Source organism: Phyllobates terribilis, unplaced genomic scaffold, assembly GCF_046119375.1.
Source record: "Phyllobates terribilis strain yellow unplaced genomic scaffold, ASM4611937v1 Scaffold_7__3_contigs__length_470593459, whole genome shotgun sequence".
Lineage (NCBI taxonomy): Eukaryota > Metazoa > Chordata > Amphibia > Anura > Dendrobatidae > Phyllobates > Phyllobates terribilis.
The window spans coordinates 173,135,302-173,207,204 of NW_027362767.1; the positions used below are offsets into that span (position 1 = coordinate 173,135,302).

Below are 71,903 nucleotides of genomic sequence, written 5' to 3' on the forward strand. Positions count from 1 at the left end.
TTGATTTATGATTATGTTGATCATATACTCACTTTGAGTGTACACATATATATTGTCGATGTATTATTTATATGATCAGAGATTTATTGAGCACTATGTCACTTTATACCTACCGAATTAATTAGAGTATATATAGTATTGGGCTATCTCTGTTGCTCACTCACCTTTCTGTGCATCATTACATCTGTTGTTGGATTCTTATAATAATATTTGTTTTTGTCTTTTATTCAATAAAATTTACATCTTTTTAAACAATGTGAATGTATTTTGGTCCTGGCATTTTTTCTTCTTCGTTGGATGTATTTATACTGTAGGTAATAATACCCTCTAGGACACCTTATATATACCAGGGATTTGTTGCAGTTTTTTGTAAATGTTATCAAGATTGTAACATTACTGCTGATATAGATATTTTGTGGGAACTTTCATTGCATTTCACCAGCCTGTACCAAATGAGCAGGGAATGATACATGTGACGCGCCCCCTGGGCCTGTACTGTGCAGGGGGATACCCGGAGCTTGATCGCTGGGGGTTGTAGTCTCAATGTGGCGGTGACCCGGTCCGTGCCCAGGGTGGTCAAACCAGTGGCAGTCTATTGGTATTGTAATTGTCCGACTACGCCACCCGTGGATTGCGGTCAGTGGGGACCGCCGCTGCGCTGCAGACCGCTGAGGCTGATGTTGTTTGCGCAGCCGAGTATGGGAAAACTCCCCACGGGAGAAGTATTGCCTCAGGGCAGCTAATGTGGATGATGGGAGTGATGGTGTGAGTGTCCCAGTACTGATGGTGCTGGTGCGGCGATGAAACACAGAGACTTGTAATTGCAGTTTCCAAAGCTTTACTCACAGTTGTTATTCTGGTCACTTGTGCACGAGGGACCGCCTGAGCCGTGCTGCGTTCACCAGGCAAGGGACTCGACCAACTCCCAGGCAATTCCAGAGCGTGGCACAGGGCTCCCTTCCTTTCCTTTCTCTGGCCGTCCCCACCAGTGACCCACCTTTGTCCAGCTTCCTCGGGCCTTCTCTTGGCGGAACCTATCATCAGTTTCCCTGACCCTATGCGGTATGCATTCCTGGTGGATGTAGTGAGGGGTCACACCAAGATGTGGTAACAACCTCCGGTCTTTGGCTGAGGAATCTGTTGCCTCCACCAATTTGGGTTCCGGTACTCTGTTCTGCCAACCCTTCACCCGCAATCTCCTGGGCCTTTGGGGTTCCCTCTGTCCTCGTGTCTCTGGGCCTTTCTCTGTGTTCCTGTTCCTTGTTTCCTTTCTTTCTTTCCTTTCCGTTCCTTCTCCTCTCTCTCTTTCTGCTGTTTCTGGCCTCCACTCCAGGCCTGCCTCTGAAGCTGGGCCCAGACTGAGCCACAGCTCCCTGTCAGCCCTCTCTGGCTGAGCTCCTCCTGACTGAACTGACCCCTGTCCTAAGATGGTGCCCACCTTATATAACTCCTTCTAACACCCGAGCCCAGGTGACTAGCAACCAATGGGCTCCTGCCTATGCCCAGAGACCCACCCCTATTTGCTCCTACACCACTGGGTGTACTTTCCCCGCCCCACTCCAGCCAGGGACAGATGCTGTCGTGCCTGCATTTCTATCTTGTGGGAGCACTGTTGACCTGTCCCTCGGAAATTGGGTGTGTGTGGTGCTTGCAGCTTCTGAGTCCTGGTCCACACTCCATCCTTACCCGGGAGTGGAATACCACACCTCTGGCAGAGGTGCAATACCCCTGTAGCGGCCGAACCCTCGGGGTGCTACACATGTAATTCACAAGGGGAGTACTCTTGCTGGCCAGTCCTCTATCCTCTTTTTGCCCATGATCGATAGGTCACCCGGTAACAAATCGTGCATTTTATCAACATTAACATTCATCAATAACTTAGCCAACAAACATCATGTCCCTCCTATAATAACTTTTGATTAACTGGAAATCTAGAGGCCGTCTTCAACTGGATAAACGTATTCATCAACTATTTGTACAGTCTATTCTAGACAACAATCCTGAACTCCTTGCACTAATAATTGAAACTGAGAATTTGTATTCATGTCTCGTAAAGGTAGAAACCGCTATTGAAACTTGTCACGTCTAGCGCAGTCACTAAAATCATTGAGGTACTTCACACGAAGAAGACTAAAGTTAGTGAAAAATCTAAAACTAGTAAGTTGTAGCTAGCATATCAGCTAATGATTAGTATTGCTCAAGCGTTGATGAAACCAGATCGTACTGTATCTTGGATAAAGCATTTGCATGCGATTTACAATGCATTGCCGACATTTGCAGCACTAGGGCACTACAGCGATCTGAAGTCATCATATCTGAACCTTCAGGAAATAAACACATTGCAAAACAATAACCCTAAAGTCTACAGGATATTTCAAAATGGGTTGCATGTAGGGATGAACTAAAATGCTTGGATGTTCGTTACTCGAACCGAGCAACTTCTAATGCTCGGGTGCTCGTTTCGACTAACGAGTGTAATGGGAGTCAAGGGGAAATCCAAGCGTTTTTCCGGCAGACCCTACAAGGAGGTCTGGAGGGCAGTGAAAATGTTGAAATGGATGGAAGAAGTGCTGAATGGAAGGAGAACAGCGTGGGGAAGACCCCTGGAAGTATCTCTGACTCCCAGATCGCTGCTGAGAACAATGGTGTCTCACCTTTACTCCACTTTAAGGAGACAATAAAACATTCAAAATCAACGAGAAGTTTACAGGAAAAAAAATGGTAAGAAACATTTTTTCCTATATACAGTAATGGCTTGTATATAAGGCAAAATTTGAAATGGATTTTAAAAAAATAGTTTAAGTAAACCAAAATTTTTATTTTTTATTAATATAGGGAAAATATATATTCTTGTACCATGTTAGCCAGTAGATAGAAAAATATTTAGATTTGAGAGTCCTCAGTGGTTGATACCTTTTAATGGCTAACTGAAAAGATGGTAACATGTTGCGAGCTTTCGAGACTACTCAGGTCTCTTCATCAGGCATAGTATAACACAAAATCTAAAGAGTCACGGTGTGCGGTTAGTCTACTAGACAAATTAGCTTCAGCAGAGAAGGTTTCCGCTTCGCTAAGGCAGAGCTTCCAGCTTTTGGCTGATGTGGATGACGTGCTCTGAGATAGCAAATTGGAGATGGAGGATGAGGACTAGCAGGAGGGGGGCAGGAACTGGTGTAGGAGGCAGAGGAAGTAGGGCCAGCAATCCTCGGCATTGGTAGCACATGTGCTCTGCCGGTGTCGGACTCAGCCCTGGCCTCCAAAATGCCATCAGGGAAATGTAGCATCTCTGGCCACAAGCGCTTGTCCGCGAGACGGTCGTTAAGTGGACAATCCCAGTAACTGCGTTAATAAGGGCATGTGTGATGTTCCTAGACACGCGCTGAGTGACCACATTTGCACAACTGTAGCAGGACAATTTTTGATTTTTATTTCAAACCAACGAATCACACAAACCAAGTTCTAAAGTATATGTGACAATAGTCAATTTTTGAACAACCAAATTTCTACACCTATGGCAAGCCAATTTGTTTTTTATTTCAAAACAACGAAATTTCCATCCATTTATCTTTTCTTTTATTTGTTCTTATTTCTACTTCATTCATTTCATTCCTTATCATTTCAATCCATGATTTGCTCTCCTTGTGGTGAGTGCGCGTGCGCGGACTGTTGCGGCCCCGAGTCCTGAACACCGTGGTCTTTTAATGCGGATCACGCCTCGCTTTCACTGGCGGTGAGGGCGTGAGCGTCATCCAGCACGTGACCGCTGGTCACGGGACTCTTTTCCAGGATGCCGCTTCAGTCTTCGCGCGCGCCATTGGATCTACGCTGTGAGCAGCATTGGTTTTATCTCCGCCCACTATCCCCTCATTGGCTGGTTGCCATATAAAAAACGAGCACACCCCTCAGTGTGACACGCCTCCCGAAGAAGCTAAGGCGAAACGTGCGCGTCGGGGCAGGAAGCAGGAGTATCTACATTGGTATGGAATAAGCACTTTACACTTTATTGTTTAGATATGCCTATGTATCGAATGTACCCATTTAGTATTAGGTGTTAGTGACAGCAGGAGATTTTTATCTATTTATATGCACTGGATCGATCACTTTGGCCGCAGGTGCTGGTTATGCAATTAATGAATAGTGCTGGCCTATGCACGTCTATGCACGAGAGCACTAGTATGCTACAGCACTGCTGCCCTGTTGATTCGATCCAATGTGTGGCATAATGAATTAATTGCTTCTGACACCCCATGCTGTTATATATAATATCACTATACTCCTTTTATTTGTGATGAGTGCTTCATCCACAGCATAATCAAATTATCATAAGATTACTTAAGCTTTGCTAAAGATTTCAATGTTGTTTCTCCTGCCTCCTCATGTTTGGTACCTTTCCCTTTTATGGTTCTAATCTGGATTTTAATATGTCTAAAATAAAATATTTATTTTAAAATTATTTTGGTACTTCATGTTTTACTGGGCAATTCTAATATATCCTGGTAAAAAAATTATGAAGTGTACCAAGCCAGGCGGTTTTTAAAAATGTAAACCCACAGTAATTTTACACAAAGCACGTTAAACTATATGGATGACTAACTGAATCCAGCAAAAAAAAATTTAACTTTTTTTTTGGAGCTTTAGATAGCACCACAATGTGTTAATAACTGCGTTAAACTATATGAATGACTAATTTAATCCAGAAAAAAATTCTTGTAAGTAAATGTTTTGAAAGTGTAGTTAATGTACTCCTACTCTCATAAATGCTTTGCACAAAGTGCAAAGCCAGGAAAAAATTATAAGGCGGGTAATACAGTAATCCTCTTCAGATGTCCACTTCTTCTCCTTCCTCGGGAGGCTGGGGAAACTGCCTCCACCTGCTTCCTGGAGCCCGATTCCCAGGTGCCTGGGCTGTAAGTGACCTGGCTTCGGGTAGTGCCAGAGCCCCTGACATGTAGAAATGGGCGACAGCCCCCTGTGTCATCTGCACCATCACCTGCTCACGCATAATAGGTGGGGAACCCCAAGGACAGTACGATTTCTCCGGGGTTGTAGCCCTGTCTCAAGCCGACTCAAGGAGCCTCTTCCAGGTCCATTCATTTCTCAAGGAGGGTACATCCTGCTCCCTTCCTCTCGGATCACACCCACCTCATACTATTTTGAGGAATGTGACCTTGGTTCCAGCTGTCAGCTCTTGCAGCCTTCAATGCAAGTGTTCCGTCTCTACTGCCCACTGGTTAAACGAGATGTGATGACTGGTGCCAAACTCTTCTATGGATCCCCATCTCCACTGCTGGTTGTACGTAACGACCTCCCCCTGTGTGCCAACTGTCAGTGCCTTGCATCTAGCAAGCCCACTAGCATTTCTCCAGCACTGGTCCTGGCTCTCCTCTGTCTTTTCCAACCAGCCTAGGCCCCGCAGTCTGCTCACTAGTTGCTGGATCCTGGCTCTTCCGTCTGCAGTCTGCAAAAACCCCAGCGGTGAAGGTTGCAGCCTGGGTTCGGCCTTTGGTGGTTCTGGGAAAGTGTCCGGTTCCAGAAAACCCGAAATTCCTCCTCCCAAAATTCCTACAGTCGCTCCCTCGGAAGTCTTGCGGGATTCTGCCACTATTGTCGTCCACTAAGCAAGTTATGCTGTATGTATTGCAAAATTCTATCCAGAAAAAAATTTGAACGCTTTTTTGGAGTGTTATGTACCACCGAAATGTACCCCAGAGGATGTAATACTCTATTGATGAGTAAGTGAATACAGAATCATTTTTGAATGCTTTTTTGGAGGGTAATATACCAGCGAAATGTATCCCAGAGGACTTAATACTCTATGAATGAGTATGTGAATGCAGAATAATTTTTGAACACTTTTTTAAAGGGTTACATACCACCAAAATGTACCCCAGAGGACGTAATACTCTATGGATGAGTAAGTGCATTCAGAATAATTTTTTAACGCTTTTTTGGAGTGTTATATACCAGCGAAATCTTACAGAAAGCACGTAATACTCTATGGATGAGGAATTGAATCCATAAATATGTTTCAACGATTTTTTGGAGTGTTATATAACACCGAAATGTACCGCAAAGCACATAATACTCTGAAGGTGAGCAGTTAAATCAAGAAAATAATTTCAACACTTTTATGGATTTTTACATACCACCTTAATGTAACAATATCCTCATTAAACTGTATGGATGACTTCTTGAATCCAGAAAAAAAATTTGGAACGTAAATATTTTGAGAGTGTAGTTGATGTACTTCTACTCTCATAAAGGCTTTCAGAAAGTGCAAAGCCAGGAAACAATATAAGGAGGGTCATCTAGTCATCCATAGATCCCTGAAAGGCAACAACTGGCCGGCCTCATTCAAATATTTTGAAAATATAGCTAATGTACTCCTACACTCATAAAGGATTTGGACAAAGTGCAAAGCCAGGAAAAAATTAGAGAGGGTCATCCATACACCCTTGAAGGCAACTACTGGAGGGCCTCATTCATATATTGAATATTAAAAACAATTTATGTGCTGCTGTCCTCTGGTGGTGTGGAAAGTTGGGGGCTTATCCAGGCTTTGTTAATTTTTATGAGAGTGAGCCTGAAAGCATTCTCTGTTGACAGGTGAAAGGGCCTGTCTGTTATAACCCCCCCACCCAGCAGCACTTAAAACCCACTCAGACAATACGATATTGGCAGGGCAGCACAACACCTCCAAGGCATAGAGGGACAGCTCATGCCAGGTGTCCAGCTTTGAGACCATATGGTTGAAATTTGCAGAGTAATTAGGGAGTACGCTTATTGGGTTATCCAGGTATTGCTTGGCCATCTTTAAAAACTTTTCCCTCCTTGTCAAAAATACCTGGTCATCAGGCCCTGGACGCTGGGTTGGTGTCATGAAATTGGCCCAGGCCTTTCACAGTGTACCTTTGCCTCTGCTGTGTATCTCCCTCGCCTCTCCTCCTTGATTGGGCAAGGAAGCTTGCCCCTTGCCGCTAGCGTTGTCTGATGGGAATTTTTTCAACAAATTTTCCACAATGGCCTTCTGTTATAGCACCATTTTAGAAGACCTCTTCCCCTCAGAAGAAGCTACAAAGTTCTCCTTGTAGCGTGGATCTAGCAGAGTAAATAACCAGTACTCTTTTTTTGCCAAGATGAATGTAATGCGAGGGTCATGGGAAAGGCAGCGGTACATAAAGTTGGCCATATGTGCCAAGCTCCCTACAACCAACACTTCCCTGTCTCCACCAAGATGGCGACTTTCCATCTTCTCCTCCTCCCTCTCATCCTCCTCATTCCCATCCTCAGCCCATCCACATAGAAGAGACGGAAGGAAGGTTGTGTGGGTACTAGCCTCTGTTGCGCTAGCCACCAGCTCATGTTCCTCAGCCTCTTCCTCTTCCTGTTCCTCAGCCTCCACCTCCCCATTGTTACCCAATCCGTGCTGAGCAGATGAGATTGGGCTGGGTAGTATCTCCATGTCTCATGTCTTCCTCTATCTCCACCTCGTCTCCATGCTTAGCTTCATGTTTAATTGTCAGCTGTTTCTGTTTAAGTAGATACAGATGTTAGAACCTTGCTCTTAGGTTTTTTCCTTTGCTGGTCACATGACCTTGTTGGCCTATTTAATCCTGCTCCGCCCTTCTGGCTTTGCTGGACTTCATTGTATAACTACTTTCTAGCTAGCCTGTGCTCTGTATCTAACTCTGTTAGTTTGCTTGGTCTACGGACCTCTATGTTCTATATATTTTGTTTGTTCGTCTGTCTGCTACTATTTCTGTTAGGAGGTGTCCCATTTTCCTCCCAGTCCTTAGTACTTGTAGGGATTCCTTCCCCACATCTATAGGTCTCTGTACAGACTAGCTTAGGACTTTAGCAGGTCTGATCGCAGGATCAGGTCCCCTGTTACATCGTAGGGATCAAGCTGAGTTCTATCGTAGGGACAGATCTCCTCTCTTTCCTTAGCTCTGGTAGCAGAACATAACAGTAAGTCCAGCCTGCAAATTCTCTAAGGAAAGATTTTTCTGTTCCATCATGGTGTCGGTTCTGGATTTGGCTCATCGCCTGCAGGGACTCTCTCTGGAGGTGGCCGAGCTCCGTCAGCACGTGAGTAACTGTCCTGGAGCACATTTCTTGGAGCCTAAGGTATGTTTGCCGGATTTATTTTTTGGTGAACACCGAGAATTTTTTTCATTTAAAAATGCTTGCTTATTGTATTTTCGTTTGAGACCCAAGTCCTCTGGGGATGAATCCCAGCGCATAGGGTTCATAATGTCACTTTTGCGCAAAGAGCCTCAGGAGTGGGCCTTTTCTTTGCAACCTAGTGATACATGCTTCAGATCAGTGGATAGTTTTTTTTCTGCTTTGGGGCTATTATATGATGATCCTGACCGTGTCGCATCAGCTGAGACTGAGTTGAGACGTTTGAGACAGGGATCAGGTAATGTGGAAAAATATTGTACTCATTTCCGTCGTTGGTCTATTCAAACAGGGTGGAACGATTCTGCTCTGAAAAGTCTAGTTCTTGCTGGGCTCAATGAAAGGGTTAAAGACCTGCTAATTGCTTATCCTACACCTGAAGATTTGCAACAGGCTATGCAATTAGCTATACGGGTGGATAGGAGACTGCGTGCAAGGGTTAATGAGAGCAAATCCTCTGCTATGTCAGTTTCTGGTTATGATAATGTGTGTACTAACAGTGGTGAATCGATGGAGATTGGATCGGTGGCACCTCGCTCTCAAGAAAAAGATCGCAGATTTTCTGAAGGCTTGTGTTTCTATTGCGGAAAATCTGGTCATTTGATTAAAGGCTGTGAGCTTCGTATGAAGAAAAAAAAATGGTCAGTCATGCCCGTATTGCCTGTTTAAATTCCAAGGGTGTATTTTTAGCTGCTTCCACGATTGCTCAGGAAAAATTAATGGAATTTCGGGTGTTTGTTGATTGTGGGTCTACTCTGAATGTAATTGATGGGGGATTCTTGGAAAGACTCAATTTAAAACCCGAACCTTTATCATCCCCCATTGCTGTGGTTTCTGTGGATGGTTCCCCTTTGAAGAATATTACTCTCAAGGTCTGTGAATTTCCTCTCACTATTAATGGTGTTCACCATGAGAAATTAGATTTGGTAGTTTTGAATAACTTGCCTTCTCCAGTAATATTGGGATTGCCCTGGTTAAAATTGCACAATCCTGTACTGGATTGGTCTACCAGTGAAATTAAATCCTGGAGCCATAAATGTTATGACAAGTGTTGTAACGGGCGTATTGCAGCTTTGGATAGGGGGGAATTGCCTGTTCCTATTCAGGATTTTTGGAGAGTTTTTTCTGAGAAGGAATCGCAGGTTTTGCCTCCCCATAGAGACTATGATTGTTCTATTGAATTTGTCCCTGGAGCGACTCTTCCTAAAAGTCGTTTATTTAACCTTACTATTCCTGAGAGGAAGGCTTTGGAGGAATACATACAGACAAGTTTGGCCGCCGGTCACATTAGGCCCTCTAAGTCTCCTGTGGCGGTTGGATTTTTTTTTGTTAAAAAAAAGGACGGCGGTTTACGTCCTTGTCTGGATTTTCGTGAGATTAACAAAATTACTGTACGCAATCCTTACCCACTGCCATTGATTCCTGATCTGTTTAACCAGTTAATGGGGGCCAAGTGGTTCTCTAAAATTGACCTTAAGGGGGCATACAATCTGTTGCGCATGAAGGAGGGTGACGAATGGAAGACTGCTTTTAACACTCCTGTGGGTCATTTTGAGAATCTGGTGATGCCTTTTGGTCTTACTAATGCTCCTGCATTTTTTCAGAATCTTATTAATGACATCCTTAGACCTTTGATCGGCAAAAATGTGGTTGTGTATTTGGATGACATTTTGATTTATTCGCCGGATCTGGAGTCTCATTGGCGGAGCGTACGTGAGGTATTACAGTTGTTAATGGACAATACGCTTTTTGCTAAGCTGGAGAAATGTGAGTTCGCTGTACAGAGAATTAGTTTTTTGGGTTACATTATCTCCAGCGAAGGTTTTGAGATGGACCCGGTTAAAGTTCAAGCTGTACAGGAATGGCCTAGGCCTATTGGTTTGAAATCGATACAGAGGTTTTTAGGTTTCGCCAATTATTACAGAAAATTCATAAAAATTTTTTCTAGTATTGTCAAACCTCTGACCGATCTCACCAGGAAAGGTGCTGATGCGGTTCAGTGGTCTTCTGAGGCCATTGAAGCTTTTGTGTATCTCAAGGAGAGGTTCACCTCTGCTCCCATCCTTATGCAGCCTGATGTGACTAAGCCGTTTTTGGTTGAGGTTGATGCTTCCTCTGTGGGGGTTGGCGCAGTATTGTCTCAGGATAACGGGGATGGATTACATCCCTGTGCCTTTTTTTCAAAAAATTTTTCGGAGACTGAACTGAATTACGATATTGGTAATCGGGAATTATTGGCTATTAAACTCGCATTTGAACACTGGCGCCACTTCTTGGAAGGTGCGGAATTTCCCGTTCAGGTTCTTACGGATCATAAAAATCTGATTTATCTTGATGCTGCCAAGCGCCTGAATGCCCGTCAGGCTAGGTGGGCACTGTTTTTCTCGCGGTTTAATTTCTCCGTTACTTACATCCCTGGTACTAAGAATGTTAAGGCGGATGCCTTGTCTCGCAGTTTTTCTCCCATAGTCGGTGCTGAGAAAGAGGAGAACATTTTACAAGAAGGTGTTGTGATAGCTGCTTTGGACTCCATTTTGGAAGATGAGATTCTTAAAGCACAGGAGAATGCCCCATCTAACACTCCTCATGGGAAGTTGTTTGTGCCTGGGACCTTTAGGAGAGATTTGTTTGTTGAGTGTCACGAATCTCGGTTGGCAGGTCATCCCGAGAGACTGGTGGGTCGCAGTTTTTGGTGGCCTGGATGGCAGAAGGAAGTCATTAAGTGGGTGCGTCAATGTACTATATGTGCTAGATCTAAGTCCTCACATACTCCTGCTGCGGGGTTGCTTTGTCCTTTGGAGGTTCCCAGTGCTCCTTGGACACATTTGGCTATGGACTTTATAACTGACCTTCCCCCCTCTGAGGGTTTTACTGTCATCTGGGTGGTCGTGGACCGTTTTAGCAAGATGTGTCACTTGGTTCCCTTCGTCAAACTGCCCTGCGCTAAAACTCTCGCTAAGGCCTTTGTCAAGGAAATTGTCAGACTTCATGGCGTTCCTACTGACATTGTTTCTGATAGGGGTCCTCAGTTCGTGGCTCGTTTTTGGCGTGCCTTTTGTGACAGGTTGGGAGTTCATTTGTCGTTCTCGTCCGGATATCATCCTGAATCTAATGGCCAGACAGAAAGGAAAAACCAGGATGTTGAGCAGTTCTTGCGTTGTTTTGTGGCAGACAATCAAGAGGGGTGGTCTGAGTTTCTGCCACTTGCTGAATTTGCTCTGAACAATCATACATCTTCTTCTGCTGGTTGTTCGCCTTTTTTTTGTTGTTCTGGGAGACATCCGTCGTTTGGGTCGTTCTCCAAGTTGGGATCTGCCGTGCCTGAGGAGGAGAATTTTTCCGGTGATTTCGAGAGAGTTTGGACGGATGTGCGTGGTAATCTTCAGGAGGCCAACAGAAAATCTAAAGACTACTTTGATAGGAAACGACAGGAGGTTTTGTTCGCTGTTGGTGACATGGTTTGGTTGTCCTCTAGGAATCTGCGGTTGAGGATTCCTTCTAAGAAATTGGGTCCCAAGTTTGTAGGGCCCTTTAAGGTGCTTCAGGTTGTCAACCAATCTGCTGTTAGGTTGGAGGTTCCTACCTCCTGGAGAATTAATCCGGTATTTCATGTCTCTCTGTTGAAAAAAGCTGTTGTATCGGATTGTGACGCCTCTGCCTCTGTTCCTCCGGTGGTGGAGGACGGGGAATATGAAATTTCTCGCATCCTTAACTCTAGACCACGGTTCCCCAACTCCAGTCCTCAAGGCCCACCAACAGGTCATGTTTTCAGGATTTCCTTAGTATTGCACAGGTGATGGAATTATTGCCTGTGCAGGTGATGCAATTATCACCTGGGTAATACTAAGGAAATCCTGAAAACATGACCTGTTGGTGGGCCTTGAGGACTGGAGTTGGGGAACCCTGCTCTAGACGGTATAGAGGTAGTTTGCAGTATCTTGTGGCCTGGAAAGGTTTCGGACCCGAGGATAACTCTTGGGTGAGGTCGGATGATGTTTCCGATTCCAGACTTATCAGAGCGTTTCACAGGACATTTCCTGATAAGCCTGGTCCTAAGGGATCCGGAGGATCCTCTTAGAAGGGGGAGTACTGTTAGAACCTTGCTCTTAGGTTTTTTCCTTTGCTGGTCACATGACCTTGTTGGCCTATTTAATCCTGCTCCGCCCTTCTGGCTTTGCTGGACTTCATTGTATAACTACTTTCTAGCTAGCCTGTGCTCTGTATCTAACTCTGTTAGTTTGCTTGGTCTATGGACCTCTATGTTCTATATATTTTGTTTGTTCGTCTGTCTGCTACTATTTCTGTTAGGAGGTGTCCCATTTTCCTCCCAGTCCTTAGTACTTGTAGGGATTCCTTCCCCACATCTATAGGTCTCCGTACAGACTAGCTTAGGACTTTAGCAGGTCTGATCGCAGGATCAGGTCCCCTGTTACATCGTAGGGATCAAGCTGAGTTCTATCGTAGGGACAGATCTCCTCTCTTTCCTTAGCTCTGGTAGCAGAACATAACAACAGAAGCGGGATCGTTGTGCTGACTATGGCATCATCGCTGCTTACCATTTTTGTGGGGTCTTCAAAGTCTTGCAGAACCGCACAAATGTCAGACATCCACGTCCACTCTTCAGTTGCTATGTGCGGAGGCTGACCAGAATACCGATGAGCATGTTGGAGCTGGTACTCAACGACTAGCCTCTGCTGCTCACAAAGCCTAGTTCAGTATGGAGTTCCAGCGCATGAGCACGTCGCACACCAGTCGGTGAGCTGGCACTTGCATGTGCTTCTGCAGCACTGCCAGATCGCGGCGGCATCTATAGCCGGCTTGTAGAAATGGGCGCTGAAGTGGCATACCTTGACCAGAAGCTCTGGCAAATCTGGGTTTGTTTTCAGAAACCACTGAACTACCAAGTTGAGTGCATGTGTCAAGCATGGTACGTGTGTCAGCTTGCTAAGCTTCCCAGCCGCCACTTGGTAGAGGCAAAAAAACGTTCACAGACCTTTTGTTGAAATTTGTTGTAGGTCGAATGTTATATTCACCCGACTATTGATATTTTTGCCCTAATAGGGGACTTGAAGCTGAGTTCATTTGATCGATTGTACCATATATTGCAATACTCCTGTAGCAACTTAATGCTGCTGTCAGGGAGTGGCAGCAGTATTTAAGTGGTTACAGGGAACCTGTCACGTTGAATAATGCTATTTATCTGCAGGTATAGGGTTAATCTGCAGGCAAATAGTATAAGAATGGTTCCCGACTGCCATACTGAAAGCTCAGCTCTTGGGCGAAAATTTCGGTCATCCAGGGATGCTGCCGTGGATTCAGTCACTGCTCAAAGCACTGTGAATGGCAGCTATAAGGACATAGGCTGACAAGTTTACATTTTTGTTACTTATATCTTATATATGTATTTCTTAAATAAAGTTAAATAACAAGGAAAGTAAAGAAAATCAATTCTACTATTAGATATACTATGAAACCTAGGCCACATTTTCCGCAGCCTCATATCTTATCCTTTATTCTACTTTCATGTTTAGGACCAGCCCTATATGGAACAATCATTTTTCGTACAATTTGTGGATATCTTTATTTTTGTGTTTTTATATATATTCTCAACCCATTTCAGGTTTTCCTTCAATTTTTGGTTGATAGGATCCTACTCAATTTTTGCTAATTAGATTAGCTCCATGGCGTCAATGTTATCACTCTCAAATATCTAATAATAAGGTTTTAATTACACTTCAACATAAACAATTTCTACCAATGAATATTCATAAAAATTGTCCAAAAAAGCTGTAAACAGTAATAAAAAAAATGTACATAGTATAACAAGATGCAAACTCAAGGCCGTATATGGTGCAGGTCTTCCACCAAATATCAAAATTAAACTTGGAACTGTGCTTTGCATGGCGTGATATGGAGAGCATTGTGTCAACAAGAATAGCTTTTTATCAGAAAACAATACTGAGAAGTTCCCCAGAAAAGGCAAGTAAACAAAGATAGGAAGCAAAGGTGTAAGAGAATGGGAGCGGGGGTTGCAGTTACACCTGGGCATTGGATCCTACTGAGGGCCAAAGGTCCTTTGGCCCATACGGGAAGACTAGTTTTATTAAAGACCAATTCTAGTTAAATATTTTGCATTGTGACCCACGATCATTAAAGCATTTGTCATTTTAATTTTTATTTCAGAAATCAATAGTGCTCATGAAAATAAGAAACTTTGTAATATATCTCATCTGATCAGGGAACACTGCTTGTTTTAAATTGATCAGCCATTATCAAAATTGTCAATTCAATTGTAAAATCTGTATTCAGTGATGACTTTCCCCATTACCGAGATAGGAGATGGCAGCTGCTACAGAAACAATTCTATGTAAGATAGGAGATGGAAGTTACTATGAATACAAGTATATTTATCTCCCTTCTATCTCAGTAGTGGGAAAGTCTTCACTGAATTGAGAATTTTGATAATGATGATTGATCAGTTTTGGTAGGGAAAGAAGCAGATTTCCCTGATAAGATATATTAAAAAGCTGCTTATTTTCATGTGTATTATTGATTTATTAAATAAAACTTAGAGTAAAACCTTTTAAGTTACACTCTCTGATATTAAGGTACTAGGTTTACCAGCAACCTGAAAAAACAAAAAGATACTGCCCATGGACACAGTGACGGAACAGTCCAGCCACACTCAAAAGACTTTTATGCAAAATAATGGCTGACTTATGCTATCTGTAGAAAGGGAGATAAATAAGCCACCACCCTCAAATGAAATGGGATGGAGATGATGTCCAGGAGTCGGTGCGCCACATAGAAAAGAACTGAAAAATGAAATAAAAAAGCCCTAAATGGTTGTGTAGAATCAACTTTTGGAAGAGGCAGGTCTATAAGTTAAAATTAAAGTCGCAAAATCTGAGAGATGACCAACAAGACACACGGAGAGGTTGGTGTCGAATTTACCCACATCTGAAACACTTTGAAAGTAGGCGACAAATTTAGATAGGCACAATCTCGAAAAAGGCAGGCAGAAGTGAGATAATCAAATCATTATGAAGGATGAACTTGAATTGTTTAAACAGGTTACTATTGGAATTGGTATTAAAGGTGTCCATGATCTTCTTCTCAGCAGTGGCCAAGGGTATCTACCAAACTGATAAGCACCATAAGGAATGTTTTTGCAGCTTTGTCATAGTGGTTGGTGATGGTGATAGTTCTACAGCAGAACCCCTATCTTTATGACATATGAGAATTTTCCTGTGCGTGGAGATTTGGTGTCTGAAGCAAGGTCTCCAGTGAGGATGGCTCAGTAGTGGGCTAAGCAATGTGTAGTTGTGGCGCGAAGTTATGACATGGCTGAAAATACTGGTAAAATTAAATTCTTGGTATACAGAAGCTTAGCAAAGCTAGTGGTAGGTAGTTCGGTCTGGTGGGTCTGTGGAAGAGTAGAGGTCTCACGTAATGGAATATTAGAAGAACGTAATAGTAAGAACATTACTTTCTACATTTCTCTAGTGAGTAGAACCAATCTTGACCCAGGGGCTTAAATAATGGAGAGGTTATTATAAAAATCATCTAATCCTGGAGCTGTTTCACGCCAGTACATATTCCATAAAAATCAGCAACCACGAAGGCTAGGTTCTTGTCCTCTTTCTTTGTAGGAGAGGTGGATGACTGAAAGAAGTCCATGTCTCTGAGCGCTGGTAGGTATTTTGAAGATTTGCAACCATCCCATCTTTTGAGGCACTATAATATATAGATCCAGATTAGTGTGTAACAGAACACCAAGATATATTGAGCTTATTAATACAGTACGGCAGTAATCTAATGTCCCATTAACTTGGTTCCTTGTAATTGTCTGTGGTCAGTATTTATGCTTGAACGTTAATTAAGTCATGGTTTAGAATTTCTTGATAAAAGATAAAACCATGTCAGGATTCTTTACGTATTTGGTAAGAAAGGCTTTCCCAGCGATGTTTCCTAACGCCTTCAAACTCTGGTTGCTGTTCAGTTGCTTCTGTAGTTCTTTAGGCAAGATATCGTCATTATCAATCATCTTCTTTATCTTGTTATACTCTCCAGATTCCTTGACGACTGTCACAATGTTATCCATTACAAGCTCTGAAATACAGACCAGACATTAGCACATATGTAAGAAACCACATACAATATGTCTACGAGCTTCTTTGAGCCATAAATGACATGCCCAATACGATAATTGGGCCTACACTGAGACTCTGTAGCAATTACTGTCTACAAACCACATAATACAGTGAAACCTTTTTGGGATGACCTCCCATTTTAAATCAAACCAGTCTTCACGGATGGTCCTCTTAAGGAGCAAAGCCAATACTCGTGGTACATTAAGACACTGAAAATCTTGCCTCCATCTTCCTAAATAGGTGGTCTTTTGAAGAGTTTCCCCATAATCAGCCTTTACATATCGTGTATAGTCCTCCGTGACTACCTTAGGCTTGTAGTCACACTGTGATCGTTTTACCAAAGCTTAGTGATTTTTATGGCGGAAACCTAGTCTTGATCTTTAGATTTGATCTGTTTGCGTAAAAACATATGATATGACATTGTTAACAACCTGCTGGTGAAATATCATTGTTGGCATGTATGACTTCTGAAGGCTCGGGAGGGGTCTGAAAAAGAAAACAAAGCTAGAGTAAGCATCTGCTGATATTTTTTTATAAGACTTTAATAGCACATTTTAGTCTCCAGAAAAGATTAAAAAATGTGAAGGACAAAATGACGTTTTTTTATATCCGAAAAGTGTGAAATCAGTAAGTGGGTGGTATAGTATTACTGACTACAGAGGTATGTTTGGATGTAGAGTGGGGCGTTTACTATACATGTCTTATAGGATGAATTATGGGCCTTATTCTAGAGATGAGCGAATATATTTGAAAGAATAGAATTCTACTTTACATTATAAAAATGCAGATTTTGGAGAATTTACTTCTGCGCACATTCAGCTTCATTTACAGGTTAAAAAATACTTATACTCACTTTACCGCTCACCTCTCTGGCCCTTCTGCTGCTCACCGTCACCCATCCGGTCCTCATTTCATTTTCATATCACCGCCGCTCAAACTGATATTCCCGGGCCTATTCAAATTGGCATGGTACTTCCAACTCTAATAAGACCCAGGATGTTTCTGCACAAGGTCACGGCACATTTGATGCAGAACCATCCTGGGCCTCATCAGAGCTGGAAGTTCCGGTCCAGCGTGAAGGGAATCCACACTAGTGACGGTGATAAGAAAATGAAATGAGGACTGGATGGGAGACAGTCAGGAGCAGAGAGGCAGTAAGTTGAGTAGAAGTATTTTTTTTATATAGTACTGATGTAAGATCCCAGAGCTTCTCTGTGAATTGAATTTCATGGAAAATTCTGCGTGAACAGACAATTTTGAATGTTGCCTGCTCAGCTCATCTCTATTTACCACCCATACTGTTGCAGACCTTCTCTACTTGAAAAGCTCTAGTGCTATGGAGAACACACCATATCGTCTTTTTCAGGTTCTTCGTCTTTTGGTTTTTCGTCTCCCGAACTTGGCTCCTCTTTCACTTGATTAATTTGCAGATCATCTCTGAAAGCTAAAATAGGTCACCTACTATTAGCAAAACACAGTACATTATTTTGGGGTGTTGTAGAACATTAGGACATTTTACAATGAAGTTTTTAATACATGCAATGAACGGACAGGACTTTGACTCCAGGATACAGCCTAGGCCTAGTTGCCTAATATTTAGAGAAAAGCTTTGCAGAACCCTGGTCCAGCATCTACCTCAATACTCCTCTGCATCCCGACCAGGGCAATGTGGAGTTTCTTTGATGACACTCAAATGCCAGCATCGTCAATGCTTCTTGTGATCAAATTACACAAACCACATCATGACATCACAAGAGGCCTTATAGACTTGACCTTATTTGAAGTCATGACGTCAAATAATCACAAGAGGTGCCTAGGATGTCGTCACTCAAGTGCCAGCCGAGGATGTTCACACCGCCCTGGTGCAGCTGTCACGTAGTACCAATATGAATGCTTTACCAGGGTCCTGGTAATCTTTTTGCTCAAGTGTTGTGTTGTTTTAGTGCACTTCCTTTTTTCAGTATGAAAAATTGACATATATGTGATGATTACCCCTCTAAAGTCTATCTATGGGACCTCTTGGGAGATCACTCGTAGACTGTGAGCCCTCGCGGGCAGGGTCCTCGCTCCTCCTGTACCAGTCGCTGACTCGTTTTGTTAAGATTATGTAAATGCTTTTGTTATGTATATCCCTATCACATGTAAAGCGCCATGGAATAAATGGCGCTATAATAATAAATAATAATAATAATAATCACTTGTTTATGATCATCATCAGCTGACAGTCAGTTTCCACATTGGAATCAGTAGGGAGGTAGTTTGATGCGCCACAACCTATCTCTGCATTATAAGAGTTAAAAACCAAGTAAGGTCCTCTCCATTGACTCCCAAAGTAGTTGAACTCACCTCTAATAAAGCTTTCCGCAGAAAGGCTGGAATCTTCTAATGTATCTAGTAACTGAAAGAGAAATGAGATTAGAGGACAATTTTTTTTGACCCATATGTAATTACAATATAGTTAGCAATTCTTCTGTACGTTGATGTGGCCACTTCCAAAACAGTGTTATCTGTATATAAAGCAAAAAGTAACAAGATTAGTAGGAGTAGATGTACTTGATCCTACAACCAGCTATAATTTGTGTGCATGAAGTCTACAGGTGTAAAATAATATGTACATTTATTTCCATTAGTACAATATCATTAGCTGATGAGTCTTTTCAAAACCTAGTTTCTATCAATCTTGATGTAAATCAGACGAGCCAACAAATATGTACAAATTGAGAGAAACTCTCACGGGTTTACTGCAACAGAGAGGGGCCAGAAGACCGCAGTGTCTGATTTCGCATACTCCTGCAATGATTACATGCACTTCACCATCATATTAAACAGTGCAGGTTTCTTCTAGCAGTGCAGGGGTTAATCTGTTCAGTTGAGAGCTTCTGGAGCTTTCCTGCTTTGATGGTCTCAGCTGTTCAGTGTTGGCCACTCCCCTCTGGCAATCATCTCTGGCAATCAGGGATTGTCTGTGTTAGTTTCATACTGCCTGGTTCTAGAGTTGGAGGTGTTGGCTTTTTTCAGGAGGTGTTTTGAGTGTTGTTCAAAAGACTTGCTTGGAGATTTGTCTGTGTGCACATCTTCATTCTCTCCTATTTGAACTTTCCTTCTCTTTACTTCCCGGTGTTCCACTCTGTTATTTGTGAGTGTGTATTTGTATAATTAGTATTTTCATTTATCCCTGTACGTTTTCCTTTGTTAGTCTGGTTTGTGTATTTTTATACACAACTACTTCCCTGGATGGGGTAGAGGACAGATAAGGACTCATCAAGGCACATGGCCCCGGCATCTTCACCATTAGATGTAATCCAGGGAGCAGGGATAGCTAGGGGGGCCCTAGCCTTAAGGATAGGGAAGGAGCCCCTAGCCCCAGGATATCATACAACAGTATCATGACCGAAACCACCAATGGTTAAAAAGTTGACTGATGCAATTTAAACAACAGTAGATTGTACCTCATCTTGGGAAGGTTTCTTATTGAGAAGATTTTCAACACTTCGAACAGCATCAATAACTTCATCTTTATATGCCTCAAACATCATAGCAGTGGACACAGTACAATCTTATGGGGGAAAAAAAATGGATGGAAGATGAAGATTACAAAATGCAGAACTTTAGGCAATAAACAGTGCTTATTATTTATGGTGGTGTCTTTAACATAAACAGCAAATAAATATTAATGTTTTTTTCATACTCAATATTTGAGAAGAGAGAATCATTTCACAGGACCCTTGTCCAATGGCAAAACCAGTAGTGCCTGGAACAGTCATCCTACCTGCTAGAATCCCTAGCATCATGCTTCATTCATCCATCATTTCAAAAGCTTGATTTTAAGAAAAATGCATGTCCCTTAATATTTAGCAAAACCTCTTTGAGTTGACAACCAAAAATTGCAGTGAAAAAATGTTCTTCTAAAAGAACAGTAGCTTTCTAAAAGAAGATGCAGCAATATGAACCCTCTTTACTTGTATTATATAGGATACGTTTGTTTTTACACTCAATACTCCCTTTAGATGGGAGAACCCATTCATATCAATGAATAACCCTGAAGATCTAATCTCAAAAGAGGAGGTCCAATGTTGAGCAAATATTGGAGTTTGTGGTTCTTCTAAATTTAAGATGTTCAGTTAGTCCCAACTTGACTTTGCAGTAAGCTTACATGTCCAGCCGTTGTGATTCAGCATCCTCTAAATGGGTATCCCTCGACACCAGTATATTTTTCCACCTCTTGACTGCCGTCCCAGTCTTGACTACTCGTCATCCTTGGTACTTTGTCTTCCCAAAGCTAACCGATTCCCCAGATTGTTATACCACACAAAATTCTTGTTGAGTATTTGCTGGCACATGATCACTAGCCAATCTGACAATTTTTTATAACGTATATTACTGATTTAATGACCCAAACTGTACTTCTATGCATCATTTCCTACTACTATGAGCAACTGCTTGTTTCGCTGAGTATACATTAGATCAGGTTGTTAAATCTAAGTTTTCCAAAAAAAGAAGCCTGACGAAGGCGACCTTCAGAAATCAAAATCAATGGTCACCAAAATATGGGTGGACAAAACAGAATTCTAAAAAAAGGGGACCATTTAGTTGAATAGTGCTCGACTAACATTTTTCCTTGAATATTGGTAATAATCACTAAGTAAAAAAAAAACATGGGAGTTGGGACACTTCTAAAACTTTAATCAAATACACCTTATAGTGTGTCTAAAAAGGAAATGCAGTTTTCACCACTCATGCGATGAACAATATTGGATTATGTACATGATGAAGACTCTTATCCACAATATGGCTTGAAAATCATCAATCAGTTGAGACCAAGGACACTTTATACTAATCCTCACTTTGATTAGATTGTGCCTCACATGCTGAATTTGACCAGGCGAGGTCCTGCCCACAACATCTCTTGATGCAACTGTGCTACCTGAGAAAACTCCTTTTTTGTGTTCTTCTATTCTGCACCAAGACTAATATATAAAACATGGGTAAAAAAAAACATAGATATTATAAAGTGGTCTAAATTACACCCTAAATTTAACTTGCTAGTGTTGGAAAATGAAGTTTTTGTACTTACCATGGAAACTGGGTCTGTTCTCTGCGTTTTGGTTCCAACATCTAATCATTAAGTCTTTAGCTTCAGGCACCATTTTGACCTCACTGTACTCATCTACATCGCTAACTCTAGGTCTTTGGCCATCAGCCACCAAGCGCCGGATATCAGCTGCATCTCTACCTGCAATAGAGGAAGACAAACTAATTTGAAACCCGCTGTATATTGGGCCAACAAAAAATAAAGGAATGTATTATTTTCCATGAACGTGCTGTGTTGTCTGAGGCTGTGTACTGGAACCTACCATGGTAGGGCTCTTCACTTGAGAACAATCTCCACATTAAGATTCCGTAGCTACAATTCAGAAAAAAATAATAGAGAAATATCATACACATATTATTAATGTCGGATGATCTTCTGTCTAACAGTGCCTTGAAAAAGTATTCAGAACCCATGAACTTTTCCACATTTTTTTAACATTACACCTACAAACTTAAATGTATTTTATTGGGATTTTATGTGATGCCAACACAAAGTTGCAAGTGTTTGTGAAGTGTTAATGAAATGATACATGTATTCAAATATCTTAAAAATATAAATCTGAAAATTGTGAGGTGCATTTATATTCAGGCCCTCTGAGTCACTACTTTGTAGAACCACCTTTCGCTGCAATTACTGCTGCAGTCTTTTGGGGTCTGTCTCTCCAGCTTTGCACATCTAGAGGTGACATTTCTGACCATTCTTCTTTTAAAACTAGCTATATCTCAGTGAGATAGGATGGAGAGCATAGTGTTTTGCATTTAGCCCCAAAAGTTATACTTAGGTCCCATTTGACCAGAGTGCCTTCTTCCACACGCTCACTGTATCCTCTACATGGCTTTTTGCAAACTGGAAACTGGACTTCTTATGGCTTGCTTTCAAAAATGGCTTTCTTCTTGCCACTCTTACATAAAATCCATTTTTGTGGAAAGTACGACTAAGGCCATGTTCATACGTTCAGTATTTTGCCTTTATTTTACGTCAGTATTTGTAAGCCAAAACCAGGAGTAGGTGAAAAATAACAGAAGTGGTGACATGTTTCTTTTATACTTTTCTTCTTATTTTTCCACTCCTGATTTTAGCTACAAATACAGATGTAAAATACTGACCAAATACTGAACATGGCCTTATAGTTGTCCTGTGGGCAGATTCTGCCCCCTGAGCTGCAGAACTCTCACATTTCTCACATTTTGTGTTCTCACACAAACCTCTGAGGCCTTCACAGAACAGCAGTAGTTACAGTGGGTACGGAAAGTATTCAGACCCCTTTACATTTTTTACTCTTTGTTTCATTGCAGCCATTTGGTAAATTCTAAAAGGTTCCATTTTTTTCCTCATTAATGTACACTCTGCCCCCATCTTCACTGAAAAAAAACAGAAATGTAGAAATTTTAGTTTAGGTTTAATTAAACTGATAGGACTTGATTTGGAAAGGCACACACACCTGTCTATATGAGACCTCACAGCTCACAGTGCATGTCAGACCAAATGAGAATGATGAGCTCAAAAGGTACTGCCCAAGGAGCTCAGAGACAGAATTGTGGCAAGGCACAGATCTGGCCAAGGTTACAAAAGAATTTCTACATTACTCAAGGTTCCTAAGAGCACAGTGGCCTTCATAATCCTTAAATGGAAGAAGTTTGGAACCACCAGAAGTCTTCCTAGACCTGGCCGTTCAGCCAAACTGAGCAATCGTGGGAGAAGAGACTTGGTGAAAGAGATAGGGAAGAACCCCAAGATCACTGTGGCTGAGCTCCAGAGATGCAGTAGGGAGATGGAAGAAAGTTCCACAAAGTCAACTATCACTGCAGCCCTCCACCAGTCGGGCCTTTATGGCAGAGTGGCCCGATGGAAGCCTCTCCTCAGTGCAAGACATATGAAAGCCCGCATACAGTTTGCTCAAAAACACATGAAGGACTCCCAGATTATGAGAAATAAGATTCTCTGGTCTGATGAGACAAAGATAAAACTTTTTGGTAATAATTCTAAGCGGTATGTGTGGAGAAAACCAGGCACTGCTCATCACCTGCCCAATAAAATCCCAACAGAGAAACATGGTGGTGGCAGCATCATGCTATGGGGGTGTTTTTCAGCTGCAGGGACAGGACGACTGGTTGCAATTGAAGGAAACATGAATGCGGCCAAGTACAGAGATATCCTGGATGAAAACCTCTTCCAGAGTGCTCTGGACCTCAGACTTGGCCGAAGGTTCACATTCCAACAAGACAATGACCCTAAGCACACAGCTAAAATAAGAAAGGAGTGGCTTCAGAACAACTCTGTGACCATTCTTGCCTGGCCCAGCCAGAGCCCTGATCTAAACCCAATTGAGCATCTCTGGAGAGACCTGAAAATGGTTGTCCACCAACGTTCACCATCCAACCTGACGGAACAAGAGAGGATCTGCAAGGAAGAATGGCAGAGGATCCCCAAATCCAGGTGTGAAAAACTTGTTGCATCATTCCCAAGAAGACTCATGGCTGTACTAGCTCAAAAGGGGGCTTCTACTCAATACTGAGCAAAGGGTCTGAATACTTATCACCATGTGATATTTCAGTTTTTCTTTTTTAATAAATTTGCAAAAATTTCTACATTTCTATTTTTTTCAGTCAAGATGGGGGCAGAGTGTACATTAATGAGAAAAAAAATTAACGTTTTAGAATTTACCAAATGGCTGCAATGAAACAAAGAGTGAAAAATGTAAAGGGGTCTGAATACTTTCCGTACCCACTGTATACTGAGAATAAATTGCACACATAGGTGGACTCATTTTACTAATTATGTGATTTCTGGAGGCAATTGGTCACTCGTAGTGTTGAGCGAGCATGCTCGACATTGCTCAGTACTCGCCCGAGCATCTCACTACTTGGGATGTTCGGCGAGCACTGAGCATTTTCAGGTTACTCGGGCGGGAGCTCGGGTCTCCGCCTTGCATGCTTGGCGCTCTTTACAGAGCCAATGAACATGCAGGGATTGCCAGCCAGTCACTGTAATGCCGCAGCCATGTTGGTTGTGGGCATTACAGTGATTGGCTGGCCGCACAGCGTCACCTCGAGTATTTAAAACCGGGCGCCGCCATCTTGGACACAGTCGCTCCAGATCAGACAGTGTAGGGTCAGTGCTGCTGAGCTAGGGAGAGATTTATACTGCGAAATAGGTAGTGTAGGGTCTCTAAAGCCTGCCAAATCAAACAAACAGTCCTTCTCAGGACTAATATCCATCCCAGATATCAGGCAGGCAGACAGGCAGGCTGTATAGGAGATGCAGTGGTTATACCAGCAAACACTGCATTACAGTCCTGTGTGCTTCTGCTGCTCAAATTGCTGGACTTATCTCCCTGGTCTCAGGGGCCAGGAAAAATCCTTTTTTTCATCTAAATCCGTTTTTTTTTTTCCCTCAGTCAGACTGTACAAATACCCGTCTTATTAACCTTTTGGTATTCCCCCCCCCCCCCCCCCCCCAAAAAAAAAATTGAATGTGTCTGTGAGTGTTCAGACACCAATATATCTGTTTAAAAGAGTCTGGTTTCGGCCAGATAACTAGAACTGTGGTTTTGCAGTTCCACGGTTCAAATCTATGTATTATCCACTTTTTTGCATTTTTTCCATAAAAAAAAAACAGTTTGAGTGTCTCGCTGACTGTTCAGACACAAATATATCTATTTAAAAGATTCTGGTGTAGGCCAGAGAAATAGAACTGTGGTTTTCCTCTTCCACGGTTCTAATCTCCTTTTTATTACCCTTTTTCCATTGATAGTGCGAGTGTAAGCTATTTTACTTCAGGAGGAGGAGGGAGAGGAGGAGGAAAAAGGGTGAGGAGAAGGAGGAGGGGGAGGAGGAGGGGGAAGAGAGAGAAGAGTAGGACGGAGAGGAGGAGGAGCGAGAGGAGGGAGAGGAGGAGGAGGGGGAGGAGGGAGAGAAGGAGGAGGGAGAGAAGGAGGAGGGAGAGGACACGGAAGTCTTGCCCGTCAGCAGTCTGGCACGCATGGCTGACTTTATGTTACGCTGCCTTAACCGTGACCCTCGCGTTGTCAAAATGTTGGGTGATAGTCATTACTGGTTGGTGACACTTTTAGACCCCGTTACAAGGACAACTTTCACTCTCTTATTCCTGAGGTGATTCCTCTGTGCCTGTTAATTATTGGGTATCCAAGCTGGACACTTGGAATGATCTCGCTCTGTACGGCTTGGAAGTCCTGGCCTGCCCTGCCGCTAGCGTGTTATCGGAGCGTGTTTTTAGTGCCGCTGGGGGAATTATAACTAATAAGCGCACTCGCCTGTCAACTGACAATGCTGACAAGCTGACCCTTATCAAAATGAACAAGGGCTGGATTGGGCCAGACTTCTCATCACCATCGAATGACAGCAGAGTAACAAGTTAAATCCACTGTGTTATTTCAGGAGCTGTATTCCCATGCACCGCTTCACACCCACACATGGGTATACGCTTCCTCATTTCGGCTGTTTTTTGCTCTTCTCCTTATCCTCAGCCTCCACCACCACTATACCACCAGGGTGACCGTGTTCCGTGTTGCCAGCATTGCAAGTTCCTCTGTCCTAATTTTTGGCAGCTTTTGCTTGGAAGGCAAAGACTATGGGAGACCCACTCCCCAATAATGGGAATAATGTTTTTAATATGCTGTACTGCATGACTCTTGTAAGGGGCATTAAAATCGTCTTGTTAAGCTACTGCGACCTCCACCACTTTTCCAAGGGGCATTAAAATTGTCCTTTTATTCCACTGCGACCTCCACCATTCTTCAAAGGGCCATTAAAACCATCTTGTTAAGCTACTGCGACCTCCACCATTCTTCCAAGGGGCATTAAAACCGTCTTGTTAAGCTACTGCGACCTCCACGTCTCTTCCAAGGGGCATTAAAAGCATCTTATTAAACCACTCTGAACTCCACAGCTCTTCCAAGGGGCATTGAAATGTTGTTTTTAATTAACTCTAACCTCCATGACTCTTCCAACGGGCATTGCATTTCCTCCTAATTTTAGTTAGTGTTCGCCTATGCATTTAAAAGCAAAAGCTAAGGGAGACCCACTCCCCAATAATGGGTAGAATGTTTTTAGTATGCTGTAATCCACGTCTGTTTCAAGGGGCATTGCAGTTCCTCATAATTTTTGGAAAGCCTTCCATTCACTGCTTAGGCCAACAGTGTACAGGAGACCCAGTTGCTATAAATGGAAAAAACGGATTAGTCAAGGCCCTCTGACCTCCATGTCACTTCCAAGGGGCATTGGAGTGCCTCGAAAATTTTAGTAGGCATTGCACTCACTGTATGCCCTATATCTGTATCTGTGTAGCCGAACCGCTCCTTTTGGTACAGAAACATATCCTACAAGACATGTGTGGTTTACTGGCCCGATATTGATGTGAATGGTCCCTGTTCCTCCTGCTCTCTCTCCTTTGCCACCACCTCGTCCATCATTCATCACCTGAAGCTTTGTTTTAACGAGAGTCATAGAACTGGGATAGTAGCAGGAAAACATCCAGCAATCCTCGGAGGAGGTAGGATATGCGCCAAAACGCTGACCACCTCAGGCCTAGCCGCTAATGTGGCACCCCAGGGGTCTGGTTACCACAGTAATAGAAATATTACGTCTGAGAGCAAGTGGGAGGTTTCTCTGGTCAGGGCCCTTAAGCATGCAACACTTCCTGCCCAGACCTGGGAGGGGAGGAATCTGCCCTTATAAACTGGGTCTGGGGTGGGATTAGACAGTCAGAGCCTGGAAACAGTTCCAGACACATGGAGAGTTACAGCTAGGAGCTCTGTAGGAGCCAGGAGTTGAAGACCAGGGGCTGGAGCTGAGCAGAGCTCGCCCTGGCAGAAGAATCCAAGTACCGGACACCGGAGTCCGAGGCTGTGGGGACGTATATTCACCCAGCAGCAGAAACCAGCCGGCAGGGGATTCCAGCTCCTCTGGCCATAGAAGCCCGGAGGCTCAGTCACAAGGAAGGGACCAGCACCGCCATCGAGGAGCGGAGGCTATTAGAAGGCCCCAAGTCACCAGCCATACGGGTAAGCACCACACGGTATACTCAGGGACGTGGGCTACTTCCACTCGCTTAAAGCAAGGTAGCCAGGAAGAGTGCAGATAGACGGGGAGGCCTACAACTCCACCTGGCCAGGGGAACTCCTGCTTGCTCGCAGACTGACCAGGCCCCTTATGCTAGCCAGTACTCCCGGGAGGGTCTGCCTTAATATCATCAGTAAAGACCCTGAACTGCACTGCAAAGACTCTGAGTCGTTCCTGCTTTCTCACCGCCTACAGCACTACTAGTACTGGGACGCCCGTGCACCATCACTCCCATCTTCCACATTCCCTGCCCTGAGGCCATACTCTTCCCGTGGGGAGTTATCCCATCCTTTGCTGCGCACACCACGCCAGCCTCAGCGGTCTGCCTCGCAGCGGTGGTACACCCTGACCGCAATCCAAGGGTGGCGTAGTCGGACAATTAACCTAAAACCCATAAAAGACTGCCACTGGTTGACCACCCTGAGCCACGGGACCGGGTCGCCGCCACTGAGACTACAACCCCCAGAGACCCAGCTCAGGGTATCCCACACGTGTGCACACTCGGCACAGGGGGCGCGTCAACTTTGGCGTAGTCGGCAGGATTTCGTGCCCGCAACCACCGGGTACTGCACGCCTTCAAAAGACTGTCATACCTGCCGTGGTGACGGTTCCCGCCATCTTCAGCCGTTTTCCCGCCATCCGGAGCAGTTTCCCGCCATCTTCAGTCGTCTCCCGCCATCTTCAGAAGTTTCCCGCCATCGGACGCCATCTTCAGGACGCCGCGCGGGAAGAAGAGGGGCGTGGACGCCGAAAGCGCGCGAGACCCGAAGCTCCGCCCCACGCACCGACGCTGCGCAAGGTCCTGGAAGGGAGAGAGAGCGATGCGGACGTCACCAGGACGCGACGCAAGGTCCTCGTCCGGAGCAGCACCAGCGGAGTCGCGGCCTACGGAGAAGAAGCAACAGAAGGTAGGCCACACTTAACTAGGGGGAGGAAGATGACGAACACGGAGGGACCCTCTACCACCAGCGCGGCCGCTGCCGCAGTAATGCCATTTACAATGCCTTACATCCCCGGAGCGGCCTGGCTGCCCCAATACTCAGGGGAGTCGCATACCCTAAGCGACTTTAAAGAGAGACTGTATAGCCTATTTAAGGTATACCCCCTGACGGAGGGCCAGAAAGTGAGCATATTGGTGGGCCAGCTAACCGGCGCAGCCCAACGTGAAGTAAAGTCCTGGTCAGTCAGGGACAAGGAGACCGTGAAGGAGATCTTAGCCCGTCTGAGGGACACCTTTGATACCCGCACCTCAGCAGAGATCAAAATGAAATTCTATGGGTGCAAGCAGCGGGCCCAAGACAGTATAAGAGACTATGCTTTGAATTTGCAAGAGGCCCTGGGAGCCATTAAACAGGCAGACCCTGACAGTGTGCGGAATGCTGATGAACTGTTGACTGAGCAATTCATTGAGGGTCTGCTGTCCAATGCCCACCGAACCCAGTTACGGGCAATGGCCTTGCAGAACCCTGGTTTAGACTTTGCAAAGTTCAAAGACAGGGCCATCCGGGTGCTCCGAGAACAGGCACCGGGTAGCACTGTAACCCACCGGTGTCCTGCTATTACCTATCACCAGGAGGCGGCGCCCTTGTCTGCAGAGTCTGTGGGAGCTGGTGCGCAGGCTTTCGACAATAACCCGGCTACAGACCTGCACCATCAGGTCCAAGAGCTAACTAAAAGCGTAGCCGCGCTAACCAGAACTGTGCAGTCTTTACAGGTCTCTCCTCCAGGAAAGATCCAGCTGGCATCCGGACCAGAGGACGTCCCATGGCGCCGACAGAGGAGGATCCCGCCGTCCAGAGGAAGGCCCAGTGACAGATACAACGAGGACGGACAGCCCATCTGCCGCCGCTGCAATCAACCCGGACATATGGCAAGGTACTGTAATTTAAACGGGCACAACCTGGAGTAGAAGGCCAACCCCCAGGCTTAAGATCATCAGGCCCATCGAACTGACATGATAAATACGTAGGGGGACGTCCGGTCTGGCCTGTGGTACTGGATAGCATTCCTATGAGTGCCCTACTAGACACTGGGTCACAGGTGACTACCATCCCGTACGTGCTCTTTAAGCGGTACTGGAATGACTCGGACATAACCCGCTACCCAGATGACGACCTGAGTATCATCGCCAGCAATGGTCAGCTCGTGCCGCAGGTGGGGTTCAAAGAGGTGACCATTAAGGTCGGTAAGGTCGAAATGGCGGCACAAGGACTGATTATTGTGGACATTGACCGTCATGAGAGTCACCCTAAAATAACCTTGGGAACTAACGTGATTGAAAATTGTCTTGCAGAGGTGATTCTCATTTTACAGCAGGTTGCCAAGAACGCCAGTTCCAGCCAGCAGCGTGTCCTCCAAAAAGAAGTTCGGGCACTGATGAAACGGCAACAGGTGGAATTATCTGGTGGTGAGATTGGTAGCGTGAGAATGTGTGACCTGTTCCCTATTGCCATGCCCCCGAAAAGTGAGATGATGATATGGTGCCGGGCAGCTATTGGTCTAAGAGGTAGAGACTACCAAGCAATGGTAGAGCCCGTCTACTCAGACAGTAGGCCCACCATTTTGACAGCATGGGGAGGGGTCGATGTACGCCATGGGAGGGTACCTGTCCGCATCGTAAATATCGGGGAGAGAGAAGTACACCTGCCCCTGTATGCCACGCTAGCCAATTGTTCACCATAAGCCAAAATTCTGTAAAGGCCGTAGAACCCTTGCCTCCATCTCAACCAGAGGAAGGTAACGGCTCTAAGAAATAAATGGAGGACTGGTGTCAGCAACTGCATTTGGGTACTGACTCCACTCCCTCACACCAAAAACAGGGAGTCTACCGGGTGGTTCAGGAGTACGAAAGAGTCTTTAGTAAACACCCGCTAGACTTCGGGCGAGTAAAGGGGGTAGAACATCACATCCCCACAGGAGACCATCCACTCATAAAGGAAAGATACCGACCTGTACCCCCTACACACTATCAGCATGCAAAGGGGATGTTGCGGGACATGAAGGAGGCTGGGGTAATCAGGGACAGCTGTAGCCCCTGGGCAGCTCCACTAGTTCTAGTGAAAAAGAAGGACAACACAATGAGAATGTGTGTAGACTACAGAAAGGTCAACCATATCACACACAAAGATGCGTACCCGTTACCTGGAATAGAAGAATATTTAGCTGCATTAAAATCTGCTAACTTCTTCTCCACTTTGGATCTTACTAGCGGGTACTGGCAGGTTCCTGTAGCAGAGGCAGACAAGGAGAAGACCGCATTCAGCACCCCGATGGGTCTCAGCGAATTCAACTGTATGCCGTTCGGACTCTGCAACGCACCAGGAACCTTCCAGCGGTTGATGGAATGCTGTCTGGGACACCGGAATTTCGAGACGGTCCTGTTATACCTGGACGATGTCATAGTTTATTCCAAAACCTACGAGGACCATCTGAAACACCTGGTAGAAGTGTTTGACGCCCTGGCAAGCTACGGCCTAAAGGTGAAACCCTCCAAGTGTCACCTCCTGAAACCAAAGGTGCAGTACCTGGGACTCGTGGTGAGTGCTGACGGAGTGGCTCCCGACCCCGATAAGATCACCGTGATTAAAGACTGGCCAAGACCCTCCAGCATAAAGGAAGTGCGGCAGTTCCTCGGGTTGGTAGGCTACTACCGAAGATTCATTCCCGGTTTCACCAAAATGGCAGCCCCTATGCAGGACCTCCTGATAGGTCAATCCAGGAAGGCCAAAAACCAGAAGCCGCCCTTCAGGTGGGAACAGCTGGAAGATGAGTCCTTCCGCCAGCTGAAGATGGCCCTCACGGGGGATGAAATCCTGGCGTACCCTGACTACAGCCAGCCCTTTATCCTCCACACGGACGCGAGCAACATCTGGCTAGGAGCCGTACTGTCCCAGATCCAGCAGGGGAAAGAACGGGTAATCGCTTACGCCAGCCGAAAACTACGGCCCACAGAGAGAAACCCTGAGAATGATAGCTCATTCAAGCTAGAGTTCCTGGCAGTGGTGTGGGCAGTGACCGAACGTTTCAAGCATTACCTTGCCTCTTCCAAGTTCACCGTTTACACGGATAACAACCCGTTGACACACCTGGACACTGCAAAACTTGGTGCCCTGGAGCAGAGATGGATGGCCCGCCTGTCCAACTATGAATTCACCATCAAATACCGGGTGGGACGCTCAAATACAAACGCGGATGCCCTGTCCAGAATGCCAAACTTACCGTATGTAGGGGAAGATCCAGAAGATCTGGAAGAAGTCGAACTCCCTGCGTTCCACCGTCATGGGATTACCCTGTATTCCCACCGTGTAAGGGACAGGCGCTCTGCTACGTTCAATCCCTTACCCCACTACAGCTGGGCGGAGACACAAGACAGTGATCCTGCAGTCCGTCTGGTGAAGGAAATGCTGACACAGGCTGATGCCCGTCTTGACCCAGACGCTCCGGAGGAGACTAAGCAACTGTGGAAGGAGAAAAGTAAGCTGTTTCTCTACAAGGAGAAGCTGTGCCGGAGAATGGTCAACTCCCGAACACATGAGCTGACCTGGCAGGTAGTGGTCCCAAGACGAGATGCGGCTATGGTTCTGGAGGCATACCACGACGGAGCAGGACACTTCGGATGGAAGAAGCTAGAGTTCCTGTTGCGTGAACGGTTCTACTGGGTAGGCATGAGAGGAGCCATCGAGAGATGGTGCAGAGACTGTGGCCAGGGCAACCTAAGAAGAAAGGACCTTGCCAGTCAGAAGACTCCCCTGCAGTCCATCATCACCAGGCAGCCACTGGAACTGGTAGCCCTGTACCATGTGAAACTGGCTCCAAGCAAATCTGGGTACGTCTACGCCCTCACCATCGTAGATCACTACTCCCGGTTCCTGGTGGTAGTCCCTGTCAAAGACTTAACGGCTCAAACAGCAGCCAGAGCCTTCCAGCTGCACTTCTGCCGTCCACACGGGTATCCGGAGCAAGTGGTGGCGACCCAAGGACCAGCCTTCGAAGCGGAGGTCTTCCAGGAGTTCTGCAACCTGTATGGCTGCAGGAAGATAAGAACAACGCCCTATCACCCTCAGACCAATGGACTATGTGAGAAAATGAACCAGGTGGTGATAGACTTGCTGAAAACATTGCCCCTGGAAAAACTGCCTGATCTGATGGACTTGTATAATCACATCCCCGTAGGTTCCACCAACTGTACCCCGGCTTACCTAATGAGAGCAAGACCTGGTAAGCTGCCTATTGACCTGGATATGGGAGTCCTGACACCTGAGGACACCTCGCCAGAGGCAGACTGGGATACAGAACAGCAGCAGCAGTATCGGAAAGTACAGGAGAGCGTCGAGCGAAGTCTGTATCAAGCAAGAGAAGGCTTATAACCAGCATGCTCCCGCTGTTCCCCTGGTACCTGGAGAGCAGGTCTTGAAGAGAAAGAGGCGGCTCCACAAGTTGGACGACCAGTGGGAGAAGGACCCGTACACCGTACTGCCCTCAAGCCATGAGAACCCAAAAGTCTGTGTAATCAGTAAGGATGGAGGAGAGACCACAGCCGTTGGCTCCAGAGACCACCTGAAAAAGTGTCCCGAGCAGCTGCAAAACCCTGACGAAGATCAAGAGAACCCTTAACCTGCAGAGGAAAGGGAAGAAATGATCAGTACCGTACTCGGAGACTTTCCCCGGTCCTGGACACAAATCAACAACTCTATCGTGGTACCCGTCCTCACCTTTCTCCAGCCAGCCCCTCAAGGGCCTACAGAAGGACAGGGAGTGTCAGAAGAGCAGCCGGCCCAGGAGGCAGAAGAATCCATACCAGCAGACCAGGAGAATGAACCCTCTGCTAGTAGTGAGCCTGCCGTGCCCCTAGTAAGCCAAAGAGTACGCAGAAAGCTGCCAGGCCTACCCGCAACACCTTCTACATCCTGTAGTGCAGCACCAGATAGTGGGTTACGTAGGTCCACCAGGAGCACTAGAGGACAGATGCCCGCTCGCTGGAGAGTCTAATGCCAAGTATATGTTTACCTGTACATACGTAAATGCTGAAAAAGGTTTATGTTTTTGTTGCTTGTTCATTGATTATGTTTCTCTAGTTACCCTGCAGGTTTATTTGGACTGACAGGTTATGGACGCTGAGTAACCGGAACTACGTTGTAGATAGTTGCATCTTGGTGCCTCTTGCGAAGATGGCCGCGGAAGAGAAAACCTGTCTGGCGTGGCCTCCTTGTGGCCCAAAGTAGCTAGCTTCAGCCTTGCAGTCACGCCCAGGGCCAACGCCTGGGGTTTGCTTTGGACAGGTCCCCTACTCTGTTCCAAGACTTCACCTTGTTGGGTGACATGGACACCCAGTCACGGACACGCCGTGACCTTTAAAGACTAAAGCTTCTTGTATATATATTGTTGTATTATTGTTTATACCCTGTATTTGTGTTTTCTTAAAAATGTGTTTAGTCCCGGAGTACTAAAATTTACTAGGGGGGAATGTGGCACCCCAGGGGTCTGGTTACCACAGTAATAGAAATATTACGTCTGAGAGCAAGTGGGAGGTTTCTCTGGTCAGAGCCCTTAAGCATGCAACACTTCCTGCCCAGACCTGGGAGGGGAGGAATCTGCCCTTATAAACTGGGTCTGGGGCGGGATTAGACAGTCAGAGCCTGGAGACAGTTCCAGACACAGGGAGAGTTACAGCTAGGAGCTCTGTAGGAGCCAGGAGTTGAAGACCAGGGGCTGGAGCTGAGCAGAGCTCGCCCTGGCAGAAGAATCCAAGTACCGGACACCGGAGTCCGAGGCTGTGGGGACGTATATTCACCCAGCAGCAGAAACCAGCCGGCAGGGGATTCCAGGTCCTCTGGCCATAGAAGCCCGGAGGCTCAGTCACAAGGAAGGGACCAGCACCGCCATCGAGGAGCGGAGGCTATCAGAAGGCCCTAAGTCACCAGCCATACGGGTAAGCACCACACGGTATACTCAGGGACGTGGGCTACTTCCACTCGCTTAAAGCAAGGTAGCCAGGAAGAGTGCAGATAGACGGGGAGGCCTACAACTCCACCTGGCCAGGGGAACTCCTGCTTGCTCGCAGACTGACCAGGCCCCTTATGCTAGCCAGTACTCCCGGGAGGGTCTGCCTTAATATCATCAGTAAAGACCCTGAACTGCACTGCAAAGACTCTGAGTCGTTCCTGCTTTCTCACCGCCTACAGCACTACTAGTACTGGGACGCCCGTGCACCATCACTCCCATCTTCCACATTCCCTGCCCTGAGGCCATACTCTTCCCGTGGGGAGTTATCCCATCCTTTGCTGCGCACACCACGCCAGCCTCAGCGGTCTGCCTCGCAGCGGCGGTACACCCTGACCGCAATCCACGGGTGGCGTAGTCGGACAATTAACCTAAAACCCATAAAAGACTGAAACTGGTTTGACCACCCTGAGCCACGGGACCGGGTCGCCGCCACGGAGACTACAACCCCCAGAGACCCAGCTCCGGGTATCCCACACGTGTGCACACTCGGCCCAGGGGGCGGGTCACTACTACATACATGCGCTTGTATTCCAAGGAACAGAAAGCTAAGAAGATGGATGGCCTCATGATCATGAATAATTTACTCGTTGTGTAGGAGGCCGACCACTGCTGCTGTCTACCTTCTGAACTTTGTGTTGAAGCCTGATTGACCCAGGACCCACAATCCTCTATGTCTGGAGGACGTGTTGCATCCCAGTGTCCAACTGTGTCCCAGCTTCCACAATATTAACCCAGTGTGAAGGCGTCAGTGAGATGGACCATCCCTGGCCACATTCACTTGTCCACGTGTTTGCGGTTAGGCTGTCCTTCCCACTAAATGCACTGGGGAGGGCACAGGCAATGTTTTGGTATGCGCGCTTGTGTATAAGGCGCACCGGGACAAGTAGGGGCGGCTGGGGACCGTTTATGGACACCCGGCAGCCCCCTGGCAGCTGGGGACCAAGCGTGGACACCCGGCCGCCGGGCGGCTTGGGACTGAGTATGGATACCAGGCCGCCGACGCAGCCATGACGTGGTGGCCAGATTCCGCCTCCACATGCCTAAAATGCCCAATTTCAAGTGCACGCAAGCAAGCAGTATGGTATTGCAGCCTGGGGTTGGGTGGGTGGCAGGCTGCATACTTGTATTGCAAGGAATGGGGGAGGTACAATTGAACACTGCCCTGGGACAAGGACTTGAACGGGGATAGTTGCAAGTCGGCAACGACAGGTGCAGGGCGGGAGGCATCTTCGCATGTGCCATCAACAGGGGGTTGGCATGCACACTACAGCGGAATAGGCTCTCCTTCCCACTAAATGCACTGGGGAGGGCACAGGTAATGTTTCGGTATGCACGCTTGTGTATAAGGTGCACCGGGAAAAATAGGGGCGGCTGGGGACCGAGTGTGGACAACCGGCCGCCGGGCGGCTGGGGACTGAGTATGGATACCAAGCCGCCGATGCAGCCATGACATGGTGGCCGGCGTCTGCCTCCACAAGCCTAAAAGGCCTCATTTCAAGTGCAAGCAAGCTAGCAGTATGGTGTGGCAGCCTGGGGGTGGATGGGTGGAAGGTTGCACACTTACGCTTGCATTCCAAGAAAACAAAGCAGATGCTAACTTCTATCATCATCATCATGCTCCTCACCTTGGAACTCTCAACTCCCCTGATGGAGAAGCCGGGGCCCACCGGAGGAGTCTCTGGTTGTCTGGTGGGCTTGTCCAATGCTGCCCTAAAGCAGGCCAGGCTAAGAAAAGTGTGGGGAAGGTTCCCGGGACAAATATTGGCGGCTGGGGACTGAGTATGGAGACCTCGCCGCCGATGCAGCCATGAGGTAGTGGCCAGCTTCGGCCTCCTCCAAACTAAAAGGCCCAATTTCAAGTGCCAGCTAGCAGTATGGTATTGCAGCCTGGGGGTGGGTGGGTGGTTGGCTGCATATTTGCGCTTGCATTGCAAGGAATGGGGGAGGTACAATTGAACACTGCCCTGGGACAAGGACTTGCACAGGAATAGTTGCAAGTCTGCATCTTCTGATACGGAAAGGATCACTTCCGATGGGCACACTTTTAGGCAGTGACCTGGGTGTCAGAGATGCTTCCAGGGGTCTTCCCCATGCCTTTTCAGCACTGTATGCATGTGTCACACAGCACATGGCCAGATAAGGTTGTAAAATGTTAAAATGACATTTCTCGGTGAATGCATTTGTGACGGTTAAAAGCAATACAAAAGTGCAAAAATGCATAAAAAATGCTACTTGTGAACATAGTCCAAGGTGTGGAGGAGTATTAATGCTTTTGGTTATTTATTTTACCTTATACACAAGTCTTTACCCTGGAAAGGATGTTCCTTAACATATTTCACAAGAAAACAGTTTCAGTTTCGTTTTTGAACGTTTTATTGTGAGCCTGTAAAAGTGGCTTAATACCTCTGACCACGTTGTTGACAGCAGTGACCTGGGGGTCAGAAATGCTTCCTGGGGCGATGCCCATGCTGTCCCCATGTCTTTTGAGCACTGTCACTATCGTTTTGGGCACTTTTTAGGCTTTCTACAGACTGTCGGGGGTGCCGCCGCAAAAATGCTCGGGTCTCCCATAGACTAACATTGGGCTCGGTGCTCGGGTCGAGCACCCGAGTATCACGGCGAGCTCGGCCCGAGCTTCGAGCACCCGAGCATTTTAGTGCTTGCTCAACACTAGCCACTTGGGGTTTTATTTATGGGTATCAGAGTACAGGGGGCTGAATATAAATGTTCATCACAATTTCCAAATTTCAATTTGTTTAAAATAATTAGAAAACCATGTATCATTACCTTTACACTTCACAAATACTTGGTACAGCACATAAAATTCCAATAAAACCCCTTTAAATTTGTGGGTGTAAAGTTAAAAAATGTAGAAAACTTTACTGGGTATGAATACTTTTCAAGGCACTGTATTTTCCAACCTAAATAACCCAATCTTTATTGAGTTCTTTTTGCCAAAGATTTCACATAAATGCTGATGATCCAGTGAGAAAGAATGCAAAACCATTGGAGAGAGTATAATGGTAAGAACGCTTCTTTTTTTCTCGAAAACTGAGAGAAGGAGAATCTTTGACCCTAAGCATGTAAATGTACGAGAGAAAGACTACAAGGAAAAATTCTAACGCTATGTCAAGCTTTCAGTTTTTGGAAGCACCTCTTAATGGAGCCAAATGTGTCAATTTAATATGAAGAAGCAATGATTGAAAGGATGTGTTTTTTACCAGTCAGAAAATTATTGATCTCTCACCTGTAGACATCATAAGATTTCGTTGGACGATAGTTGATGTCGTTCAGAGCTTCTGGTGCCATGTATGACCAGGTTCCAGCAAACGATGGTGTTGCAGAACTAGTAACCCCAGCAATCTTTGACAATCCAAAATCTGTGATCTTAAGAAAGAAACTACATTTACAAGCTGTATCCTACAGAAAATATTTGGCACTTGAGTTAATAATGATCCCAAAGGAAAAATCTCCACTGATCAAGTGAGACATATCAAAGCAATATGCCATTATTTTTTGATAATAGATATAGAACAGGGAGCATTTTATGTTTTTTTCCTACCACTTCAACATTCTTATTTTCACCTTTGATTTAGCCTTTTGATACCAGGGAGACTAGGGAGTGACACAGAACATAGGCAACGCTTGGACAAAGACATTCCAAAATGTTGGCCAGTCCAACTATTTACAAAAAGGCTTCGAAAGGGAATGTCATAAGGATTCAGTGGGGTCCTACTGAAATTGTAACATATCTTCTTTCTCGTGTCCACCTGGGTCTAGACAACAAGGGTCTACTGCAGAAGTGGAGGGCTGAGTAAAATATAACTTTACTGTTATTGTTTTGTATGATGTCATCCATCTTTTGATATTCTGTATGTTTTGTATTACCTTGTATATATCTTTTCCTATCTCCTAATGTCAGTATATAGTTGAGTTTTTGTCTACGTAACCACCTCCCTTTCCGGCAGAGCACAGGAGGCTTCTCAGATTTGTCAACTAGGATTATGGATAGTCTCTCCTTTTTCCCCAAACCTTGCCAAATTTGGAGTATACAAGAAAAAAAAAAAAAGTAAAGTCCGTTCACCATCGGGGTGTGGTGCAGTCTCAGCCTCGTTCATGAATAAGAAAATAGGAGGAATGATCCAGCGTATCAGGCTATAAACTTGAATAAAGCATAGCTTTTATTGAGCCATTAAAAAATGCTGCTACCACCATAATAAGTCTTAGTGCGCACAAGGATCGCAGCTATCTCGACCTGCGCGTTTCGACTTGCAGTCTTAATCATGGTCTGTCTGGACTGTGGACTAGTGAGCATATAAAGGTGAGGTGTAATTAAAGATAATGGCTATCATGTGCTCACTAGTCTCTGAGGTCAGAATGATTAGCATAGACAAGAGTGAAATAATTACTGACACACATACAGTACAGACCAAAAGTTTGGACACACCTTCTCATTTAAAGATTTTTCTGTATTTTCATGAGTTTGAAAATTGTACATTCACACTGAAGGCATCAAAACTATGAATTACCACATGTGGAATTATATACTTAACAAAAAAGTGTGAAACAACTGAAAATATGTCTTATATTCTAGGTTCTTCAAAGTAGCCACCTTTTGCTTTGATGACTGCTTTGCACACTCTTGGCATTCTCTTGATGAGTTTTAAGAGGTAGTCACCGGAAATGGTTTTCACTTCACAGGTGTGCCCTGTCAGGTTTAATAAGTGGGATTTCTTGCCTTATAAATGGGGTTGGGACCATCAGTTGTGTTGTGCAGAAGTCTCGTGGATACACAGCTGATAGTCCTACTGAATAGACTGTTAGAATTTGTATTATGGCAAGAAAAAAGCAGCTAAGTAAAGAAAAACGAGTGGCCATCATTACTTTAAGAAATGAAGGTCAGTCAGTCTGAAAAATTGGGCAAACTTTGAAAGTGTCCCCAAGTGCAGTTGCAAAAGCCATCAAGCGCTACAAAGAAACTGGCTCACATGAGGACCGCCCCAGGAAAGGAAGACCAAGAGTCACTTCTGCTTCTGGGGATAAGTTTATCCGAGTCACCAGCCTCAGAAATCGCAGGTTAACAGCAGCTCAGATTAGAGACCAGGTCAATGCCACACAGAGTTCTAGCAGCAGACACATCTCTACAACAACTGTTAAGAGGAGACTTTGTGCAGCAGGCCTTCATGGTAAAATAGCTGCTAGGAAACCACTGCTAAGGACAGGCAACAAGCAGAAGAGACTTGTTTGGGCTAAAGAACACAAGGAATGGACATTAGACCAGTGGAAATCTGTGCTTTGGTCTGATGAGTCCAAATTTGAGATCTTTGGTTCCAACCACTGTATCTTTGTGCGACGCTGAAAAGGTGAATGGATGGACTCTACATGCCTGGTTCCCACCGTGAAGCATGGAGGAGGAGGTGTGATGGTGTGGGGGTGCTTTGCTGGTGACACTGTTGGGGATTTATTCAAAATTGAAGGCATTCTGAACCAGCATGGCTACCACAGCATCTTGCAGCGGCATGCTATTCCATCCGGTTTGCGTTTAGTTGGACCATCATTTATTTTTCAACAGGACAATGACTCCAAACACACCTCCAGGCTGTGTAAGGGCTATTTGACCAAGAAGGAGAGTGATGGGGTGCTACGCCAGATGACCTGGCCTCCACAGTCACCAGACCTGAACCCAATCGAGATGGTTTGGGGTGAGCTGGACCTCAGAGTGAAGGCAAAAGGGCCAACAAGTGCTAAGCATCTCTGGGAACTCCTTCAAGAATGTTGGAAGATCATTTCCGGTGACTACCTCTTGAAGCTCATCAAGAGAATGCCAAGAGTGTGCAAAGCAGTCATCAAAGCAAAAGGTGGCTACTTTGAAGAACCTAGAATATAAGACATATTTTCAGTTGTTTCACACTTTTTTGTTAAGTATATAATTCCACATGTGATAATTCATAGTTTTGATGCCTTCAGTGTGAATGTACAATTTTCATAGTCATGAAAATACAGAAAAATCTTTAAATGAGAAGGTGTGTCCAAACTTTTGGTCTGTACTGTATATTATTATCCTCTAAAGGTAATAACATTGACATGTAGAAAAAGTAAAAATATTTGTGATACAAATATAGAATAAATATAAAAACTTGCGATATACCATGTCCAAGCTGTAAACAAAACTGTCATTAATATTGTAGTATTAGATCCTCCCTGAGATCCAATCCGAAGGGCATTCGGGTTTCTAACATAAAAATGCAATATGATTCCCTATTTAGCAGTTTGCGTCTATGGTCTCCTCCCCGAATAGGTCTATACGCTTTTTCTATGCCTTGAAATTTCAGTGCTGAAACTCCCCCTTTATGGAACTTTCGGAAGGGTTTTGACGCTGCTGAAACAACAATCAACCACAATGATTTCAATTTGAGATTTACACATTGTTTTGATTCTAGAGAAATACATTTTTTGGATCTTAAATTAAACGGTGACAAATATCTCAATACAGTAGAAATAGCACCTTATAGAAAAGAGGCTGCTAGTAATAGTATTCTGCAGGCCAATTCTTGCCGCCCGCCGCATATCAAGTGCAATATTCCACATGGGGAATTAATTAGGATGAAACTAAATTGTAGGGATAATACTGCGTTTGATATGGAGGCCAGTGAAGTTTGTGACGGATTGGCAAAAAGAGGTTATCCTGACTGGAATCTGAAAAAAAGCCTACAAAATGGTATCTACCCTAGAACGTAAGGATCTTCTCAAAAATAAGGGGCGAAAAAAAAAGATTTGGGATGTGAAACTTCCAGTGCAACATTCTCTAGAACTTATAGTCCGCAGTATAACAAAGTGCTGTCCATTATAAAGAAATACTTACCAATGTTACACCAGGATCCGGGGCTTAATAAAATTCTTAGCAAGGTATATTCGGTTTGTGGCTAAGAAAGCCCCCACGCTGGGAACCATCCGGTCCCCTAGTCTTTTCCTGAGTGAAGCGCGTAGTCATTCTCAATCTACTACCTGGTTAAACCTATGTGGCTTTTTCTAATGCGGAGCGAGCCGCTGTAAAGCATGTTCACACACAGTGAAAAAGGAGACTTTTACTTCACTACGTAATAATCATATGTAGAAAATACACGACTTTATTAATTGCAGCACGCCCTGGGGGCTATATACCTTGTTGAATGTATTACATGCAAGATCCAATACATTGGTTGTACTACCGGCCCTTTAAAAGTACGGATTAGAAGACACATATCTGATGCGGTTAATCCTTTGGCCACAAATATTTCAGCAGTGTCAAAACCCTTCCGAAAGTTCCATAAAGGGGGAGTTTCAGCACTGAAATTTCAAGGCATAGAAAAAGCGTATAGACCTATTTGGGGGGGGACTGATTAAGACTACACGTCGAAACGCGCCGGCCGAGACAGCTGCGATCCTTGTGCGCACTAAGACTTATTATGGTGGTAGCAGCATTTTTTAATGACTCAATAAAAGCTATGTTTTATTCAAGTTTATAGCCTGATACGCTGGATCATTCCTCCTATTTCCTTGTTAAACTTATTAGGTCTTGTAAGCTCAGGAAAGCCAAACCTTTGAGGTGCATGCTCGGCAATTTTATAGTAGGTTACCAATATCAGTACTTCCAGTTCAGAGGCATTATATTGGGCTAATACATATTTTTCCATGCCAGTAATGCTTTGTAGTTGAGTAATGAGTTTAATTACCTGTACATCTAAGTGCTTGTCCAACAGTACATTGCTGGGTTTCAGGTCTCGATGGATGATTGGTGGGTCAAGGCTGTGAAGGCAGTTCATACCCAGAGCCACCTGGTGAAATATCTGAAACCTCAAGGCCCAGGGGACATCAGGGAATTTGTCAAGGAGAGACAGTAAGGAGCCATTAGGCATGTACTTCATGACCAGACCATGTTCAGGAAGATCATCTTCAGGTTTCCCATACACACCAATAAGTTGAAGCACGTGAGGGTTGCTGCTGGCCTTCTGCATTATGCTTTGTTCCCTTTTTAGATCCCTTATTAGTTTATTCAAGTTGGAGCTGGAAAAAAAGCAAATAGTGCATATAGTAATATCTATTGGAATTGTACAATTATACCTTCATTATGACAGCTGCCCCATCATCCTACCACTGTCGGTAAGTGACTAGTAATGCACCTTATGGCGGCTTTCTAACTCAGCTCAGTAGCTGCGCCAGCCTCCTTCTCCATTACAGCTGATGCAGAGACAAAGAGAGGGGCTGACGTAGCTGGTGACCTGAGCCAAATAGCCTCCCCTTAAGCCAGGGGTGGAGAACCTCAGGCCCACGGGACATTTATGGCCCTTGATGACCTTTTATCCGCCCCCGGGCAGATTCCCGGGGAGCACAATGCTTGGGGCGGCAGCTGTATTTTGCTGACATTAATTTCTTCTTGCTCTGCGAGCTTATGTACCCGCTGTGCACTACTGAGCTCTGAGGCGCATGCAGTGAAAGATTACGTCCTGGCACCAGTGCCAGCGTCAGGACTTTGTGGGGGAGTTAGCACGATTTGTATGGCCCTCGAAGAATGGTATAAATATCCAAATGGCCCCTGGCAGAAAAAAAAGATTCCCCACCGCTGCCTTCAGTAAAGGACCATATGCCGACACATCTATAGATTCTTCTTTATATCGTTCAGTTGGTGTACATAACATGACAGCTTCCTTCCACAGATCATTAGGATTCATCAATACCATTCAAACTCTATTCGAAAATAGCAAAAAAGGCAAGGATAGTTACCAGCCAAAATGTCAAGGAAAATGCACAACGGGATGCAGCAAGCCCCCTGTTGTAAGAAGGAGGTAACACAGGTGCAGAATGCTGATGAACAACCACTCTCAGCCTCTCACTCCATGGAGGGGGTGATTGCATAGCACTAAAACTGCACACAGATGAAGCTGGCAATAGGGCGCAAGTCACACACATGCGTCACCGTGCCTAGCCAGCAACCTGTTACACGCCCCTACTATTCGATTAGGCGGGATTCCCGACACCCTATCTGTGCATCATAGAGGTGCAAACCCCTAATTCACAAGGTCACAATTGATGGGCCTGGCTGCATTTACCATTTAAACTCTACAATATTAAAATTGTAACGCCAAGAAGCAAAAAAGTAAGGAAATGACGAAATCAAAGGATGGACAGAAATATTAAAGGATTAGTCCGAAACCCAAAAGTGAGTTTCAATTAATAAAACTTTAAAAACTACTAACTTTTGTGTTTTAAGTCAAGATAAAACTCCTATCTGCAATGTAACTTATGGCTCCGCTTGTATTACCCACTTCCTATGACAATGCAGTTGTGAATCCTCAGTGCATGATGGGATAGTCAAAGGAATCTTCATCTCAGGACTTACACCAGGTCCCTAATGGGAGGGGGGTCCACCAGCACCTAATACAACTGACTGGCCATCCGAGGACACACGTTCAGCTCAAATGCATCGTGCGGTGGAGACCGGCCAGGTCCCTGCACTGTAATACACCACACTGGCCAATCAGAGGCCGGCAGCTGACATCAGCGTGCAAGTCACTGGCTGTGCATCTAGTGACGTCATGCGCTTCCCGTCGTTTGCATGCTGAAGTCAGCTGCTTCTTTCTGTGGAAGGCGAGAGGCAACGTTTATCTTATGTGTTAAAGAACAGTGTCAGACCCCGCTCCGTCCACTTCTATGGGAGCAGTGGTGTAATGTGTGACCCTGCTCCGTCCACTTCTATGGGAGCAGTGGTGTAATGTGTGACCCCGCTCCGTCCACTTCTATGGGAGCAGTGGTGTAATGTGTGACCCCGCTCCGTCCACTTCTATGGGAGCAGTGGTGTAATGTGTGACCTCGCTCCATCCACTTCTATGGGAGCAGTGGTGTAATGTGTGACCTCGCTCCATCCACTTCTATGGGAGCAGTGGTGTAATGTGTGACCCCGCTCCGTCCACTTCTATGGGAGCAGTGGTGTAATGTGTGACCCCGCTCCATCCACTTCTATGGGAGCAGTGGTGTGATGTGTGACAGTGAAATGCATCATGGATTTGGTTTGAAAAAACAATCACAGGCAGCTGCCGAACCAAGAGCACAGCATGGAAACAACCATTATAAAGGTGTGTGATATTACTCTACAGTACAGAGGAGCTGATAAAATAAAAATTAGGTTGGGGTGTTGGACTAATGATAAAAGAGTGGAAAAAATGTACAAAACATCTGGATTTTTTCAGTATCAAGTATGATCCCAGCAGTTACAGACTCGGCTGCTTTCAATGCGGTTATTAATGGTGGTCTGTGTAATGTTCTGCCGCTTTGCTCCTCTGCCGGCAGCTCCTGTGTAATCACCGATTAATGACGTCTCAGATGTGCTCGATGGGAGACACGTCCGGAGCCGCTGCAGCCAGGGAAGCACGTACAGGCCACACAGGCTGCTCACAGCACCTGCAGCATGCGGCCTGGCGTGTCACGTTGAATAATGGCTCCTGGGACACGTTGGAGAAATGGCCGCACCGCTGGTTCCAGCACCCAATCAATGTAATGCCGAGCTGCCAGCACCTGGAAGGAAGGATAGAGGGGTCCGGCTACCGTATCATGCCACCGCAGACCATAATCCCAGGAGTGGGACCACTGTGATGGTCTCACGTGAAGCCTCTTCATGGCATTACCCATGTGGTTTCCAGACCAATCTCCGTCTATCATGTGCAAGACAAAAGCGGGACTCATCACTGAAGAGGACAGGCCTCCATTAAAGCCTTCACTGCCTTCTTGCTCTGCACCATGACCACCATTGAGAGCGGTGGCGTGAGATCCGTGGATCACCTGTAGCTGGAGGTCTGGCTCGGAGCCCAATCTCGTGCGAATGCCTTCTGAAGGTTTGTATAGACACTGCTTGACCTATCAAGCTCGTGACATGGCAGGCCTGGAGGTCTTTGTATGGAGTTCTCCTCCTCCTGTATTACAACTTACTATTAATGGTGTCATCTGAGGGGTTAAAGCGCCAGGATCAGAATTAAAGGGGTGTTCTCAAATCTGAAAATCATCCCCTATCCAACGGGTAGGAAATAACTTTCCAATCGCTGTGGCCCCCAGCGATCCTGAGAACTGGGGCTCTGAACCCTGACTAAATGGAGCGGTGGTTGACCAGGTGTCCTGCAGCTCCATTAATGTGAGCGGTGGAGATTGCTGAGCGCTGCGCTCTGCTGTGCTCTGCTGCGCTCTGTTGTGCTCTGCTGGTCTCCAGCACTCCCATTAGAGTGAATAGAGCGGCAGTGTGCATGATCGACCTCAGATCCATTTTCCTCCAGCCCTCAGGATCAGAGCGGGTGTCACCCTTTAACCTCTGATTCTGGCCTTTGCAGCCATTTATTTTTGCTGTGCAAGTACAGCACAGTGCAGGAAGGGGTTAAAGAGGACCTGCTGTCACCTCTCCTGACTTGTCTGTTTCCATAAATTCCCCCATGGAAAATTAAATACTGAATATATTTCTTTTTGTAATTCCCTGTTATCATGCGACATAAAGATGGCCCCTGTTGATCGGAGTAATGGTATCAATTTACTAATACATTTCCAGGAGGAATAACAGAGGAACAAAACAAAACTTTTGAAAGAAAAAAAAAAAAAAATGTCCCAGAATTGATATTTGTAGTTTTCCCTTTCAGAAAAGCAGTGTGAACGGTGGCCTGAAGGCACAGTGCAGGAGCGGCACTCCTTTATTTCGACCACGTTCTGCCATGTGTTTTTTCTCATCTCTTCTTCACTCGAAAGTGAAAGTATCTGGTAGCAGCACATTTCTCCTCTTCTTCCTGCAGATGATACAATGGAGTGCTCCACCCTATGGCAGCTGGGAATGTCCTAGATATTGTCCGGCTAGAAACGCGCTTCTCTGCACAGTCTACACAGATGTAGCAGAGCTGAGTAACAATGCAGTAGTGATACCAGGAGACGTCCAATAGCCATTATCACTTCTGAAGGTTAACGGGACAGTCATACGCTTTCTGCTCTGCATGGCGATGCAGGTGTAGCACCCTGAGGATTCGGCTGCTACAGGGGTATTGCACCTCAACCCAGAGGTGTGATATTCCACTCCCGGGTAAGGATGGAGTGTGGAACTGAGCTCGGTTAGCTGCATGCACTACATACATCCCATTTCCGAGGAGCAGACCGACGGTACTCCCACTTAGAAATGTGCAGGTACGACCGAGTCTGTTCCTGGCTGGAGTGGGAGGGGGGTGGAACATCCCATGTAGTGTAGGGGAAGATAGGGGGAGCAGCCTGGGTAAAGTTAGGAGCTCATTGGGTGCAGGTCACCTGAGCTCACACATAGAGGGATATATAAGGTGGGCACCAACTAGAATCAGGGTCAGACGCAGAGAGTGAGATGCAGAGAGGATCAGCTGCAGAGAACAAGTTAGGAGAGGAGAGAAGAAAGACCAAGACCCAGAGTGAGAGAGGAGAAAAGAGAAAGACCCAGAGCACAGAAGAGAAGGGACCCAAGAACCCAAATCAGAGCACCGGGTGAGGAGTCAGCATCAGGGTACCGGAACCCAAGCTGGTGGGGGTAAAAACAATCCCCAGCCAGAGACCGGAGACCGTGGGCAGCGTCTGCCACGGTCACCCATCACATCCACCCCGAAGGCACACCACATGAAGGGTCAGGGAACCCAGGGCCAAGGGTGTCCCAACAGAAGGCCCGAGGGAGCTGGACCTAGGTGGATCACTGGTGGGGACGGCTGAAGAAAGGACAAAGGGAGAGCTCAGGGCCACGCTCCGGACTTGTTTGGGGGTTGGCTGGATCCAGGACCTGGTGGACGCAGCACGGCTCGGGTGGTCACTAGCAGCTGGAGTGACCAGTACAACATCTGCAGTAAGTAAACACCCTTAACTGCACAACCCGACTCTGTCTTCACTGCCGTCTGCACTACACCACCACAACCCCCATCCTCTGCGCCTGTCCCCTCTGAGGCTATACCCCTCCCGTTGGGGGTTATCTCACCAAGCTGCGCACCCACCATCAGCCTCAGCGGACCCTGCTGCAGCGGCGGCCACAGTGACCGCATCACAACGGGTGGCGTAGTCGACACAAAAGAACTTTAGCAACATCTGTAGAACTGCCACATCACACTGAGCTTGACGCCCTGGGCACGGGACCGGGTCACAGCCGCTCGGAGACTACAACCCCCCCATCTGATCCGGTGCCGGGTATTCCCCTCAAAAAAGGAATATGTCCCAGGGGGCGCGTCAACTTTGGCGTAGTCGGCAGGATTACGTGCCCACAACACCCGGGTACTGCGTGCCTGAAGAAAAGTGCAAGTTTACCTCAGAAAGAAGTCTCCCGCTGGTTCCGGAGGGTCCCCGCCATCGGACCCCATCACCAGTCGTTTCCCGCCGATTGTCCGCCATTTCCAGCTTGTTCCCGCCATCTGCAGAGTTTCCCGCCACTGGGAAGCGATTCCCGCCAAAACCGCAGATTTCCCGCCTTGGAAGAGCAGCGGACGCCATTATGGGCGTGCCAAAGGAGGGCAGGAGGCCACCTCCCATCGTGGGCCAGGACAGAAAATGGCGCCAAAAGTGGAAACCGCCCCCACCAACAGAGACTGTGATGCTGGAGGTGTCTGTCAGCGTGAAAGAACTCCCCCTGGAGCTGACAGTCACCGAGTTGCCCCGGGACCGCCCTCGAAGTGGGAGGAGACGAAAGAGAAGAGAAAAGATGGGTGTCGCCTGGAGCAGCAGTCTGGAGCGAGCGCACCCGGAGGCAAGAGGTCTAACGAGGAGTAGCGGAGGAGCTCACCCGGAGATGGAGAGAAAGCAGAACAGCACCGGCCCGCTGGCCAGGAGTCTGCTAGAGACCGAGGAAGGAGGGCAGAGCAGCACCGGCCCGCTGGCCAGGAGCCTGCCGGAAGCAGAGCAGAGCAGCACCGACCCGATGGTCAGGAGCCTGCTAGAGTCCACAACCCCGCTAGGTCTAGCGGAGATCTTAGCGCAGCTCCCCCGAGACCGGGAGTGTGCACAAACTGCCCTGGAGGGCCTCGCAAGGAGGATGGCCCGGGTACAGCGTGAGATACTGGCGGAGTGGAGCCGGGAGATGGCCCAGCAAGCAGAGACCAGTCAACGGAGCACGCTACCCTGGAAGAGGAAGCAGACCGCCTCTGAGGATGGCGCGGGAGGACCCAAGGCCGGAGACGGCGCCGAGGAGGGAGCCGAACGCATGGAGGCAGGTAAAGGGGACGTCTATACCCCAAGCCGTGACACCGCTTACCTGCCCCAGCTCCCCGTCGCAGAGCCTGAAAGTCCCCCTGCTGTGCCCGTAGCCGCCATGTCACCGCTATGGACTAGGCCCCGACCGGAAGCCGCCGCAGCGACCCCTGTGACGTCACGCGCCTCGATCCGGAGCGTGACAAAGCAGGAATTACCACCAGCCTGGTCGCAAGGCCTAGTACCCCCGGGCGCCGCACCACCAACAGCGCCCCCTACCTCCGCGGAGCCTCCGGCCTGGCCGCAAGGCCAGGTAGCCCAGGGCGCCGCCGTCCTAACGGTGCCCTTCACCTTCCAGGTGCCCCAGGCCTGGCCGCAAGGCCTGGGCAACCCGGGCGCCACCACCACCGCGCCCGCGCCCGCAATACCAAGGGTGCCACACCTGGGGGAGGACCTCTTCAGCCAGCTCACATGGCCGGACGGGCGGCCCTTCATCTGGCCCGAAGGATACCATGAGCTGGAGCGGCAACAAAGACTAGGGCCCTTGTGTGAGCCCCTGATCCCGGCTCCGAAGCCCGTGACTCGGGTCTCGCCTCCTTTAGAAGAAGCCCAATTCGTGTGGGACCCCACGGGAGAAGATTTGATGGGGTTCACCGGAGAAACTCGGGCAGTCGCCGCTGAGCGTACTGAGTGTTGTCGTCAGCAGCTAGCAGAGTTTACGAGAGAACGGGAGGAGAGGCGGGTCAGAGAACAACAGGCCCAAATCCGGAGCGCGGAGCAGAAGAGCCGGACTAGGAGGAACCCCCGTGCAGCGCACTGTCCCCGCACCATCGGGACGGTGATAAAGTTCAACCCGCAGCATGGGTGGGGCTTTATTCGGGACCGTAACAACCGCGGTGACGTTTTTGTGACTCGCAGAGACGTCGAGTCCCACCTGCCGGAAGGTCACAAAGGCCGTGACCTCTACGTCGGAGACGAAGTCACTTTCACCCGGCACAAGTGTGCCAAAGGACCTTATGCCCTCCACGTACACCGCTTGACGGAGGAGGAGTTGCGGTACGGGGAGGAGGAGCCAGAGGACCCGGACGGGTCTGAAGCAACACCGTATCACTAAGAAAAAGCAGGAGGGAGCCGTCGTTGAGGACGGGAATAGAGACTGTATATAGTTGCCCGTCGGGGCACAGTGAACCGTTGCTGCTAAAATAGTCCCCGTTGGGACCAGTGAACTGTTTACCCGTTAACCCCTTCATCCTACAGGCTGAGGACTGTGAGCAGCCATTCCCTTCCCTCTACCTGGCCGAGGACTGAGAGCGGCCAACTTCCCCTGTATATAGTTGCGCGTCCTAAAGCGCCCCCTACCGGTTTTATAGAAAACCAGATTTTCTGAGAGACTGTCGCACTTTTCCCGGACACACGGTGCACAGTGTCCGGAGGAGGAACCGGAAACAAGAGACGACGAGAAAGTTTTAGCTACTAAGATATGTTATTTATATAATGTTTTTTATATGTTTTATATGTTTATATGAAAAATTTTGTATGTTTTGGTGTTTTTGTCTTTACAGCCCGAGGACGTGCTGTGATTTACCAGGGGGGAATGTAGCACCCTGAGGATTCGGCTGCTACAGGGGTATTGCACCTCAACCCAGAGGTGTGATATTCCACTCCCGGGTAAGGATGGAGTGTGGAACTGAGCTCGGTTAGCTGCATGCACTACATACATCCCATTTCCGAGGAGCAGACCGACGGTACTCCCACTTAGAAATGTGCAGGTACGACCGAGTCTGTTCCTGGCTGGAGTGGGAGGGGGGTGGAACATCCCATGTAGTGTAGGGGCAGATAGGGGGAGCAGCCTGGGTAAAGTTAGGAGCTCATTGGGTGCAGGTCACCTGAGCTCACACATAGAGGGATATATAAGGTGGGCACCAACTAGAATCAGGGTCAGACGCAGAGAGTGAGATGCAGAGAGGATCAGCTGCAGAGAACAAGTTAGGAGAGGAGAGAAGAAAGACCAAGACCCAGAGTGAGAGAGGAGAAAAGAGAAAGACCCAGAGCACAGAAGAGAAGGGACCCAAGAACCCAAATCAGAGCACCGGGTGAGGAGTCAGCATCAGGGTACCGGAACCCAAGCTGGTGGGGGTAAAAACAATCCCCAGCCAGAGACCGGAGACCGTGGGCAGCGTCTGCCACGGTCACCCATCACATCCACCCCGAAGGCACACCACATGAAGGGTCAGGGAACCCAGGGCCAAGGGTGTCCCAACAGAAGGCCCGAGGGAGCTGGACCTAGGTGGATCACTGGTGGGGACGGCTGAAGAAAGGACAAAGGGAGAGCTCAGGGCCACGCTCCGGACTTGTTTGGGGGTTGGCTGGATCCAGGACCTGGTGGACGCAGCACGGCTCGGGTGGTCACTAGCAGCTGGAGTGACCAGTACAACATCTGCAGTAAGTAAACACCCTTAACTGCACAACCCGACTCTGTCTTCACTGCCGTCTGCACTACACCACCACAACCCCCATCCTCTGCGCCTGTCCCCTCTGAGGCTATACCCCTCCCGTTGGGGGTTATCTCACCAAGCTGCGCACCCACCATCAGCCTCAGCGGACCCTGCTGCAGCGGCGGCCACAGTGACCGCATCACAACGGGTGGCGTAGTCGACACAAAAGAACTTTAGCAACATCTGTAGAACTGCCACATCACACTGAGCTTGACGCCCTGGGCACGGGACCGGGTCACAGCCGCTCGGAGACTACAACCCCCCATCTGATCCGGTGCCGGGTATTCCCCTCAAAAAAGGAATATGTCCCAGGGGGCGCGTCACAGGCACAGAGGGTTTTTTTTTTTTTTTTAGTTTTTCATAGGCGACGTACTTTTCAAGCTGAAACAGAGATACTTTTTGGGGGGTAAGGGTCAGTGAAGGCTGGAGGAGTTTCCTCTTTCCACTGAAGTGGTTTTGAAGATTTTTTGGTTTGAAGGGTTCATGGAGCAGAGTGTGGTCACACGAGGTCTTTTTCAGGTGCTGTAGTCCACAATCCACCTGAAAAAGCGATGCGAAACCAACGCAAAAAAAAAAAATGATCATAACGCACAATAATGTCAAAATGATATCACTTTGTCTCTTCTTGTAACCACTTCAAGGTTTTGTGGTCTTCACCATTCACCATCCTTTATGCGTGGAACACGAGGAAAGGGTTCAACAGATAGGAAGAAGACAAATGGTTAGCCCTGACTCCATTATTGGACGTGGCCACCAAGCATTAATGATTAATATCCATGATACAAGACAGTAGTAATGTTACCCACCTTCGGGACCCCTGGACCATCTTTAGTGCTACCTCCATGTTCAGCCTCTTGCTCCATCCTCGATATACAACTCCGAACCCCCCAGCACCCACCACCTGCTGCCGCTCCACATCTCCAGCGGGTAGAAGATGCATCTTATACGGGGCTGGAGGACGTGTCGCCAACAGCGGAGCACGACGTGTATGACTGTGACGGAGCCTCTTTGGGTTTCCTGTTCTCTTATCCTGCAAGATGTCACAACAGCAGCTGCCGCGTAATGAACTGCGTGTAACAGAGTACTGATAGCCCGGGAAATCCCAGCAATTTTCCTGTTCTGCCTGTTTAGTCTTCACCTCCGCCCGTCTGCTTAATTGGATCATAATAGTAACTGAAGGGATATGATTAACCCCTTAAGCGCCGGGCGATTTTCTGTTTATTTCGTTTTTTTGCGGAACCAGTTGTACTTTTGAATCACACCATTCATTTTATCACATGATGGACCGGAAAGTTGGAAAAAAAAGTATATAAGTGTCGCAAAATAACAAAAAAAAAGTGCATTTCTGCAATTTTTTTTTTTGCTTTATTTACAGCTTTGATTTTCTGGTGAAACTGACCTGGCGATATGATTCTCCAGGACAGTACGATGACACAGATACCAAACATGTATAGTTTTTATTTTATTTAAGTGGTGAAAAAAAAAATCTGAAATTTAAAAAATATATATATATATTTTTGCTCATGTCTCCACTTTCTGAGACAAATAACTCTTTTAAATTACAGGATTTGAAGCCATGTGAGGGCTTGTTTTTTTGCGCCCCGAGCCTATGTTCTTATTGATATCATTTTGGGGTAGATACAATGTTTTGATCATCTGTTACTGCATTTTTTTCTGTTGTAACAGTGGCTGAAAAACTTCCATTTTGGCGGTTTGATTTTTTTTATCGTTACACCGTTTACCAATTGGATTAATTTATTTTATATATTGATAGATCAAACTTTTATGAACACAGCAATACCAAATGTGTGTATTTTTTTATATTTATCAAATTTTTAATGGAGGAAAATGGCAGTGATTTGAAGTTTTATACAGTGGTGTAAAAAAAGTGTTTGCCCCCTTCCTGATTTCTCAATTGGATTAAGGTCTGGGTTTTGACTAGGCCACTCCAGAACATATACATGTTTCCCCTTAAACCACTCGAGTGTTGCTTTAGCAGTATGCTTCGGGTCATTGTCTTATTGGAAGGTAAACCTCTTTCCCAGTCTGAAATCACTGACACTGAAACAGCTTTTGTACAAGACTATCTCTGTATTTCGCACCATCTATCTTCCCTCGACTCGAACCATTTTCCCTGTCCCTGTTTCTAAAAACATCCCCACTACATGATGCTGCCACCACCATGTTTCACTGTGGGGATGGTGTTCTTGGGGTGATGAACTGTGTTGGTTTGATGCCAGACATAGCATTTATCTTGGTGGCAAAAAGGTAAATTTTGGTCTCCTCCGACCACTGCTCCTTCCTCCATACAGTTTATATATTTTTTTTCAGATTTTTTAAAACATTTTTTTTCACTTGTTACTGTACTTTTTAGTCTGATCACTTGTGCTATATACAGTAATGCCACAACATTGCTGTATATAGCAAAAATCACAGTCTCCTATGAACGCTGGTTTTTACAGGAGATGAGAGATCGGGTCTTCAGCAGACCCCTGGCTATCACGGCAATGCACCGGAGTCCCACGATCAAGTTGTGGGAGCGCCGATGAGTGAATAGAGCAACGTGCCCCCATGCCGACGTGCTGTTAATGCCACTGTCGGAGATTGAAAGCAGCATTTAACAGGTTAACAGCTACGGGCGGAGCTCCAACCTACCCGCGGCTGTTAGAAGCAGATAATGGCTGAATACCTCCCTGTCAGGAAAGATACAGGCTCGGCGTGCGAGCCCGCAGACGACTTATGACGGACATATATAGACATATTATTATACAAAATTATTTAGCCAGAAAAATTGGGTAATATATTGTAAATCTTTATTAGGTAGTAGTATTAACTTAAGGTTAAAAAGGCGCAGTGAGTGTACACTAAAGGCAGCACAAATCAGCCGGAGGGGATGAGCTAAATACATAAAGCAGCACAAGGATGTAGGGGAAAGAGCAATGAGCCCAGCAGTCAATAAGTAAACTATGTAAAAGGCTGCAAATGAGATTAAAGGGGAACTATGATCATAAAGGCAAAAACATGCACAAACCTGTATTCATCTCCTCCTGCTGGAACGGCGCCTGTCCAAACACACGTTTAAGCGTTAGCCTTCATCAGGGAGCGTGGCATCAGACCAGTAGGAGACACAATATATATATACACATATATATATATATATATATATATATATATATATATATATATATATATATATATATACACTGCTCAAAAAAATAAAGGGAACACTGAAATAACACATCCTAGATCTGAATGAATGAAATATTCTCATTGAATACTTTGTTCTGTACAAAGTTGAATGTGCTGACAACAAAATCACACAAAAATCATCAATGGAAATCACATTTATTAACCAATGGAGGCCTGGATTTGGAGTCATCCCCAAAATTAAAGTGGAAAAACACACTACAGGCTGATCCAACTTTGATGTAATGTCCTTAAAACAAGTCAAAATGAGGCTGAGTATTGTGTGTGGCCTCCACGTGCCTGTATGACCTCCCTACAACGCCTGGGCATGCTCCTGATGAGGCTCAGTATTGTGTGTGGCCTCCACGTGTCTGTATGACCTCCCTACAACGCCTGGGCATGCTCCTGATGAGGCTCAGTATTGTGTGTGGCCTCCACGTGCCTGTATGACCTCCCTACAACGCCTGGGCATGCTCCTGATGAGGCTCAGTATTGTGTGTGGCCTCCACGTGCCTGTATGATCTCCCTACAACGCCTGGGCATGCTCCAGATGAGGCTGAGTATTGTGTGTGGCCTCCACGTGCCTGTATGACCTCCCTCCAACGCCTGGGCATGCTCCTGATGAGGCTGAGTATTGTGTGTGGCCTCCACGTGCCTGTATGACCTCCCTACAACGCCTGGGCATGCTCCTGATGAGGCTGAGTATTGTGTGTGGCCTCCACGTGTCTGTATGACCTCCCTACAACGCCTGTGCATGCTCCTGATGAGGCTGAGTATTGTGTGTGGCCTCCACGTGCCGGTATGACCTCCCTACAACGCCTGGGCATGCTCCTGATGAGGTTGCGGATGGTCTCCTGTGGGATCTCCTCCCAGACCTGGACTAAAGCATCCGCCAACTCCTGGACAGTCTGTGGTGCAACGTGACATTGGTGGATGGAGCGAGACATGATGTCCCAGATGTGCTCAATCGGATTCAGGTCTGGGGAACGGGCGGCCAGTCCATAGCTTCAATGCCTTCATCTTGCAGGAACTGCTGACACACTCCAGCCACATGAGGTCTGGCATTGTCCTGCATTAGGAGGAACCCAGGGCCAACCGCACCAGCATATGGGCTCACAAGGGGTCTGAGGATCTCATCTCGGTATATAATGGCAGTCAGGCTACCTCTGGCGAGCACATGGAGGGCTGTGCGGCCCTCCAAAGAAATGCCACCCCACACCATTACTGACCCACTGCCAAACCGGTCATGCTGAAGGATGTTGCAGGCAGCAGATCGCTCTCCACGGCGTCTCCAGACTCTGTCACGTCTGTCACATGTGTTCAGTGTGAAGCTGCTGTCATCTGTGAAGAGCACAGGGCGCCAGTGGCGACTTTGCCAATCCTGGTGTTCTGTGACAAATGCCAAGCGTCCTGCACGGTGTTGGGCTGTGAGCACAACCCCCATCTGTGGACGTCGGGCCCTCATACCACCCTCATGGAGTTTGTGCAGACACATGCACATTTGTGGCCTGCTGGAGGTCATTTTGCAGGGCTCTGGCAGTGCTCCTCCTTTTCTCCTTGCACAAAGGCGGAGGTAGCGGTCCTGCTGCTGGGTTGTTGCCCTCCTACGGCCCCCTCCACGTCTCCTGGTGTACTGGCCTGTCTCCTGGCAGCGCCTCCAGCCTCTGGACACTACGCTGACAGACACAGCAAACCTTCTTGCCACAGATCGCATTGATGTGCCATCCTGGATGAGCTGCACTACCTGAGCAACTTCTGTGGGTTGTAGAGTCCGTCTCATGCTACCACAAGTGTGAAAGCACAACCAACATTCAAAAGTGACCAAAACATCAGCCAGAAAGCATTGGTACTGAGATGTGGTCTGTGGTCCCCACCTGCAGAATCACTCCTTTATTGAGGGTGTCTTGATAATTGCCAATAATTTCCATCTATTGTCTATTCCATTTGCACAACAGCATGTGAAATTGATTGAGCTGAGCCCTATTAGGGGCCTTTTTTTTGTATGTTTACACCCTATGTTTCTCACTGGGTGGAGAGATGGGGCTTATTTAAAAAAAAAACCCTCCTATGACTACCAATCTATATGTAAGAGATTTCAACATCGGGGATGTATCCTGGTCCATGCGTGCCCACATTCTCTTGACTCATCCTTTCCTCTTGAATTTTTTAATCATTTGTGGTTTTGTAAAATGAATTTTTTTTTTAAATATTTTTTAATAAAGAATGTTACTATAAATATTTGCAGGTGGTATTTGGATTTATTCCAAGTTTAGGTTGTATTATTAGGGATCCACTGCATAGTTTTGCCTATAATTACTAAATGGGGAGGTATGACCAAGTTAATCTCCAGCTAATATGTATTATACTGTATATGTTAGAACCTTGCTCTTAGGTTTTTTCCTTTGCTGGTCACATGACCTTGTTGGCCTATTTAATCCTGCTCTGCCCTTCTGGCTTTGCTGGACTTCATTGTATAACTACTTTCTAGCTAGCCTGTGCTCTGTATCTAACTCTGTTAGTTTGCTTGGTCTACGGACCTCTATGTTCTATATATTTTGTTTGTTCGTCTGTCTGCTACTATTTCTGTTAGGAGGTGTCCCATTTTCCTCCCAGTCCTTAGTACTTGTAGGGATTCCTTCCCCACATCTATAGGTCTCCGTACAGACTAGCTTAGGACTTTAGCAGGTCTGATCGCAGGATCAGGTTCCCTGTTACATCGTAGGGATTCAGCTGAGTTCTATCGTAGGGACAGATCTCCTCTCTTTCCTTAGCTCTGGTAGCAGAACATAACAGTAAGTCCAGCCTGCAAATTCTCTAAGGAAAGATTTTTCTGTTCCATCATGGTGTCGGTTCAGGATTTGGCTAAACACCTGCAGGGACTCTCTCTGGAGGTGGCCGAGCTCCGTCAGCACGTGAGTAACTGTCCTGGAGCACATTTCTTGGAGCCTAAGGTATGTTTGCCGGATTTATTTTTTGGTGAACACCGAGAATTTTTTGCATTTAAAAATGCTTGCTTATTGTATTTTCGTTTGAGACCCAAGTCCTCTGGGGATGAATCCCAGCGCATAGGGTTCATAATGTCACTTTTGCGCAAAGAGCCTCAGGAGTGGGCCTTTTCTTTGCAACCTAGTGATACATGCTTCAGATCAGTGGATAGTTTTTTTTCTGCTTTGGGACTATTATATGATGATCCTGACCGTGTCGCATCAGCTGAGACTGAGTTGAGACGTTTGAAACAGGGATCAGGTAATGTGGAAAAATATTGTACTCATTTCCGTCGATGGTCTACTCAAACAGGGTGGAACGATTCTGCTCTGAAAAGTCTATTTCTTGCTGGGCTCAATGAAAGGGTTAAAGACCTGCTAATTGCTTATCCTACACCTGAAGATTTGCAACAGGCTATGCAATTAGCTATACGGGTGGATAGGAGACTGCGTGCAAGGGTTAATGAGAGCAAATCCTCTGCTATGTCAGTTTCTGGTTATGAGAATGTGTGTACTAACAGTGGTGAACCGATGGAGATTGGATCGGTGGCACCTCGCTCTCAAGAAAAAGACCGTCGATTTTCTGAAGGCTTGTGTTTCTATTGCGGAAAATCTGGTCATTTGATTAAAGGCTGTGAGCTTCGTATGAAGAAAGAAAAAAAAATGGTCAGTCACGCCCGTATTGCCTGTTTAAATTCCAAGGGTGTATTTTTAGCTGCTTCCACGATTGCTCAGGAAAAAATTAATGGAATTTCGGGTGTTTGTTGATTGTGGGTCTACTCTGAATGTAATTGATGGGGGATTCTTGGAAAGACTCAATTTAAAACCCGAACCTTTATCATCCCCCATTGCTGTGGTTTCTGTGGATGGTTCCCCTTTGAAGAATATTACTCTCAAGGTCTGTGAATTTCCTCTCACTATTAATGGTGTTCACCATGAGAAATTGGATTTAGTAGTTTTGAATAACTTGCCTTCTCCAGTAATATTGGGATTGCCCTGGTTAAAATTTCACAATCCTGTACTGGATTGGTCTACCAGTGAAATTAAATCCTGGAGCCATAAATGTTATGACAAGTGTTGTAACGGGCGTATTGCAGCTTTGGATAGGGGAGAATTGCCTGTTCCTATTCAGGATTTTTGGAGAGTTTTTTCTGAGGAGGAGTCGCAGGTTTTGCCTCCCCATAGAGACTATGATTGTTCTATTGAATTTGTCCCTGGAGCGACTCTTCCTAAAAGTCGTTTATTTAACCTTACTATTCCTGAGAGGAAGGCTTTGGAGGAATACATACAGACAAGTTTGGCCGCCGGTCACATTAGGCCCTCTAAGTCTCCTGTGGCGGTTGGATTTTTTTTTGTAAAAAAAAAGGACGGCGGTTTACGTCCTTGTCTGGATTTTCGTGAGATTAACAAAATTACTGTACGCAATCCTTACCCACTGCCATTGATTCCTGATCTGTTTAACCAGTTAATGGGGGCCAAGTGGTTCTCTAAAATTGACCTTAAGGGGGCATACAATCTGTTGCGCATGAAGGAGGGTGACGAATGGAAGACTGCTTTTAACACTCCTGTGGGTCATTTTGAGAACCTGGTTATGCCTTTTGGTCTTACTAATGCTCCTGCATTTTTTCAGAATCTTATTAATGACATCCTTAGACCTTTGATCGGCAAAAATGTGGTTGTGTATTTGGATGACATTTTGATTTATTCGCCGGATCTGGAGTCTCATTGGCGGAGCGTACGTGAGGTATTACAGTTATTAATGGACAATTCGCTTTTTGCTAAGCTGGAGAAATGTGAGTTCGCTGTACAGAGAATCAGTTTTTTGGGTTACATTATCTCCAGCGAAGGTTTTGAGATGGACCCGGTTAAAGTTCAAGCTGTACAGGAATGGCCTAGGCCTATTGGTTTGAAATCGATACAGAGGTTTTTGGGTTTCGCCAATTATTACAGAAAATTCATAAAAAATTTTTCTAGTATTGTCAAACCTCTGACCGATCTCACCAGGAAAGGTGCTGATGCGGTTCAGTGGACTTCTGAGGCCATTGAAGCTTTTGTGTATCTCAAGGAGAGGTTCACCTCTGCTCCCATCCTTATGCAGCCTGATGTGACTAAGCCGTTTTTGGTTGAGGTTGATGCTTCCTCTGTGGGGGTTGGCGCAGTATTGTCTCAGGATAACGGGGATGGATTACATCCCTGTGCCTTTTTTTTCAAAAAAATTTTCGGAGACTGAACTGAATTACGATATTGGTAATCGGGAATTATTGGCTATTAAACTCGCATTTGAACACTGGCGCCACTTCTTGGAAGGTGCGGAATTTCCCGTTCAGGTTCTTACGGATCATAAAAATCTGATATATCTTGATGCTGCCAAGCGCCTGAATGCCCGTCAGGCTAGGTGGGCACTGTTTTTCTCGCGGTTTAATTTCTCCGTTACTTACATCCCTGGTTGTAACATACCTGGCGGCGTCCTTGCATAGTGGTCCATCTCCCACTGTGCAAGAGCGCGCACTTGATCTCCTGTCCAGAATGTCTCTCTGGCTTCCCTCCATGCTGTCTGTTTGTGTCTGTTTCTGCTGCTTAAGGGCAGCGCCCGATCACTTCCTGCTTTTTGTACCTGCTGTGGGTCACACCTCTTGTGCGTCCTCAGCCTATTGCTGTCTGTCACCTGGTATATAGCTCAGCTGCGCCCATCTATCCCTGCCTGAGCATAGTGTTTCATTCAGTGTGTGCTTGCACTCTGAAGGTGCCAGGTCCCGTTCTGTGTTCTCTTGTCTGCCTATCCTGGAGGCTGTATTTCCAGGCCTGTCTGAACACGCTCCTAGCCTGTTCCTCCTGCCTTCTAGGGGCCGATTACCTAGACCTGTTCCTGTATCTTGTCTGACCTGTCTGAACACGCTCCTAGCCTGTTCCTCTCGCCTTCTAGGGGCTGATTACCTAGACCCGCTCCTGTATCTTGTCTGTCCTGTCTGAACACGCTCCTTGCCTGTTCGTCCTGCCTCTCTGGGGGCCGTATTCCCAGACCCGCTCCTGTATCCCGCTGCAGTGTCGGTCTCCTCCGTACACTCAGTTCCAGTCTGAACTCTCTCCTATCCTTTACCTGTTTTGCCTCTATGTCCGTTCCCTTCCTTTTTCTGCAGAGTCTGAACTCGTACCTAACTCCTGCTTGTTGTCTCTGTACTCCCGTTTGTGAGTTTGTGGTCCACTCGCTACTTCACTGCAAGTACCCTGTGGGTGTCTGGCTCTGCCTTTCCCTTCCTGTCTGTTCCGTGTGAACAGAGCCCTGTCCCCCCTACTCAGCCTAGCCTGCTCTGACTCCTTTGCTCACCGCTCCGGCGGTTCTAGCCTTCTCTGACTCCTTGCTCACTGCTCCGGCAGTCCTGTCCTGCCCTGCTTCTGCCCACTGCTCCGGCAGTCCTGTCCTGCCCTGCTTCTGCCCGCTGCTCCGGCAGTCCTGTCCTGCCCTGCTTCTGCCCGCTGCTCCGGCAGTCCTGTCCTGCCCTGCTTCTGCCCGCTGCTCCGGCAGTCCTGTCCTGCCCTGCTTCTGCCCGCTGCTCCGGCAGTCCTGTCCTGCCCTGCTTCTGCCCGCTGCTCCGGCAGTCCTGTCCTGCCCTGCTTCTGCCCGCTGCTCCGGCAGTCCTGTCCTGCCCTGCTTCTGCCCGCTGCTCCGGCAGTCCTGTCCTGCCCTGTTTCTGCCCGCTGCTCCGGCAGTCCTGTCCTGCCCTGTTTCTGCCCGCTGCTCCGGCAGTCCTGTCCTGCCCTGCTTCTGCCCGCTGTTCCGGCAGTCCTGTCCTGCCCTGCTTCTGCCCGCTGTTCCGGCAGTCCTGTCCTGCCCTGCTTGTGCTCGCTGCTCCTGCAGCCCCGTCCTGCTCTGTTCTTGCCCACCGCTTCGGGCGTTCCCTCTCTGCTGTGGTTGTCTACCGCATCTGCGGTTCTGTGACCCAGTCTGTACTGGGTCTTAACCTTTCTGTGCTCCAGCCCGTCCTTTCGGCCAGTACCTCCCTGCCTGCATACTCGCCTGTATCCACCCATCTGCATACCAGCCGTGTTTGCTTATATCCACCAGTCTGTGCCAGCCTAACCTGCCTGTTCCTGAGTCCCAGTGTGTACTGGGTCCTATCCCGCCTGTGTTCCTACCTGCTAGTGCCTCCCTGTCTGCACTCTAGCTGTGCTTGCCTGTACCCCTCTACCTGTATTGTTCCTGAGTCCCAGTGTGTACTGGGTCCTATCCCGCCTGTGTTCCTACCTGCTAGTGCCTCCCTGTCTGCACTCTAGCTGCGCTTGCCTTTACCCGCCTGCCTGCATACCAGCCGTGCCTGCCTATACCCTCCAGTCTGTGCGCCAGCCTAACCAGCCTGATCCAGTAATCCCTGTGTGGGTCAACCCCCGTGTCCGGAGTTTGACCTGGAGTAGCACCTGGTCCCTCTGCCCGGTTTCTCCCTGGTGCACTGGCGTCGTATGCCGTCGTGCCATCTTGGTCGGATCGGCCAGATACTTAGTCACGCCCCTCCAGGCACTCTCCGGTTCATGGTCCAGTGGAATCACTACAATCACACGCACACGCCGCTCAGCCCGGGCGTGTGCATAACAGCATGCTCAGGCCATGGTTCCCGTTGAGCCCCACGGCCTTCGCTCTCTGAGAAGTTTTCCAGCGAATACATGCATTAAAATAAATAAATAAATATTTTTTTTTTTTCCTTTAGCTGAGTTCCAGGCGAATTACGCACCCGTCAGATGGATCTATCTGCTCTCGTTCCCGCGGATCCGCTACGTTATTATGGGGATCCTAGACAAAGTCGTGCATTTGTGGAGCAATGCATGCTACACTTCAAGTTCTACCCTCTATGTTTTCCCACCGATCGGGTTAACGTGGCATTCATTATGTCTTACCTGGCGGGTGATGCCTTGGAATGGATCAACCCCCTATATGAAACACAGGATCCGATCCTCCTGGACCTAATGGCCTTCCTGGTGGCCTTTCTAATGGTCTTCGATGATCCTAACCCGGAGGCTCCTGCTGAAGCTTCACTTCCCAATATCCCGGAGCAGCCCCAATGGGTAATGTGTGTGGGTAGCGCAATAGTCCTCCAGCCCAATGAGACTACTGCCCACCCAGAATCCTCACAGGGTGACTACGCTTTCCGGAATACTTCTCCCAACCTCAAGAGGCAGTCCAGACGTGCTAGACGTAGAGGCAAGCCGTCACGCCAGGGTCTGTCCTCCCTGAGACCTCCTGACCCCAACCTTGAAGTCCCTACTGAAGCTTCATCTCCCTGTATCCCGGAGAAGCCCCAACGGGTAATGTGCGTGGGTAGTGCACCAGTTCTCCTGCCCGAAGAGACTTCTGCCCATCCAGACTCCACACAGGAGAACTTCCTGCACCCGGCATCAGATGCTTCACCCACTTTAACCGGTGTGCATGTCCAAGGATGCTCCAAAGCTGTGGTTACCTCAGAGTCTGTGCACCTCTACTACCTGGCGGAGGACCCCCTGTTGCCTCCTGAATCCTCCGGGATACCACTCGATGACAAATGGAGAGAGAATTCTCTACACCCGGTACTCGATACTTTGTCCGCTTCGTCCTGTGAGCCTGACAATGGGTACCCCAAAGTGGTAGTTACCCCCGAGTCTCTACACCCCTCCGACCAGGCGGAGGACCTCCAGTTGTCTCCTGAACCCTTCGGGGTGCTACCTGGTAGCGAAAGGACAGAGACTCTCCTATACTCTGTACCTGATACCTCGCTCGCTTCGTCCAGTGAGTCCAACCTAGTGTACTCCGAAGCAGAGGTTACTCCCGAGTCTCTACACCCCTCCGACCAGGCGGAGGACCTCCAGTTGTCTCCTGAACCCTTCGGGGTGCTACCTGGTAGCGAAAGGACAGAGACTCTCCTATACTCTGTACCTGATACCTCGCTCGCTTCGTCCAGTGAGTCCAACCTAGTGTACTCTGAAGCAGTGGTTACTCCCGAGTCTCTACACTCCTCTGACCAGGCGGAGGACCTCCAGTTGTCTCCAGAACCCTTCGGGGTGCCACCTGGTGGAGAATGGACAGAGACTTTCCTATATCCTGGATCTGATACCTCGCTTGCTTCGTCCAGTGAGTCCGACCTAGTGTACTCTGAAGCAGAGGTTACCCGTGAGTCTCTACACCCCTCTGACCAGGCGGAGGACCGCCAGTTGTCTCCAGAACCCTTCGGGGTGCCACCTGGTGGAGAATGGACAGAGACTTTCCTATACTCGGTACCCGATACCTCGCCTGCTTCGTCCAGTGAGTCCGACCTAGTGTACTCTGAAGCAGATGTTTTCTCTGAGCCTCTGCACTCTTCTGACCCGGCGGAGGACCTCCAGTTGTTTCCTGAATCCTCCGGGGTACCACCAGAAAACAAAGAGACAGTGACTTTTCCTCATTATGTACCTGATAACCCGTCTATTTCTTCCTGTGAGCTTGACAAGATGTACCTCGAAGCAGAGATTACCCCCAAGTCTCTGTCCCCCTCCAACCCGGTGGAGGACTTCCAGTTGTCTCCTGTACCCTCTGGGGTGCCACCTGAAAATATGTGGAGAGAGACTTCCTTGTGTGCTGTTCCTGGTACTCCACCCGTTTCGTCTGTTGCTAAGGGTGGCTGGATGGGAGGTAGCATCCTAGCTACCCAGAGGAGACCAGTTTTTCCGGTGGACAGTGGAAGTGATCTCTTCGAAGTGAAGAATTGGCCCTCGAATTCCCTGCGGAAGATTCTGGCAGGCCTGAAGAAGAGGGGGCGTAAGGGGGGGGGTACTGTAACATACCTGGCGGCGTCCTTGCATAGTGGTCCATCTCCCACTGTGCAAGAGCGCGCACTTGATCTCCTGTCCAGAATGTCTCTCTGGCTTCCCTCCATGCTGTCTGTTTGTGTCTGTTTCTGCTGCTTAAGGGCGGCGCCCGATCACTTCCTGCTTTTTGTACCTGCTGTGGGTCACACCTCTTGTGCGTCCTCAGCCTATTGCTGTCTGTCACCTGGTATATAGCTCAGCTGCGCCCATCTATCCCTGCCTGAGCATAGTGTTTCATTCAGTGTGTGCTTGCACTCTGAAGGTGCCAGGTCCCGTTCTGTGTTCTCTTGTCTGCCTATCCTGGAGGCTGTATTTCCAGGCCTGTCTGAACACGCTCCTAGCCTGTTCCTCCTGCCTTCTAGGGGCCGATTACCTAGACCTGTTCCTGTATCTTGTCTGACCTGTCTGAACACGCTCCTAGCCTGTTCCTCTCGCCTTCTAGGGGCTGATTACCTAGACCCGCTCCTGTATCTTGTCTGTCCTGTCTGAACACGCTCCTTGCCTGTTCGTCCTGCCTCTCTGGGGGCCGTATTCCCAGACCCGCTCCTGTATCCCGCTGCAGTGTCGGTCTCCTCCGTACACTCAGTTCCAGTCTGAACTCTCTCCTATCCTTTACCTGTTTTGCCTCTATGTCCGTTCCCTTCCTTTTTCTGCAGAGTCTGAACTCGTACCTAACTCCTGCTTGTTGTCTCTGTACTCCCGTTTGTGAGTTTGTGGTCCACTCGCTACTTCACTGCAAGTACCCTGTGGGTGTCTGGCTCTGCCTTTCCCTTCCTGTCTGTTCCGTGTGAACAGAGCCCTGTCCCCCCTACTCAGCCTAGCCTGCTCTGACTCCTTTGCTCACCGCTCCGGCGGTTCTAGCCTTCTCTGACTCCTTGCTCACTGCTCCGGCAGTCCTGTCCTGCCCTGCTTCTGCCCACTGCTCCGGCAGTCCTGTCCTGCCCTGCTTCTGCCCGCTGCTCCGGCAGTCCTGTCCTGCCCTGCTTCTGCCCGCTGCTCCGGCAGTCCTGTCCTGCCCTGCTTCTGCCCGCTGCTCCGGCAGTCCTGTCCTGCCCTGCTTCTGCCCACTGCTCCGGCAGTCCTGTCCTGCCCTGCTTCTGCCCGCTGCTCCGGCAGTCCTGTCCTGCCCTGCTTCTGCCCGCTGCTCCGGCAGTCCTGTCCTGCCCTGCTTCTGCCCGCTGCTCCGGCAGTCCTGTCCTGCCCTGCTTCTGCCCACTGCTCCGGCAGTCCTGTCCTGCCCTGTTTCTGCCCGCTGCTCCGGCAGTCCTGTCCTGCCCTGCTTCTGCCCGCTGCTCCGGCAGTCCTGTCCTGCCCTGCTTCTGCCCGCTGTTCCGGCAGTCCTGTCCTGCCCTGCTTCTGCCCGCTGTTCCGGCAGTCCTGTCCTGCCCTGCTTGTGCTCGCTGCTCCTGCAGCCCCGTCCTGCTCTGTTCTTGCCCACCGCTTCGGGCGTTCCCTCTCTGCTGTGGTTGTCTACCGCATCTGCGGTTCTGTGACCCAGTCTGTACTGGGTCTTAACCTTTCTGTGCTCCAGCCCGTCCTTTCGGCCAGTACCTCCCTGCCTGCATACTCGCCTGTATCCACCCATCTGCATACCAGCCGTGTTTGCTTATATCCACCAGTCTGTGCCAGCCTAACCTGCCTGTTCCTGAGTCCCAGTGTGTACTGGGTCCTATCCCGCCTGTGTTCCTACCTGCTAGTGCCTCCCTGTCTGCACTCTAGCTGTGCTTGCCTGTACCCCTCTACCTGTATTGTTCCTGAGTCCCAGTGTGTACTGGGTCCTATCCCGCCTGTGTTCCTACCTGCTAGTGCCTCCCTGTCTGCACTCTAGCTGCGCTTGCCTTTACCCGCCTGCCTGCATACCAGCCGTGCCTGCCTATACCCTCCAGTCTGTGCGCCAGCCTAACCAGCCTGATCCAGTAATCCCTGTGTGGGTCAACCCCCGTGTCCGGAGTTTGACCTGGAGTAGCACCTGGTCCCTCTGCCCGGTTTCTCCCTGGTGCACTGGCGTCGTATGCCGTCGTGCCATCTTGGTCGGATCGGCCAGATACTTAGTCACGCCCCTCCAGGCACTCTCCGGTTCATGGTCCAGTGGAATCACTACAATCACACGCACACGCCGCTCAGCCCGGGCGTGTGCATAACAGCATGCTCAGGCCATGGTTCCCGTTGAGCCCCACGGCCTTCGCTCTCTGAGAAGTTTTCCAGCGAATACATGCATTAAAATAAATAAATAAATATTTTTTTTTTTTCCTTTAGCTGAGTTCCAGGCGAATTACGCACCCGTCAGATGGATCTATCTGCTCTCGTTCCCGCGGATCCGCTACGTTATTATGGGGATCCTAGACAAAGTCGTGCATTTGTGGAGCAATGCATGCTACACTTCAAGTTCTACCCTCTATGTTTTCCCACCGATCGGGTTAACGTGGCATTCATTATGTCTTACCTGGCGGGTGATGCCTTGGAATGGATCAACCCCCTATATGAAACACAGGATCCGATCCTCCTGGACCTAATGGCCTTCCTGGTGGCCTTTCTAATGGTCTTCGATGATCCTAACCCGGAGGCTCCTGCTGAAGCTTCACTTCCCAATATCCCGGAGCAGCCCCAATGGGTAATGTGTGTGGGTAGCGCAATAGTCCTCCAGCCCAATGAGACTACTGCCCACCCAGAATCCTCACAGGGTGACTACGCTTTCCGGAATACTTCTCCCAACCTCAAGAGGCAGTCCAGACGTGCTAGACGTAGAGGCAAGCCGTCACGCCAGGGTCTGTCCTCCCTGAGACCTCCTGACCCCAACCTTGAAGTCCCTACTGAAGCTTCATCTCCCTGTATCCCGGAGAAGCCCCAACGGGTAATGTGCGTGGGTAGTGCACCAGTTCTCCTGCCCGAAGAGACTTCTGCCCATCCAGACTCCACACAGGAGAACTTCCTGCACCCGGCATCAGATGCTTCACCCACTTTAACCGGTGTGCATGTCCAAGGATGCTCCAAAGCTGTGGTTACCTCAGAGTCTGTGCACCTCTACTACCTGGCGGAGGACCCCCTGTTGCCTCCTGAATCCTCCGGGATACCACTCGATGACAAATGGAGAGAGAATTCTCTACACCCGGTACTCGATACTTTGTCCGCTTCGTCCTGTGAGCCTGACAATGGGTACCCCAAAGTGGTAGTTACCCCCGAGTCTCTACACCCCTCCGACCAGGCGGAGGACCTCCAGTTGTCTCCTGAACCCTTCGGGGTGCTACCTGGTAGCGAAAGGACAGAGACTCTCCTATACTCTGTACCTGATACCTCGCTCGCTTCGTCCAGTGAGTCCAACCTAGTGTACTCCGAAGCAGAGGTTACTCCCGAGTCTCTACACCCCTCCGACCAGGCGGAGGACCTCCAGTTGTCTCCTGAACCCTTCGGGGTGCTACCTGGTAGCGAAAGGACAGAGACTCTCCTATACTCTGTACCTGATACCTCGCTCGCTTCGTCCAGTGAGTCCAACCTAGTTTACTCTGAAGCAGTGGTTACTCCCGAGTCTCTACACTCCTCTGACCAGGCGGAGGACCTCCAGTTGTCTCCAGAACCCTTCGGGGTGCCACCTGGTGGAGAATGGACAGAGACTTTCCTATATCCTGGATCTGATACCTCGCTTGCTTCGTCCAGTGAGTCCGACCTAGTGTACTCTGAAGCAGAGGTTACCCGTGAGTCTCTACACCCCTCTGACCAGGCGGAGGACCGCCAGTTGTCTCCAGAACCCTTCGGGGTGCCACCTGGTGGAGAATGGACAGAGACTTTCCTATACTCGGTACCCGATACCTCGCCTGCTTCGTCCAGTGAGTCCGACCTAGTGTACTCTGAAGCAGATGTTTTCTCTGAGCCTCTGCACTCTTCTGACCCGGCGGAGGACCTCCAGTTGTTTCCTGAATCCTCCGGGGTACCACCAGAAAACAAAGAGACAGTGACTTTTCCTCATTATGTACCTGATAACCCGTCTATTTCTTCCTGTGAGCTTGACAAAATGTACCTCGAAGCAGAGATTACCCCCAAGTCTCTGTCCCCCTCCAACCCGGTGGAGGACTTCCAGTTGTCTCCTGTACCCTCTGGGGTGCCACCTGAAAATATGTGGAGAGAGACTTCCTTGTGTGCTGTTCCTGGTACTCCACCCGTTTCGTCTGTTGCTAAGGGTGGCTGGATGGGAGGTAGCATCCTAGCTACCCAGAGGAGACCAGTTTTTCCGGTGGACAGTGGAAGTGATCTCTTCGAAGTGAAGAATTGGCCCTCGAATTCCCTGCGGAAGATTCTGGCAGGCCTGAAGAAGAGGGGGCGTAAGGGGGGGGGTACTGTAACATACCTGGCGGCGTCCTTGCATAGTGGTCCATCTCCCACTGTGCAAGAGCGCGCACTTGATCTCCTGTCCAGAATGTCTCTCTGGCTTCCCTCCATGCTGTCTGTTTGTGTCTGTTTCTGCTGCTTAAGGGCGGCGCCCGATCACTTCCTGCTTTTTGTACCTGCTGTGGGTCACACCTCTTGTGCGTCCTCAGCCTATTGCTGTCTGTCACCTGGTATATAGCTCAGCTGCGCCCATCTATCCCTGCCTGAGCATAGTGTTTCATTCAGTGTGTGCTTGCACTCTGAAGGTGCCAGGTCCCGTTCTGTGTTCTCTTGTCTGCCTATCCTGGAGGCTGTATTTCCAGGCCTGTCTGAACACGCTCCTAGCCTGTTCCTCCTGCCTTCTAGGGGCCGATTACCTAGACCTGTTCCTGTATCTTGTCTGACCTGTCTGAACACGCTCCTAGCCTGTTCCTCTCGCCTTCTAGGGGCTGATTACCTAGACCCGCTCCTGTATCTTGTCTGTCCTGTCTGAACACGCTCCTTGCCTGTTCGTCCTGCCTCTCTGGGGGCCGTATTCCCAGACCCGCTCCTGTATCCCGCTGCAGTGTCGGTCTCCTCCGTACACTCAGTTCCAGTCTGAACTCTCTCCTATCCTTTACCTGTTTTGCCTCTATGTCCGTTCCCTTCCTTTTTCTGCAGAGTCTGAACTCGTACCTAACTCCTGCTTGTTGTCTCTGTACTCCCGTTTGTGAGTTTGTGGTCCACTCGCTACTTCACTGCAAGTACCCTGTGGGTGTCTGGCTCTGCCTTTCCCTTCCTGTCTGTTCCGTGTGAACAGAGCCCTGTCCCCCCTACTCAGCCTAGCCTGCTCTGACTCCTTTGCTCACCGCTCCGGCGGTTCTAGCCTTCTCTGACTCCTTGCTCACTGCTCCGGCAGTCCTGTCCTGCCCTGCTTCTGCCCGCTGCTCCGGCAGTCCTGTCCTGCCCTGCTTCTGCCCGCTGCTCCGGCAGTCCTGTCCTGCCCTGCTTCTGCCCGCTGCTCCGGCAGTCCTGTCCTGCCCTGCTTCTGCCCGCTGCTCCGGCAGTCCTGTCCTGCCCTGCTTCTGCCCGCTGCTCCGGCAGTCCTGTCCTGCCCTGCTTCTGCCCGCTGCTCCGGCAGTCCTGTCCTGCCCTGCTTCTGCCCGCTGCTCCGGCAGTCCTGTCCTGCCCTGCTTCTGCCCGCTGCTCCGGCAGTCCTGTCCTGCCCTGCTTCTGCCCGCTGCTCCGGCAGTCCTGTCCTGCCCTGCTTCTGCCCGCTGTTCCGGCAGTCCTGTCCTGCCCTGCTTCTGCCCGCTGTTCCGGCAGTCCTGTCCTGCCCTGCTTGTGCTCGCTGCTCCTGCAGCCCCGTCCTGCTCTGTTCTTGCCCACCGCTTCGGGCGTTCCCTCTCTGCTGTGGTTGTCTACCGCATCTGCGGTTCTGTGACCCAGTCTGTACTGGGTCTTAACCTTTCTGTGCTCCAGCCCGTCCTTTCGGCCAGTACCTCCCTGCCTGCATACTCGCCTGTATCCACCCATCTGCATACCAGCCGTGTTTGCTTATATCCACCAGTCTGTGCCAGCCTAACCTGCCTGTTCCTGAGTCCCAGTGTGTACTGGGTCCTATCCCGCCTGTGTTCCTACCTGCTAGTGCCTCCCTGTCTGCACTCTAGCTGCGCTTGCCTTTACCCGCCTGCCTGCATACCAGCCGTGCCTGCCTATACCCTCCAGTCTGTGCGCCAGCCTAACCAGCCTGATCCAGTAATCCCTGTGTGGGTCAACCCCCGTGTCCGGAGTTTGACCTGGAGTAGCACCTGGTCCCTCTGCCCGGTTTCTCCCTGGTGCACTGGCGTCGTATGCCGTCGTGCCATCTTGGTCGGATCGGCCAGATACTTAGTCACGCCCCTCCAGGCACTCTCCGGTTCATGGTCCAGTGGAATCACTACAATCACACGCACACGCCGCTCAGCCCGGGCGTGTGCATAACACTGGTACTAAGAATGTTAAGGCGGATGCCTTGTCTCGCAGTTTTTCTCCCATAGTCGGTGCTGAGAAAGAGGAGAACATTTTACAAGAAGGTGTTGTGATAGCTGCTTTGGACTCCGTTTTGGAAGATGAGATTCTTAAAGCTCAGGAGAATGCCCCATCTAACACTCTTCATGGGAGGTTGTTTGTGCCTGGGACCTTTAGGAGAGATTTGTTTGTTGAGTGTCACGAATCTCGGTTGGCAGGTCATCCCGGAATCTCTGAGACCAAGAGACTGGTGGGTCGCAGTTTTTGGTGGCCTGGATGGCAGAAGGAAGTCATTAAGTGGGTGCGTCAATGTACTATATGTGCTAGATCTAAGTCCTCACATACTCCTGCTGCGGGGTTGCTTTGTCCTTTGGAGGTTCCCAGTGCTCCTTGGACCCATTTGGCTATGGACTTTATAACTGACCTTCCCCCCTCTGAGGGTTTTACTGTCATCTGGGTGGTCGTGGACCGTTTTAGCAAGATGTGTCACTTGGTTCCCTTCGTCAAACTGCCCTGCGCTAAAACTCTCGCTAAGGCCTTTGTCAAGGAAATTGTCAGACTTCATGGCGTTCCTACTGACATTGTTTCTGATAGGGGTCCTCAGTTCGTGGCTCGTTTTTGGCGTGCCTTTTGTGACAGGTTGGGAGTTCATTTGTCGTTCTCGTCCGGATATCATCCTGAATCTAATGGCCAGACAGAAAGGAAAAACCAGGATGTTGAGCAGTTCTTGCGTTGTTTTGTGGCAGACAATCAAGAGGGGTGGTCTGAGTTTCTGCCACTTGCTGAATTTGCTCTGAACAATCATACATCTTCTTCTGCTGGTTGTTCGCCTTTTTTTTGTTGTTCTGGGAGACATCCGTCGTTTGGGTCATTCTCCAAGTTGGGATCTGCCGTGCCTGAGGAGGAGAATTTTTCCGGTGATTTGGAGAGAGTTTGGACGGATGTGCGTGGTAATCTTCAGGAGGCCAACAGAAAATCTAAAGACTACTTTGATAGGAAACGACAGGAGGTTTTGTTCGCTGTTGGTGACATGGTCTGGTTGTCCTCTAGGAATCTGCGGTTGAGGATTCCTTCTAAGAAATTGGGTCCCAAGTTTGTAGGGCCCTTTAAGGTGCTTCAGGTTGTCAACCAATCTGCTGTTAGGTTGGAGGTTCCTACCTCCTGGAGAATTAATCCGGTATTTCATGTCTCTCTGTTAAAAAAAGCTGTTGTGTCGGATGGTGACGCCTCTGCCTCTGTTCCTCCGGTGGTGGAGGACGGGGAATATGAAATTTCTCGCATCCTTAACTCTAGACGATATAGAGGTAGTTTGCAGTATCTTGTGGCCTGGAAAGGTTTCGGACCCGAGGATAACTCTTGGGTGAGGTCAGATGATGTTTCCGCGTCCAGAC

General features: G+C 47.9%; 1 protein-coding gene across 1 annotated transcript; it reads right to left on the minus strand.

Moving 5' to 3' along the window:
- Nucleotides 1-13,890: 13,890 nt before the first annotated feature.
- LOC141154089 (receptor-interacting serine/threonine-protein kinase 3-like) lies at nt 13,891-52,367 on the minus strand. The gene is made up of 10 exons (XM_073639533.1): nt 51,994-52,367; nt 42,221-42,551; nt 37,756-37,895; nt 21,685-21,738; nt 21,409-21,563; nt 19,784-19,890; nt 18,681-18,732; nt 17,684-17,778; nt 16,766-16,820; nt 13,891-16,293 (listed from the first exon to the last, which is right to left on the minus strand). The coding sequence occupies exons 1-10, from the start codon at nt 52,350-52,352 to the stop codon at nt 16,073-16,075; spliced, it is 1,569 nt and encodes a 522-aa protein (XP_073495634.1). The 5' UTR covers nt 52,353-52,367; the 3' UTR covers nt 13,891-16,072.
- Nucleotides 52,368-71,903: the final 19,536 nt, after the last annotated feature.

What these genes read in the sequence shown, in the direction of transcription:
- LOC141154089 (XM_073639533.1), bottom strand. Translation starts at nt 52,352, where the DNA reads ATGATCCAATTAAGCAGACGGGCGGAGGTGAAGACTAAACAGGCAGAA. An exon ending in TGCGGAAAGCTTTATTAGAG is followed by an intron (nt 17,779 to 18,680) that starts GTGAGTTCAACT and finishes GACCTATTTTAG; the next exon opens with CTTTCAGAGATGATCTGCAA. An exon ending in AACCTGAAAAAGACGATATG is followed by an intron (nt 16,821 to 17,683) that starts GTGTGTTCTCCA and finishes TTTCTTTTTCAG; the next exon opens with ACCCCTCCCGAGCCTTCAGA.